At 40.3% G+C, this 63,291-nt stretch overlaps 1 protein-coding gene across 1 annotated transcript; it reads right to left on the bottom strand.

Moving 5' to 3' along the window:
- Positions 1 to 3,377: 3,377 nt before the first annotated feature.
- On the bottom strand, positions 3,378 to 38,025 carry WWTR1 (WW domain containing transcription regulator 1). The gene is made up of 5 exons (XM_026065177.1): positions 37,892 to 38,025; positions 19,080 to 19,297; positions 8,745 to 8,878; positions 8,160 to 8,272; positions 3,378 to 7,101 (listed from the first exon to the last, which is right to left on the bottom strand). The coding sequence occupies exons 1-5, from the start codon at positions 37,983 to 37,985 to the stop codon at positions 6,917 to 6,919; spliced, it is 744 nt and encodes a 247-aa protein (XP_025920962.1). The 5' UTR covers positions 37,986 to 38,025; the 3' UTR covers positions 3,378 to 6,916.
- Positions 38,026 to 63,291: the final 25,266 nt, after the last annotated feature.

The following is a 63,291-nucleotide window of genomic DNA, read 5'->3' as shown; positions in this document are numbered from 1 at the left end:
CGCTGCCTCCCTCGCGCCTCGCCGCGGGCCCGGCCGCCGCCGCCGCCTCCTACCTGCTTGCTGCCCCGCTCCCCTCCCGGCTGCGGTCGCGGGGCGTCCCGCGGCGCTGGGCAGACGCGTCCCCTGGGCCTCCGGCCTCGCCGCTGCTCTCCACGGAGGAAGCGACCGGCCCCTCCGGAGCAGCACAGAGGGGCCCGGGGCTTCGCTTCCCATCAGGGCGCGGCGGCGCCACGTGCATAGGCTGCCCGCCGCCATGTCGTGAGGCGCCGCGGGCAGCGGCCGCCCAAGATGGCGGCGCGCAGCCCTGGCGGGCGGGGCTCGGGCGGGAAGAACCGGCCTCGGCCGGGCGCCGCCTCTATTTCTCATCCTCATGCCGGTTCTGCCTTAACGAGGCCCTTCTTTGTAGGCCGCTTCCTTCCACCTTTCTACTTGTTCTGTCCTTTCTCATGCATGTTACATTTTCATTCTCTTCCTTCCTTCGTTTTCTAGTGAAGACAGTAAAAGCATTTGGCAACACAAGTTCAGAAGTTGGAGCTGAAACGAAGGAGCTGCTGGGGACAACAGTGCTAGTTTAAAGCTGTGGTTGATACTGTTCCGTCGGGACCTGGGCCACGGACGGCGTGGGGCCTCCCTGGCGCCAGAGCAGTGAGTCCCTGTGGAAGCGTCTGCGTGGCGCAGGGCCGCACGTGCGTGTGCAGCTTTTTTAAAGGGAGTGCTGTCACTTTGTGGTCTCCTAGTAGAAGTTTTACATTTTGGCAAAAGATAATTACAGAAGAATTCTATAAACTACATTTTACAAGAAAACTTAAAAAAAACCCCAACCCTAACCCAAGGTTTTATCTGCAATATTGCATCTGATTCTAATCATCACATTTTAAAGAATTAGAAGATATCTGGTGGGGGGAATTGGATTGCAGATGACAAGAGAAAACATGAGTTTTGGGGACCAGGTAGAAAAAAACAAGAAATGTTTTAACTGAAATACAGCACTAAGAATAACATTGTCAAAATGTCCTCCTGAGAGAACTCCATGGAAAACAGTATTAGAGGTAAGACTCTCCAAGGAGTGATGTGCATACTGTTCATCTGGAAGAAAATACTGTCAGTAGAGACTTTTGCAGAGGTGCAGTTGGTGGTGCAGCCTAAATTGGCTTTCTGAACACATGTAAAAAACAGTGAAGACAAAAGGCCGATCAGTGGGACTGTAACATTAAATTGCTGTCTGGGAAGGCCATAATATTGACATTCTTTCTCTAAAATTGCAGGGGTTTTCAGTAGATCACAATCTCAGGAAATTCTTCCCTGACAAAGTTTTATTACAGGTCTTAAATGAGAAGACACATTAGCGGTAGTCTGCACAGAGAACTGCTGACAATATTGGAAGTAAAGCAGAAATACTTTCCAAGATGTGAGTTGGCACCATTAGGAATTAACTTAATGACCTTTATAAACCAACACACACTCAGTGTTTCTGCTGAAGAAACCTGAATAATAGTCCTGAATAAATACGCCATGAATTAACAAACACGTTTCTCAAAACAGGGTCAGAAGTTAATACACCATTATTGCCTAGGGACAGGGAATACACGCATACCTGTGATCTGTAAAATTATTCACACAGACTCTAGTTCTGTTCTTGATTACCTGACAAACTTCTCTTATTGATCTTCAGCAGCAGACCAGAAGATACATCTAAATCCTCTGTAGATTTACATAAGCTTCTTATTTTTGCAGTGTTGGGAAAAGATGGCTCTCACCTGCAATGTGTGCTGTAATTGACTAATATGGAAAAAATGCAGAAAGAGAGCAAAAGTAGAGTCTAATGTTGGATAGATATTAAAAACTTAAGTACACAGATCAGATTCACATATTGTTGCTTACATGAAGGCCAGGCAGATCAAAGGAGGCTGATAAAAATGTATGTATTTATACATTTACCAGATGCAGGAGACCCTCAGCATGCTAAACAGACAGGACACATCTTCTGTAGGCTGGCTGATTTTATACACTATTTCAGAGAGCACTGGTGCCTATATATAACACACCAGCTTGCGTGGTCTGTCTTGGGAGTGTGCTTTCTAGCCACTGACTAACACAATTGCAAAAGCACAACAGTGAAGTAGGTGTAGAAATAAAGTATTTTACCTGTGGAAAGACTCATTCAGAAGGGTGACATGAAGTGCTGAGGGTTGCAGAGTGAATCTGTGGCAAAGGGGATAGAACAGTTTCTTCTCTTTCCCTGACCCTTGCTCTTTGCCCTAGCCTGTGGCACATGCCATAATCTTGTCCAAAAGCACATACTGCAACTTTTTCTTCCACCAGAAAAGTGTCTGTTTTCTCACTCTAACCCTGGTAAATTAGTTTGGCTATGTCTCACCTTCCCATCTTTACTGTTACTTATAAAGAACAAACACAAAGTTCAGCGTGGCACAGAACCAACACAAAGAAAATTACTATGTCAAAATGGAACGACCTATAAATATTGCCTATACTATTTACTATGAAGAACCCAAACTATGAAGCTACAAGAGGCTGCCTTTTAATTCACCTGCCTTTAATCCTTTTATTCTTGTGGCTTATATTGTTTCAGATCAGTCATCAATTCACAGGTGAATCTTTCCACTTAGCCTGTCAGAGTTGTTTCTGTAATAGCCTTTGAAAACATTATTGAAAATTCAAGTACACTTGATTCACTGGATCATTTTCACCGTATGTTTCAACTCTCTTGAAAGGACTGTGAGTGTGGTGAGTGCAAGAACAGTGGACACCCAGAGGCACAAGTTTAGAACACCCTCAGAATTAGTTCTAATGGACCGTGACAGTAAAGACTAGATATTCAAATACAAGCCCAGGATACTTAAGTTTAATGGCTTGCTCCTAGGAAAGAAGACAGTATTTTCTCAATGGAGAATTTGAGACAAACTTCTTGTACAAGGGATCAGACTGAGAGCAATGCACTATGTAAGTCCCCAAAACAGAAGGTAAGTGGCAAATAGACTTTGTGCTAAATCTTCTGTTTGGAGATAATTGTATTAAATTGTAACAAAACAGTTGTGTTAGTGAATTACAACCTAACGCTAGAAGACATAAGTAATGATGTCCCTGGGGAGCACTTGGAAGTGTTATGAGTAAAACTGTAATAATCATTAATGTCCTTGGCAGCTGCTAATAAACTGAAACATTACTGTAAAATAAAGCATTTTTTTTGCTATGTGCCAGTCATTTAATTTAAAATGTCTTCTCCACAGAAAAGTAAGTCCTTACCTTTATTCCAAGCACTGTTATACAATTCCCAGAAAAGCAAATACTAAAAACCTCCAAAGATAAAACAGAAATAATTTAATAAACCAATATGCATCCAATAGGTTTAAATTCACTTATATTTATTTTTCACGTACAAGATCAAAGAAATAAAAAACAGAATCAAACCCTGGATACAACAGTTTGATCTGATTGCTTTTGATGCATACAAGCTGTATGCAAAGTATTCTAAATTAAAAACAAATGCTCACACAAGTCATATAACAAAATGAAAAAGTAAATAAAAAAGTTAAAGTACTAGCACATACATGGATGTAGTATATTAGGAAAAAAGTTTGTTTGAACACCCATATTTTCTTGTATTTAAAATAGACATTTTAATTTTGCCCTTCCCCCAAATAGCATTTGTTTTCAAGAAGTCAGACCCAGTCCTTCCCTAAGTTACATTCTAATAGTGTTACCAGAATACAAGTTGTAATTAACAACATCCCATTACTTTCGTATCACTAGCATTTATGTATGCCATCCTCAATGATAGTCAACAGTACAACTGTCCAGCTGGCATATTTATTGTATTTATACTACAAGTATACAGTGTAAATTTAGTAAAATAAATGTAATTTCACAACCTGAAATAATACAATGAAATATTGTCAGCAATAAATTTAGTTTCAAAAGAATTATGTATGTTTTGAATACTTGAAGTTCTGCCATAAGCCTGTTTAAAATCAGAAACTTAAAAAAAAAAAAAACCTTACAAAATAGATTTTGTTGTTGCTTCACTTCATCTGATGCATGCTCTCCATTCCAAAATGAAAAGCTTATTGTATAAAGAATCACTTTTAACTTAACCATGATTTTGTTCAGGATTGAATAAAGGTCTGACCAAGATCTTGGCAGTTGCTTTATACTGGAAGTAGTGTTTCATATAGCACCTTCCTGTTCAACTCTGCTGCTGTTTCATTATCAAATATGAAAACAGTTTCAAATTTACCTCTTTAAGGTCTTTGAACCTAGACACCTAACCTCCTGAAACACCAGTGAAAGGAGAATCAGGCCTCTAGCTTCATAATAATTCTGATAAACCTCTTATCATGTGTGATTTTATTAGAAAGCTGCATCAGTTTTCATTGTAAGTGCTAAAAACATGGAGTCAGGCCTTCAGTTGATGAAAATCAGTGTAGCCAAACAGAAGTCAATAGATGTTAGCTAATTCACACCAGCTGAGAACCTGATCTTCTTGGAATATGTTTTATTATGACAAAACTTAAATTTACCAAAGTACTGATTTACTAGCAAATGCACAAACTGCATTTTCTAAACTTTATCTAATGATGTGCAATATCAACTGAACATATCAGGGCTCAGATCTGTAGCTATTGTAAATCGTTCTAGCACCAATAGCTTTCACTTTGCTAGGCCAGTAATGCAGCGCTGAAGAACTGGCCTTACAAGTTTTAGCATCACAATCAGATGCCCCAAATCTCCAATTCTTTAACCCAAACAAAGTCAGTCAGTCATGTAACTAAAGGACAAAGCCTTAGAACCATCTGTTTTTCATGTAAGATGACAACCTGAAGCAATCTTTAAAAGAGAGAGATTAATCATAATTACAGTAACATTGGTCAGGCCTGCTCGGTCCCTTGTTTTTTTAAAAGAATGTTCTGCTATCTCAATGATTAGCTCTAGCAAAAATAAAATAATAAAAATACCCCCCTCCCCCCAAAAAAAAGAATAAAAGAAAAACAATGCCCATTCAGTAATTAAATTCTGTGCAGACACAACTCTGCTGTCACATCCCATTTTATATAAAAAAAGAAACATAAAAAGAGCTACTCTTCTCTGCGTAATACAACTGCATTGCTCTAGGTCTTTGCCTTCTCTCTCTTTTTTAAGTGTTTGGTGTGTATATTTTAACTTTCATTCTCTGGTGGACCCAGCAGTTCATCTTTTACAAGGTAGTCTTTTTGTATTAAGTTCTTTTATCATATTTTTTACTGATTACTGGTGATTCACTTTCTATGTATCCCTATCTCCAGCCACCCTTCCCGCTAAGGATCTACAGTTGTAACATAATCATTCATCTTCCAAATCTACTCCATATTCCCATCACTTCATCTCTGACCTTTTCACCTACCTTCCTCCAACCAGATGGAAAAAAATCTTTATTGATCAATATTCTGGTGCATCGGTAAGATCTCATTACTTTTATTAGACCTGACAAACACACATTTACACTGAGTGCTACATCTCTTGGTCTCTCCACATAGCCTGGATCAAGCTCAGAGAAGTGTTTTAATGCCTTTCATAAAAGGCACATTCTTCAATATAAAAAGCTTAAATTCATAGATTATAAATAATGTAAGTTCAAAATATTTACGAATTTCAGGACTTCATTTGCATTTCAGGGGAACTGCATGTGTAATGTCCTTGATGCCTTCTCAGTCCCAAACATCTGATAAAGAAGCCTTTATAGGATATACAATAGGTAGGAATACAAAGAACAGCCTTGAGTCCTGTACACCAACTGTAGTAAGCAAAAGAGTTGAGAACTAAGCAACTTTACCAGACAAGTAACAATACTGCTTAGCATTGCTCTGATAAAGTGACCATCTTTCTTCTTGTATACAATTACATGTACAGTTTAACACTGTCAATTAAAAACATTACTACTGAAAACATTGAGCAACATTTTTTCCCCACTACATATGATATTACCAAGTTGTGCCACATTTTTCTGTCCTGATTTTAAAAGCATATTTTTGCATTTAAGATACTTGCCACAGATTTATATAAAAAATTATTTGTTCATGTGTTAAATTACAAAATTGTAGTGCTTAATATAATAAACATCAAAATCTAAGATCCATTTAAAAATTGCTTGTTATAATCACTTTTTTTTAAGGCAGTAGTTAGTACCAATCTGGTTTATTTTACAACAATACAGTAGCGTAAAACTGTTACTAAACAATTCTGCTACTTTCAAATTGGAAGTATTTATTATCTGGAAACTATACAGTAATATACTGAAAAAGAAATTGCAATAGTACTGCTTGTGCCTTTACAAATGTATAATGAAAATTATTAGAGCTGATATGGATCAGATGTAATCTACATTCCATACAGCACAGCTTTACTAATAATGAAAAGATTTTTAAAGCTTAAGGAAAGCTATATAAAAGCTTTTGTATTATTGTCATAAATATAGTAATAAAACTGCTCTCATGGTCTGATGCTGTGCAGGTTTTTGAACCAAGTGACCTAGCAGTCACCTTTTGTGATTCATTAAGAGTTTGTGATGTTAACCAATACCCATTAGAACAGATACGGACATGCACACACAACACACTTTCTGTCCTGAAAGTGAAACATTTCTGCCTGATCTGTAAAGGAAAAAAAACCCATCTACAGATGTATAAAATAGAGTTTTGGGTTTTTTTTAAGTGAGAAATTGATATTTATATGTGTTTTATATTTAGGTTACTGTCAATCAAATCCAGGCAGAGATTAAATTGACCATAAAGATGATATAACAAAAGTCATTAAGGCAGCAAGTTGTATCTCTGAGGATTTTCAGATGCTCTACCTCTATTTCAAGAGGAAAAGGAAATGCTGAATTGCATTATGGGCTGAATCAGCATTAAATAATGGATGATTACAGCCAAGTAAGGAAGGGCTCGTTTTTGTTGAGTACTGACTCCACATCATTGAGGATAGGGATCAAGTCTTCTGACTCTAAAGTCCCAAGATCAACATTTGTTCCTGGAAGACAGTCGAGGAAATCAGGGAAACGTGTCTGTTGTGGATTTATGTTCATTGTTGTCTGTGCTACAGTTTCTCCTAGGAAAAGTAAAGAAGAATATTTGAAATACTGATCTCTTCTCATGGGTAATTTAGAACAATACAGCTGATTAAAAAAAATTAGATTCCCTCTTTCCCATAAGCGCTTGTAAGCTTTGTATCCTCTACAAACGTTACCTCAGAACCATATTTGCTTGCAGAAAACATATTCTTGTAAGAGTTAATTATATACCCTTGCTTTGCTCTTAAAAGTATAAAAGACCCTTTCCAGCAGTGTTCAATGTAATCAGCCTCTGACCTTCCTCTTAGCGTGACTGTTCAAAGTTCACTAGTTTGCAGAGGGAGCAATGCAACCGAGTCTTGTATAAACCCTCTATCCTGCTCTCTGCACAAGGGTGAATTCAATCCATGGCATGTAATTGAGAGAAGAATTTTACAGGAACTTAGCTCTACAATATTATGGGGTTTTTTGCTAAATTAATAATAATGGGCATGAAAACCTTTTAAGAGCTAAACCTCTCACTCTTTGTACCATCCAGAACTCCTGATGACTTCAAAAGGAAGTTTAGGTGAGGAAGCACTGAGAATTTCACTCTTTGGGAAAAAATTGTTCGATTTCCTAGTCATTTATTTTAATATTTTAAACACTATGAGGATACTGATGTAAAAATAAATACATACCAAAAGCTAAATAACTGAACACATTCTGTTTGAAGGAAAATCCAACTTTGCCCATGTAAGAGACTCTTATTCATAAGACTGTTTCCCAGAGTTAGAAAATGCAGTGATTTGTACTGAGAATTTAACCCAGGACTAGACTTTTCTTGTCCTGTCTTGGACTACAGTATTAAAACATGATTTAAGGCTCAGATTTTCCAACATTTACTCATTTGCTTTAATATCATAGTCTAAGGTAAGAGGGTAGAATCTGGTACCTTCTAGGCACTAAGAATCTTTGAGGCCTTTTCCTCCATAGTGGCAGTCTGTTCTCTTGCATCAGAAACTGAGAGCTTATTGTTCAGTTATGCAATTATAAAACATTATTGGTTATAACAAAAAGTTGTTATTATTATTGTACTTTAAGCTACATCAGATACCTGTATCCATCTCATCTACGTTGCTGAGGAAATCTTCAGGTGTTGTTGGTATACTGTAGCATCCCAGTCCTAAGCCGCTGTCTGTACTCTGTTCCCTGGAATGGTATGGGCCACTATAAATTGAAATACAAAAAAGCCTCAGTAAAGATGTTCTGTTAGACATAGTCCTTGATCATGGTGTTTGAAAAGACAGAGCAATAGGTTAGATATTAAAGTTAAATACTGACTCACAAAGCCTCTTTCTCAATTGTTGGACACTAATGTGGTGCAATATGCACGCATACATACGTCTCCAGACAAAACCTGTTTTAATAGCCTAAAAATAATTGAGTCTACTTATACCAAAGCAATGTACCCAGAATCCTCTGCATACAGGTACAGTACATTTAAAAATACCTGTTACCATTTGTTTGATTTTTCTAAGATTCTTTCTTGAAGTATAAACTGAACATTTTCAGGTCAGCCACTAGGCTGTATCCCCTGTTCACAGTAACTGCAAAGCAAGAATCTGCTTATGAGAGACAGCTTCAGAAGTATAGATAAGGCAACAGAACCAAGTGTCTAATGAGGAAGACATGAACTTGCCTGTTCAGGAAAGGATCTGATCCATTATTTGTAACAGGCCTCATGTCTTGTGTCATTGCAGGTGTGTTCACAGCAGTCTGAACTGGGGCCATGTTTTCTGAGTCCATGGGAAGTTGTCTGCATAGCGCAGCTTCCTAAAAAGTGAATAAATAATAAGGGAAAGGTTATTCCAACCATTCAGAAATACTTCAGTCTTATAAAAAGTGAACATGTACAATATGTACATCTTACTTAAGAAAGTAATTCTAAACCCTGTAGCTGATGACTCTCTGTTTACAATGATGTGAAGAAAATCATAATGTAGGTGGATGTCCTCTTTCATACTCACCTGTGCCGGCTTAAAACATTGTGACATTTACCTTCTGGTTACTACTGCTGCTGGAAGTCACTGCCACACTTCAGCCATCAGACACATGTTTGAGGGCTCTCTGACCAGCTTCATGCAGAATCCGAGAACCTGTTTGCCCATTTAAGCTGCGCTCGCTGGTTTTGCGTGATGCAGACCATGAAACGCTCGCAGAAACGGCTCTCCCAGCAGAGCAGTCAGACCGACAACCCCTGGTGAGGGGTGGCAGCAGACAGCCAGGGCAGAGTCACATCTTGAACAAGCACATCTGCCCGCAGAATGACTGCACATCTATGGCTTTGCTGGCCACAGAGATAATCCCTAAAAAATCAAACTACCTAAATTATAAATTACGACAACCTGTGTGTTGCCCCACCATAAAACACTGTCAGGCCTGCACATGCAAACTGATTACTGACAGTCTGTCTGCACCTTATGGGCCAGCTCACTCCAGTTGAGGGTTTTCACACGTGAACTAGAGCTGTGTAAGATTCAAATTACAATTTCAGTTTACTGTTCAGTGAGCCCAGGTCCTCAGAGACCTGATTTGGAGTAGCAATAATAAAATATTTTAAAAACTAAAGATTTAAATTTAATCCCTCATGCATCAGTTTCTAACAGCTTCCCTTAAGTGAAACTGCCCTCAGTTTAAACTGGTACAAAAGAGAGCAAATTCAGGCCTTGAAACTATGTGAGTTGCTACTAGAACAAGTAATTTACTAGATACTAAAGCAGAAAAATCTAACTTGCAACAATAAAGTATTTAACATGTTACAAGAGAACCACTGGAACCAAGAATTTGGTCCAGTAATCTTTAGAATGAACCTCACACCCGGTGATACCCATCTGCCTAAAGACCCATCTCGTGCATGCTGTCTGGAAGATGACAAACGAGCAACTAGGGCCAAAGCAAACTTGTTTCTGAACTGCTCCTAAAAGCTACAGCCCTATAGCTGTATCTCTGTGAAACAACCACGACATCTAGTGGCACAAAGCTCTAATACAAATGTTGTTTGGATCCATGGGGATGTTCCAAACAAATATCCAAAGACCTTAGAATCAGTAAAGCTGTATCAGTTTTTTACCTAGTTTACTTTGCCCCATTATTATTATTCATTTTTATGAAATGAGTAAAGGAAACATTCTATTTAAATCCTTGCAGAAAATCTTTCTCTACTAAATCAGTTGCTCACAGTCCCCCATACAGAAAAGACAAACATGTTTTTGAGGCTAGAATTTGATGTTTTACTATGTTTGCAATTTATTTCTTCACTGAGGAGAACCAGTCTGGTCTCTTCATGAAAAAGGTAACAAGTACTCATTGGTACTTAACATATATTGGTGCGCATTAATGCAATGTTTCATTTATAATCAAGTTATCAATATATTCATTGATAAATAATAATTTACATTAAATGATGTGTTTTTGATAAATATTAAGAATAAACAGACTGAAGATTTTTAGCTGATAGCTTATGTATGTCATTACATTTGTCAAATGACAATTCTAATCGCTTTGTTTCTATTTAAAATTAAATAATCTAGAATCTGAAAATGTACAAATCTCAGAAAAGGGGCAGATCTTTTTTTTTTTTTAACTGTCCAGATGGAGTTATTTTTTTTTATTATTTTAGAAGTAGATAGCTACAGCAACAACTCAAGCAAGGCTAATACTAGAAAGACAGAAAGACAGACAAAGGAAGACAGAATAAAAGGAATATAGACAAAATGAGGCAGGATATACTTTGCTAAGTCTTTTTTTTGCTAGAGTTCAGTTCAGCAATAAAGTTCATGTTTTTGATATTTTGGCACTGCATTTTCAAATCTCACTGGAGAACGTTCCACAATAATAAAGATAAGACTGGGACAGAAAAAAAACAAAAGCCTTTCTCCTAGTTTGCCAACATGTAAAATACACGTTGTCTATCACTATGCTGTCACTATTACTAAAAATGAAATAACTGAGAACATCCTGGTCAAGGTTCAAGTATTTGTCTCTTTCAGAATATTGCGACTAACTCCTAAGCTGCTGCAGATAATCTGTCTTTACTGGCTTGGACTTCTGCTAGTGCACTGAAACGACAGCCTCAATACCACCCCATTTACTGTGCAGGTGACTGGTCACTGGCACAGGTTGCCCAGAGAGGCCGTGGAGTCTCCATCCTTGGAGATATTCCCAGCCTGCCTGGACGCGGCCCTGAGCAGCCCGCTGCAGGCAACCGGCTGGAGCAGGGGCTGCACTAGACAAGCTCTGGAGGTGCCGTCCAACCCCAACCATGCTGTGAATAAAACAATGACTGCGTGTGCAGACATCTTTCTTTACAAGATTTTACTTCTCTGTTTGGGTCATTCTTCTTATTAGTCTCTTCCTGCCAGCTCTTATGCCATTCTTCTAATTATCAGATTTAAAATCAATTGTATTTTCAATATATTTGCACTGTATTGAACATAAGCCTGAATAATGTTGCCTGTAGGAAGCTGACTAAAAATCCTTCTGTAACCAGCAACCTCAAATGGGTCATATAGTACAAATCAGCATCTCAACCTGTTGGGAACTGTGTATGTGTGTGTTGGAGGGGGTCTTGCTTAGGTCCTGGCTTATGAAAGAGATAAAATGGAACTAAAAATAGACTGTGCAGAAAAATACTATTTTCTGAAAAGCAGATAATAACAATTAACCAGAGATGGCAAAGGATAACGACCAATTATTCTATCAGAGAGCAGCACCAAAAAATCCACACACCTGTAGAGAAGAAAGGGCATTATTTGAGTTTTTATTGACAATTAGTAGGTGGATTCACAGCAGGAGAGTTTTGAAACCTTTTTAATTAAAAATGCCAGATGCCTAGCAGGGATGATATTCTAGTGCCCTGTGTTTCCACAACAGGTGATGACACATTGGCAGCCGAAAGCTCTATCCAAGCAATTAATTTTACGTAATTGTTCTCACTGAACTGCCAAAGACATAGCTGATTTCTGAGACTAGTAAATTCCATTACTTTGAAAGACATGTCTTCACTCCACTGCTTCCCACAGCCATTGTAGAAGTACTGTGTTAGGACAAAAGATGTGTAGGAAGAAAGTGAGGAAAGGTGTTCAGATAACACTGAAAAACCTGTACATGGAATAGTTTCTAAACAGAGAGCGAAATCTCTTCTTTATGGAACACATTTAATTGAATGATCACAGGAAATGAGGCTTTTCTCATTCTTCACATCATGCCTTCTTCCTTCAAGCCCATTACAGAAACAGCTCCTTCCCTTGTCTCAAAGATGGCTCTTCTCCCTTAAGTCTATGATTCCTCTGGTAGCTTTCCAAAGCTGCAGGCTCTGAGGTTATGGATGTCGTGTAACCATACATGAGATGAACTGAAAGCAAATCAAATAGAGAAAAAAACAACAAAGCCTGCAAAACAACAAAACACAAGGCACTAGTGCACATTTCTGAAGCTCCAGCCACTTAAAAAATGTAGCTGCATATATAATCCAAGAAAACTGTGTGAAAGATGAGATGCTGTGTTGTTCACAGAGTTTCACATCTTTAACTCTTCATGAAAGAAATACTCTTCCCCTCACACTGAACTGCACAGAAATAGGAAAGACCTTCCTTAAACCTTTTAATTTTTCTTACAAACTGACTCAAAAATGCCCAGCCAACTAAGCAGTGCTGAACAGAGCAGAGCATTTCTTACATCTGCTGCTGCTGACTTGTCCTTTCTGGCAAAACGACAAATCAAAACTGCACCTGCATCACCTGAAGTTTAGCTTAGCAGATAGAAACGCAGCGTATTCGAGATGCTCCTCTCGAAGCAGCAGGGTGGCGAGAGGCGGCGCGTGGCACCCGGAGCAAGCCATGCACGGCCAAGGCGGGCATGTGCATCCGCGTGCTGACGGCCCGGGCATGCCGCGGCCTCCGCACCGCCGGCATAGCACAGCCGCCCCGCGTCTCACCGCTGGTTGCTCCAGGCCACGCTAACGGGAGCCCATGACAGCGGTTTCAGCGTGGGGCAGGTGCCCGGGCGCATGCCGAGGGCAGTCCAAGCGGAAACCTTCGCCCCTTCGGGGTCGTCCTTACTGGCCGTCTGCCTGGCTGCCCGCGACTCGGGCCAGCCGACCCATGCTGCGATCGCAACTTTGGATTACAGGATGACACAGACACTGCCTCCCTCCTGGAAGACACACAGCTTTTCTATGTCGTATTGTAAGGGGGGGGAAAACTAAAACACCAGCAACTTCCGTACCTCACTCCCTGTTTCTATGGTAATTTGATTTCCAATGGTAGCTCAGAACAGCTACTAACAAAATAGTTTTGAGGGCTTAGAGACAACATCACCCCTATGCATCAGGCTACTTATCTTGTGGTCAGCAGGACAAACAGTCAGCCATTTGAGAAGGTTTTCCATCAAACCTTGAGCTTTTCCATTGAACTGCCCTCCGCAGATAGGAAAGCACTGACAGAATGACCGTTCTGGCCAGTGCACTGGACTTACTGCTCCCACACAAACAGCTGTGAATTTCACATATATTTGGAGACCTTAATGCTGTCTGGCTGTTTTTTGTCCTGCAGCTGACCTGATACAATCAGGAAATTCAGATATTGATCTCTTTGGAAAACATGGTGCCAACCACTGATCGGTTCAACATGGAGTGATTCATTCACGCCCCTGTTTATTACTCCTGTACCCAGACACAGCGTTTGGCCTCCTGGCTGCCAGCTGCGGCAGGGCCAGCAGCGCACTCCAGGACAGTCTACTCCAGGATTTAGTTAGGCCTTGCAAGGCAAGACAATTTGTGAGCTAAAAAGCCTCCAGCATCCTAAATAAAAACTCCCACTGGTATTTACAAAACCTAAGTCCTGTCTCTTTGTGCAAGAAACACTAATTTATTATAAAGTCATTTGATCTACCCTCAGTTGGAAAATGGCACAGCGCCCTGTGTGTCTTTATTTCAACATACTGCATGTTGACTTGTCACATCAACTCAGTGTGCACTTTACACGGAGCAACAGAATCCTGCAGGCTGGCGTCAGAGTTAGGCTGGGAGGCAAAGGGAGCATTGGCTACACCACACATCCAGGTGTGCTCCTCCCCTCTTGCTGGCTGATGCATGCTATGTGGTGGGAAGTCACATTACAATTTTAGCATTGCTACAAATGTTAGACATCTTTGCTTCTTTGATATTATTACAGCAATGGTCAACAGTACTGGATCAACCACACAGTCACAAAGCTGCGTGATAGCTTGTTGTGTCCTCCTCTCCCTTTTAAACATAACTACAAGGCTAATAATGATCAACCTTAAGAATGATATTTATGGATGGCCTCTCTAGCTTAAAATACCTCTCTAGCAAAAATATCAGAGACCTCTTGCAGCATGGTGGATGACAATACTGCAGTCACAAGCTACAATAGCTTTCTTAGCTCTCAAAAGCAGAAGCACCGCCTGTTGGCCAACAGAGATAGTCCTCGGCATTTACCTCAAAAAGTACCAAATGACCATAATAATCCACTTAGCAGTACAGCACATGCTGTTAAAAACCTAGAGGAGATTTTCAAAATAAGTAAGAAATCAAAATAAAAAAAAAATGCAGTATTTTGACATTACAAAGGCATGTCAAAAAGCTTCATTAGTGATTATTTGCCAAAGCTACCAAAATCTTTAAAGGCTTCAAGGCACTGGCGTGTGTTGAACTCTTCACTGCCTCTGAACACAGCTCTGATGTAACCCGTTTGCTGGGCGCCAGATGAGTCCAGAAATTCACCGCCAGGTTTCCTGGAACCTCCTTGGCAGAACCGAGCTGAGCTCAGCGCTCGGTTCTCAAACCGTCATTTCAGGCTGGGGGGGGGAACATTTTTATAGTGAATTTACATTGCTAGTCACTGTAATTCGTCTTCTGCCAGTGCTCAGACTTAGGGCAGAAAGTGAAATATCTAGATACTGCATGAGCCAACCCACGCAGTGAAAGCAGCACGGAAAGGGATTTTTCTGTTCAGACTGTAGCAGGCCAGTGAGCTCCTGCTCTGCCAGGACAAAACACGCACGACTCCTCCTCTGGATCCTCACACACCGTTCCTTCTACAGCCTCTTTTGAGCCCCTTATCTTTCCATGCTCCAAGATGTATTTACTGAAAAGGGCTGAGGAAGCAGAAAGCAACCTCTGAAAAGCGTTGCCTTTTCGTGGCTATCCGTGCCCTTCCACGCATGGTGAAAGACGGCCCCTGCGCGCACAGAGGAGGCACTGGGACACCTTCTCTCTACGACCCTTTCAGAGGTTTCTCACTGACATTGCCTCCTACTACTTCCATTTCCACGGGGCTCTTGAGCAGCAGGTCTCCCTTTTCCTTTGGAAAGCTGGCAAGAACAAATCCGTAAGAAATAAATTTAACTCTTTCCAGAATGACAAAACAGCCCTTTCTGCACATACGCAGTTTTCTGTTCTAGGGACTTCAGGAGCTAAATGGGGAAGAGGACAAAGAAGGAAACGGGTGCCCCAGGCAGCGAGCGTGCGCACAGCATCCTGCTCCCACGCCTGGCTCGGGCTGGCAGCTGCAGCCAGGAGCGGCTGCGGGGAGCCGGCAGCTGCTGCCGGGCTGGCAGGAGCTTCGTGAGCGGCCCAAGGAATTCCAGCCGGGAGCACAAGCCCTCCCGGCCTCCTTCGGGTGCCAGGAAGGCGCTGCGCGCGCTCACCCAGCGGCTTCCCCTTAGACAGGTTGCACCAGAAAAGCAAAAGCGGCCGTGAAGAGTCCAAGCAGGAGGAACCAGCGCGGACCCCGAGGGATCGGCCGCGTGCTCCTGAGCTGCCGGGGCTCAGTGCTGCTCTGCTGCCGGCAGAGGTTCACGGCGCGCTCTTACAAAGCATGGAGTTTACAGATTCCTCTCCTCTCCTCGGGTGGCAAATACGTTGTTCCCTAAGAGCTAAACCAGCGCTGAGAACTGCACTGATGTCGAGCGATGCTGTCCTGCTGCGCCTGGCGCCCAGCTCTGACCGCGCAGGTGCCGCGTGGCATGGCGCGAGCTGGGGGCTCGATTAAGCACAGCACAGCTGCAGGGTGTTGCGCATGTTTTAGCTCCAAAGTGAAATGCGGTCAGCAGGGCAGCGAAACCAGACCTCGTGTTCACGGTGCAACTGTTTTGAAGCCAAATTTGTTCCTGTCCTGAAGCAAGAAGAGGGCCAAAGGGAGTTAAAATAGCTAAACACGCTACCAGCATGATCACAGTTATGTCTAACCCATACCAATAGCCCACTTGCCTCCCACACCCTCCTCCGTTATGCTCCGAGCTCCCGATGGGAAGGAGGAGGTATGCGAAAGATGCGGGATTGCTGCTCAGGGCAGGGAGCGCCATCCGGAGCTCAGTGGCTCTTGCATACGCAGGAAACGTGGGGCAATGCAAACTCCCATAAGTTAAGGGTAATGGAAACTGAACATGGGCACAAGAAGTTTGCACCCGTGCAGTTCTCAGAGTCAGGTCTGAACCACAAAGGTCAAATTCGGCCATGACATGAGCAGGTAAAAAATTTCAGAGACTGCAGTGGAATCATCTCTGCCTTTCACCCCTGTTCAGCAAGACCACTGACACGCGCTGAACGCAGAGCTCGCGCATACGTTCACCAGAGGTGATGGGAACAATCCCATGAATAAAGATAGGCAAGTGTTTTTGCAGGAGCTGTAAAAGAATGGAATTTTAATGCTTGCTTCAAATGCAGCTAGGTGGTGCTGTACAGTTTCAAAATGTTTTAATGAATTTTTGTTAATTAATTTTGTTAATTAACCTTCTTTAAAGTTCTTGTACATATATTTAGTGGAAAGAGGCTAAAGAGCAAAAAAATACAAATGAAGCAAATTATTTTTGGAAAGTATTTTTTTAGAAATACTCTCATGTAACATTTTTTGCAACTCTACTCTTTTCAGACATCCATTTTCATTTTCTTATCAAATCTCTCTTTTACAAAACCCCACTATATGATAGCATCTACATTCATCTTGAATTTGGTCTTTCTGCCAGAACAAGATCGACTTACTAAGGTGCTACTGGTGTAACTGGAGAGTTATTTGACTTACATATAGTTTATACACGGGGAGAAAAGTCCAATTATATTCTTGTTGAAGTCTATATTAGCCTATAGCCTATATTAGCCTAAAGTCTATATTAGACCTACAACAAACTGCATTTTCTTTATAGGATAAAAAGAAAGCACTTTCAAGACAATCCTAATAACCTTTAATTTGGCAAGCAATTGTAATAATGTCTATTATTACTGTTTTGAAAATTGCTGTTTTTGTAAAATGTAATTACAAATGTTCTAAAATAAAAGCATGGAAAAAGAGGACCTCAAATTCTCAGTCATTACAAACATTAAAGACCTTTTCTTCCATTAATTTCACTAAGTATGTTTAAATCAAAAAAACCCCCAACTAAATAACAACATATTTAGCAAATCCAATATAGAAAGGCTGCAGAGAGAAAACCAAAAAGCTTGCCATTAATGTGAGGCTTTCAGGACTGCTTATAAAAGAAGTTAAGACCTTTGTGAGCACATCTCCCTTTTGGGAAACCTGCTCTGATCATCCAGATCTCTATTTGACCTAAAGGCTTTAAAGGTGTAGTGAGTTTCTCTTACTTTGCCACCCACAATGTCTTCTACACGTTCCAGTCTGCTTTCTGCGCTGTTTCCTCTCACTCATTTACCTCCAGACTTGGAAGAAACAGAGAGAGCTTTGCTCCTCACTTCCTTGTGTCTAGCCAACTGATGGCACAGACACTGCTGATGCTCCTCCGAGGGCACCTAAGTGTGAGGATTTTGGGCATGTTTCTTTTTGCATTGTACACAAATCACTGAAATTTCAAAACACTACAGCAACTTACTGTACTCTATTAAAGCATCAGAAAAGTTCAGCCAATTGGTGTCATTAGCCCAGTGACAAATGTACTTCTACCTGCTGCCAAGAAATGTCATGCTGCATTTCTAAATACAGTATAAACAAATGTTACCCTGAAATAACCACAAATTGTGGCACAATCCCAAAGGCAAAAGGACTGCAGACATGAAATAATAATTCCACAAAATGATTATTTTGTGGAAGTCACCATTTTCAAAGGTGGGTAGGACTGTAAGTGCAGCATTTACAAGGCTACTGGCCATGATGGTGAGCAATATCCTTGACAAAATTTACTTAGTTCACACATTGTTCCTGAGGGAAACAGACTATTTATGTTCTCTAAGGAAGCTGATGAATAATACTGTGCAAAACATAGCATCATCAGTGGAGTTCTCCCTAACAGAAGAAACATCCTTTGCGATTGTTAAAACTGCTCGTTTCCTTAAAGCAGTGTAAAGGAAGCTACATACCTATTTTGTACAATATGAGTCATTTTCTGGAGCTGAACCTTAAGAAATAGAACAATACACAAACAGCCACAAAGAAACCATCTCTGAAAAAGCCACAAATCAGAGCTGTTCACATAAGACGTGAATCTGATTTTATTTTCATTCAAAGGCAAAGGCTGCAGGTTATAGAGTTGGGATCAGAGTCAAGAACAACCCCGTGTACTCCGCTTTTTCCCTCAGTGAAGCGTGGACACGATCTATTATGCAAACCAGGGTAGACTGAGAATTAATCAGTGATAATTGCTCTAGATTTATACGCAGCTGCAATACACAGATTGGTCCTTAAACTGCTACTATAGCCGGTAAGACACAGAGCAGTTCTGTACCTGTTGAGTCTGTTTCTTTACAATTCCTCTTCCGAGGACGGCAATATGCAGAGACAGATGGCATTTGTGCTCTGCTCAGTGCTAGATCAGAGAAAACACAAAATGCTCTTTCTTTGTTTCATGAAGACTCTGCTCTCTATTAGCTTTTTGGTTATCCTCACCTAAAACAATGGTTGATCTTGACATAAAGTAACAGCTACTAATTGTGCCTGGTAAAAACGTGGATGCATCAAACCAAAAGCGCTCGAACAAGGTAAGGGCGCATCCTCGGCGTTACCTGCCGCAGCAGCTCCTCCTGCCGCATCCTGATGCGCTCCCTCTCCATCTGGATCCTCTGGAGCCTCAGCTTCTGCTGCTGCTGCTGCTGTGCGGTCAGCGCGCTGGGCATGTTCAGCAGCCCCGGCTGTGGCTGTGGCTGCGGCTGCGGCGCCTGTGCCGGGCGGCTCTGCTGAGGCACCGCGGTGCCGGCTGCGATCTGGTGCTGGTGATTCATAACTGCGCGAAAGAACAGAAATCACTGCTGGAGAAGCAGAACTGCGCTTTGAGATAACAGAGGGCTAAGGACACATGGAGTGCATTTACAGTGAGCATACAGTTATTGTTAATACCAAGATGACTGAAATAACCACTCCACCTGGCAAGATTTGATACTAGCAATCGCTTAATAAATAAGCTGCAATATTTAATTTGTATATAAAATATGCAAAATAATAATACAGCAAATATTTATATATATCCCAATATGTTCAAATATTTACCTAATGATATGCAGTAAATGATATGCATGTTTTTAACTGAAATTTTCTTAAAGACTGCATGCCTATAATATGCAGTAAACTAACTAAAATGTTTTTGACATTTACATTTTCTTTATTGACAGATCTGAATTAATTATTGTAGAAAAAAGCAGCAGCACAAACAACAAGGACGGTTTTATAAACAGCGGTGTTTTCCGCCGCTGTGAAGGGGATGCGTGCTTCTTCCAGCAACGCAGAGGTGGAAGATGCTCCATCCCAGCTAAGCTGTGAACCGCGGAGGACGGCTATCGCCTTCCCGCGCTGCCCTGCACGAGTCGCAGTCTCTGTGCACTCATCTATAAACGAGGGGTTAATATTAATTTTCTATCTCGCGGAAGTGTCATAAACACAGTAAGGAACTTGAGGAGCTCACACGCTGCGGCAATGAAAAGCAGCGTTAGAACTATCACTGAAGAAAAAAGCATCGTCTAACGAGATCCAGCGGCAAGCTGGACGGCCAGAGGTTAAAAAAGCAGCGTGAGCAGAAGGTACCGGCCACAAACAGCAGCTACAGTGAACCGACTTTCCATACTGTCCTTCACACAGGTTCGCTTCGTTTATCAAGGTAGGTGAAACAATAAATACAAGGAAAGGACAGTTAAATTGAATTTCTAATACATTCATTACAAAAAAAAAAGTAGCAATCTATTGGCACTTGCTAACTTTTCCCAACAGATGTTTTTGTCTCTTTTGAACAGAGTGCGCCTTTTTTCCAAATGGCCGCAGACATTTTGTGTTTCGGGCTGCAGTCAGTGGAAAGTTAGCCATCTGCATTGATAGTATAAGAATTATTACAGCAAAACAGTGTAATCTGCAAGTTACTGGTACATTATACCAATTTCTTTAGCAAACTCAGCAGAAATCTTTATCAATCTTGTATTGAAAGAATAGTCTAAATTCGTTGCTATTTTAAGCAGTTACATCAGGCCAAAACTAAGTTTAATGAGTTCTTAAATGTGAGCCTGTACAAAATTAATCAAACAAAAGAGGCCAAGTTCAGCCCTGGTGCAACTCCCCTCAACACAGGTCAGGTAAGCCTGAAATTACAATTCATGGTTTCATTTTCAAAATGAAAAAGGTCTAATAAATTGGAGATTAAAATAACTGATGATTTTAGGCCTGATTTAACACAACATGTTATCTGGATATGCAAACAGACCAAGACAGCCTTCTGCACATTTCATTAACATGTGAAACCTCATCTGCGGGAGTCTTCAGAGGTGGAGATGACCCCCCTTGTGGGGATATTCCCAGCACAGGTCTGGAGCACCTCCGCGGAAGGCAGAAGGGCACCGGGAGCTTTTTCTAAGCAAACCTGACCTACGTCCATGCAAACCAGCTTGATTCTTTCACTTGCAAACAGAGGAAGGCTGCTCAGACAGTAGTGTTACTTAAATCAACACAGTCTTTTCTGGTCAAATTCAGAAACTATAAATCAGAGCAGAATTCCCCATTGGAGGGGCATCTTTATTGAGAAACCCGTTGCAAAAGAAGTTACAAGTCTTTGTGCAGCGGCACAGTCAATCTGATAACCACGCCACAAAGCCAAAATTTCAGCTGTCGCCCTCAGCAGCAAGGCCAACTCGGTCGTGGAGGCAGAACCACCCCTCCTCTCGAGAGAGGCCTCCCTCGCAGGATCAGGCTAGGACAAACCAGGAAGAAAAAGAGACAAAGACGGAAAACGGCACAGCCTCTGCTTGTTCCTCCACTTTATTTGCGAGTAAAACATACTAGTTCCCAGCAATGCAGTCTAAGGCCTTTCATGAACCTTGTAACCTTCTTTCCTCCTGCACCTTTACGTTTCTAATTAAAAAAAAAAAAGACATACAGTGAGCCTGCCTAAAGCCAGTCTGGATTAAGAATGGCAGCCATGTAGTTCTTTAAAAATTCATTGGCATTTTTTCAATGATTTTTTGCTAATGAGGCAATAACATAAATAAAAAAGCTCTTCTCTTCCAGCAAGAACACCCCAGATAACAAAATTCTAGAAGGGGCACGAGATGTTTCTTTCCAAAGGACTAAGACTTGTACCTTCCTTTCTATCTTTCACTCGCTGTTGTTCTTATCACACGAAAGCTGAACGCTCAGCTCAGCTCCCCATTTCTCAGATACTGACACGCGTCCGTTGAGCGCCTGTCTGGCCCTGAAGGGTAACCTGGCCTTTCAGCACTGCATAAAACGAGGGAGAGGGATGAGCAACACGGATAACTGCAGAACAGCAAACACTGTTGGAAGCGTGCACTGAAGGAGATGGATTGGTGATTACACAGCCTGGATCAAATATATGATACCCTACGATGCAAAATGCTGATCTGGAGTTAACTCACTCTGCCAGTTCCAAGTTAAAATTTTCCGAGCGGCCTAATCGCGTGTTGTCGTCCTGTCACAACAGGAATACGGCAGGGACACGGGCACTGGGCAAGCATCAACTTTGCCCCGTCCTACTCGGCAGAAGTGTTTACACGCGCTCACATCCGATCTGAATCGAATTTGTTCTCCGGGTGACCCAGCACCGCGCAGCTCCAGTAATTAAAGACTGTGAAACCACGATCTGAGAGTGCAGCTGCGTATTTTAGCTTCAGTGGCAAATCCAGCTCAAGAAGTAATCCGAGCGCAGCCCTGCAGTAACATAACCCTTCCGCCGATTCCTTTTCCGCGTGGTCCAGAAGCAGCTGTATCCGCACAACTGATGACATGAAACCGGAGCACGGCCTGTTACTGTTCTTCCACACCCAGCTGCTTGCTCCTGCCCACATGCTGCCTCTTTACGGGGCTGACAAGCATTTTTGTGGCCACATGCAAGCTAAAAAATGCCTGGGGAAAAGGAGGAGATCAGTTCCCAGCCAAAGGCACTGGGTAGCCATGAAAAAGCTTGTGCTGAACCAACCCAGACCCGCAGGTGGGAAGGAGAAGCTGGCTGCAGTCAGCAGGCAACTGACGATGTCGGCACCGACTAGCGGCAAAACCCCGAGAGGCTGAAGCCCGCAGTGCCGAGGGGAACGGCGGCGATGGGGGCCGGGGCAGGAACCACACCACCCTCCTCGCAGGAAAACAGTATCCGCAACCACACCTTAAGACACAGTGGGTCTAGTCTCTTCTCATTCACGCTAAAATAAATAATATTGTAAGTAAAATTACATAAATTATATCAATGTAAAACTGGTGTTAACGTTTTCAGGCCATAAACACTTCAGCAGGTATTTAACTCCTGTCGTGCGCAAGCACACGCTTAGATCTCCGGGTGCCGGGGCTGAGAGACAGGGCAGCCGCGCTCCGGGTCCGTGCTGGCGGGAGGATCGCCGCAACACAGCAAGCTCTCCTTAAGAGAGCGGTTTTCATCCAAGCAGCACGTGCAAATGACAGAACCGGGCACAGCTAGGTGCAGACTTGCAGCCCAAGCAGCGTGTCCGGGGCATGCTCAGGGCTGGGGCCTGAGCCAGGCGGTTTGTCGTGGAGCGATCCGTTGCCTTTGCCGCGTTGAGCTCCGTAGAGAGCGCGTGCTGCTGCTCCTCAGCCGCTGACCGGTCCCCACGCTGCGCCACAGGCAGAACTACAGCCGCCGGTGCGGGGACAGCACCGAAACGCCGAGGGATGCTGATCCCAAGACCTCTCCAAGCCGTTTCTTCTCGTGGGGACGGCAGCATGTTTTGGTCCGGTCAACTCTAAATCTAGGAGGCAAAACTCGCTCTTCTTTCAAGCAGCACTACCCCTGGGTAGATGCTGTCGAGGAGCTGCAGGAGGCTCAGCACAGCCGGTGAAGTAAACTCTCCCCTGCCTGATGTCGGGGCACAGAAACTACAGCACACCCACAAGCAAAGTGTGTCAGCGTGCGATCATACTGCTAAGAAATGACAAAAATCCATTCTATGTCTAGAAAAAGCGATTTACATCCTCTCGCTTTGGTGAAGACATAGCTAGGGGACAGTTTTGCAGGTGGCCTCAGTGCCGGCGATGCACAGAAGGGCATGGGGCGGCAGGAGCCAGCTCCACCACCCGCACCGACCGGCTCCGCTCTCCTTCTCCGCAGCGCTCCGTACATCCAAGGCCTTTGGACACAGGTCCAGAGAAACGGCTCTGTTCAAAACCGCCACCAGCTGGAACGGCCTTTGACAGGAGCACTGAGGTATGAGGCGGAGATAGAAACCAACTGAGGGGCGTCTGAGCCTGCTGACACCACATTTTTCTCCAGCATACACTGCTTTAGAAAAAAATGGGATGCAGGTAACTCTCCATTCAGTGTGAATGCCAGGCACTTTCCTTCGCAGCAGCCTAAACGCTTTAGGCTCAGAAAAATCAAGTATAGAGGAGCCACGTGTCTGCTTTTACTGTGCTTTCAAACAAGTACAGATAGTTTTGTCATGGTATCTGCTAAAACATGCTTACTGATAAAGTCTAATTTAAAATGGAGCATTAACCTGATATGGCAATAAAACCATTTTTTTAATCATTCAAAACCAGTTCATAAATACACAAACGTGAAGGCCAAAATTTTGATTTCACCAACTGTAAAATAGCATCATTCCACTTGAATTATTCTTGAGTGCAATCACAGTGATGTCCCACAAGCAGATTCAGTACATATGTGGTCTACTTTTGTGAAGTCAAAACTAGTTTTTATGTATGTACATGCATACATAATGCACGTTCAGGTAATCTCAATCTAGCACAAATATTTTCAGGAAATAAAAATAGTATAAAATATGAGACTGTGTTAGGCAGTTCTTTTTTATATATATCCATTAACTAGAAGACAAAATGAACCCAAAATCTAGCATACAACATAGGATACTATGGGACATTCTGCAGCACTTCCCACAGCAACTGCTGCATTCAGCTGCTCTAAAAATATATCCTAAGGGTCAAAATGTTATATGTACTGTAATAAAACAGCTGAGTCCAGGAACTAGCTGAATGGTAATTAAATCATGGTAGATTTGTATGTACTCTTTTGCATTGATTCCACTGAAAGGCGCTATACATTGTTATGAGCAAGCCTTTAGTTAAGGTCTTAAATTTTAGGGCTTTTCTGTACCAGCCCTTCATATGCTATGGCAAGTGGAACAAGTCCTGTGCAGAACAGCCCGTCCCAATCTGCAGTCCTACAGACGCTGGAATATAGGAGGGAGTGGTAAAGATGCCCAGACTGTACACAACAGTCAAAGACTGTGAGAAACAGAACCACTTTAAGATTTCGGTGCCACAGACACTCTTGGGCAACTCTGAGTGTTGTCATTTTCAATGAAGAGGTTTGCATCTGCACAAGCAATTACAGTACTTTTGATATTAAGCAAGCCAAAGACGCTCTGGTCCATGTGCTCCTGATTTACCTAAGAGAAGCGTTCTTCCTTGTGGCACTAAGAACGGCATCCAGCATTGATGTTCTCCAGACAGGCCAGGAGTGAAACAGTCAAATTTGAAAGTAACAACGTATTATTCAGAGCGTAGATGAGTTTTATTATTTATGCAGATCAATACTAGTTGTATCTAACAGATCTGGATTAGTCCTGTGCTGGACCCAGGGCCAATCAGGGTCCATAAGCAACTGTATTACCTGTAGGTAATGTAGGTCATGCAAAGCCTATGCTCATAAATCCTTCTGGACTTTGTGGAAAGCATGCAACACACCAAAGCATCTCTGCAATGTGCTCCCAGAACTGGCAGTTCTGGGCAGTACAGCACAGACATGCCAGCGTGCCACTCTACGTGACTTCTCCAGAGGCACTTTGGTCCTTCAGAGGCACAGGTTGTCTGATCCCCAAGCTAAGCCTCCTTCAACTCATGGACTGCAGCACAGAGACATCCACTTCATTTTGTGTAATCATAATAGCACCAGCTTTGAGAGGATCATACCACACCTGGGCTGGATCTTCACACAATTTCAGATTTGCGGTTCACTGCATGATGCTCCTAAGATAACAAGAGAGATGACTATACTAGCTGAATGTAGACAGGCTTATACTGAAAATGGAAGTTTCCTACATCAACAGCTATTGATTTCTGAGAAATTCTGACCTAACCTGAGAAAATCAGAAGACCTAAAGAAATGTCCAGGTCAAAAAACATGAAGAACGTCTACCAGTGATGAATGATCTTTCCAGGTTGCCTGCAAACCTAGTGGCAACTTGAGACAGATGATGCATTGTAGGGAAATGCGGCGATGTAGCAGACCGAGCCACGGGAAACAAAGCCAGAGACAGGCATTGGTAGCGCTAATGCAAAACCTACAGCCCACTTATTTCTCATATATGAGCTAACAGCCCAGAAATCTTACAGTTTTGCAGAGCATTAAAGCTACTGAATGGTGCTTCAGAAAACCTAAGACAGTACTGCTGCACCAGCCGCAACCAAAAGGATTTGCCACTGGAGTTCTGACAAAGAAAGGGGAAAAGGGACTTTTGGACGAACTGAACAATTCCATTAGGAAGGTAGCTGGATACAAAGCTTTGAGATGCTTGGCAAAAATCTGTGCAAGTGCTGCACAGAGCATCTGAGTATATAGAGCAAATCCAGCAATCTGGAGTTTACCATGCATGGTAGTTCAATTAATAGCAAATGTGCAGTAAGTCCATCCACGGCTTTTGGAAATTACAGTCCTACTGCACAAGAGCACAGTGACTGCATAGCACTTGTAAAGTAAACGAAATGCTTCTGTAAAGTGCTGGGCTGCCTATTCATATGTAGTACAACTGATCTGATGCACTTTTCAGTACCTTTCAAACAGGATGCCAGAAACTAGTAATTCCAAACAAATGTAAAAAAAAAAAAAAATCCTTATATTATAACCGATTAAAGTTTGGGTGAAAAAGGAAGCCACACCTGAGGACATCTGGACATACTATAGCTCCACTGAGCTAGCTTCTCTGCTGGAGAGGAGATTGTAGATGTTGTCTAATACCTAAAACTTTCTGACTGCATGGGGAGACTATGCCAAGGTACATGTGGAAATAAACCAAAATACTAGTGAATGATTTGTGCTTTGCTACATATGAAAAATTACTTCTTGCCAAACAAATCTTTATTATAGAAGACATCTTTATACCCTGTAAAGTCAAAGGGTCTGCTCACATTGGTCCTATGTATGCTTCTTGATATCTTATGACAAAAAATATGATCATCTTCTTTCACTGTGGCAAAAAAAAAATCATGTAAATTCCCAACATATTAGTCCTGGAATGATATATTTAGTATGGCTGGACTGTCCACAAAATAAATTAAATACAAAGTTCAGATTTGTTGGCAGCCTTTTTTCTGACCTGTTTTTTGTTGAACATCATTATATACTTTTACCAAATCTATGCTAGCAAAATTGACATTGAGGTTTACAAATCCACACAGATTAAACATTACCCTGGACAGGACAATTCCAAAAGTACATCTCAATAGAATATTTGATTCTTGCTATTATTAAACTCTAGTTTATACAGTAATTGGTAATGAATCCTTTCATAGATAACTACCTGCATCTTTCCAGATTTTTTGTTTTTAACAGAATCAATACCATTAAAAGCTATGGTCACACTTGTATGATATAAATACAGTTGTGCCAATACTTTTGATCACTAAAATGATCTCCCTTTTTTCTCTCCCCCCACTCCCCTCCACTTGTTCTTTGTGTGCACAACACCATATTAGTGCTTCCAGTTAGTTCTTATCCTGTCAAGGTATCTATTTGGGCAAAAACCAGCATCCAGGCAGAAATCTAGCCTCCTCAGAAGAGGTGTGGAAGGGTATGATCATATAGTTTTTACAGGACCAAGAGTTATCACTGCTTTCCCCTTTTTACTGTGTGAGTTCTTCAAACAACAAGAAAGAAAAATATTTTGGGGGTAGAAGGTAGGTAGCTTTTCCTAAAGATAGAGCTACGAAAACATGCAGAGGGAAACAAATATACTGCCTGGAACACCTTTAAGGATGTTTGATATGGCTGGTATAGCCTAGTTTTCAAATTAATAGTGGATCTTTAAATAGACTATTTGGAATGAAAAGAATCGCAATAATGCAAAACTATCCCTGTGCTACATATCTAAGTTTATTTTGAGTAGTCTTTTACCTAACTGGGTTTGTTACTGTACTTCTCCTGGAACTACCCCAAACTGTTACTGATTCTCTATTACCATTCTCGACTGAGCCATAGAGTCAAACACGTCACAGTAAGACTTTTTTGGTACACAGCTGATATCACTGTGTCACTGAAGGTCTGAAGGAGCCCAGCGAAGTCAAAGGGAAGTGAGCAACTTTACAGAACAGTGACATTCTGCAAAGTCTGTTCCTTATGATATAATCATATGGTACATTTGTTGTCATATTTACTTGATTTTATTAATGCTTGCTATTATTTATATTTGAATTCCGAATTTATATTTGAATGCTATGAGGAGCATAACAGAATTTGGGTTAGAAAGAAAAACCTGCTGTTCGTGTTCCAACTAGACTACCCAGTACGAATGCCAACTTCAGTTCAGTGACACTCAACCAACAAATTGGTGATGCTTTAACAATTCTTTTCAGCCTGTTTTTCGGGGGAACCTTAAGACATGAGGGCTGCTTCTGAGAGGTCCAAATGTAACTAAGAAAAGGCAACCGATCTTCAGTAAGCTCAAATTCACCAGACAGGGTTTGGCACTCCCCTTGGAACATTTCTAAGGTTCTGCAAACAAACGGAAAACCCCAAAAGCTCAAACTCACCTCTGTATAGTAAAGGAGATAAGATGGGACTTAGCAACTGAAAAGCATTCATCCTTCTAGCAGACAGATTCAAGGTGGCATTTATAATTCAGTTCTCTTGTAGGAAACAAATTTGTTTTGCAAAATGAAGCAAGCCTCTTCAATGAACAGCTGTTGCACAATTTTTCAGCTCAAATGAAAGCGAATAAAAATGTGGAGCTAAGATCAAAACCTAGAGTGTGCAGCCAGTCTCATTACAGTTTTACAGTCCATGGAATTACCACCATTTAGTTCACCTCTCAAGTTGGACCCATGTAAATTTCTTTTAGCAGTTAGACAAGCAATGAATTTTTTATTGCTTTTCTTTGCTTTTAAAGTAATAATATTCTAGTGAATTAGGTTTTATAATATTGTAGGAGACCTTTCTGTTGATTACTTTGACGAATATATACTAAGCAAGGATTATTCTGTGGGCAAGAGGATCTGCAGGTTGCAGAAGCCAAAACACGCAGGTGTAAATTGTTTCTGACATACGTGCTGAACTGATTGTACCAGCTTTTATTATTTTAGTGTCAGAAGTGTCTGGGTGCAGCTGTGGGTCTTTTTCTCTACTCTGTCTATAGGCAGTCCAGTGCCTAATTCATAGGAACTGGCCAGCATCAGGTGTCACGCAGCACAGTCTGATGAAAAACACATGTCTATAGAGGTTTAAAAAACAAAACAAAACAAAACAGCCATATTACAGTTTTGACTTAGTCACGACATTGTGAAGAAAAAAAGACCAGGCTCCCCTCCTTCTCTCTCTCTCTGCTTCTGCCAACAAAGAACTGCTTGTTTCACTTATTTCCCAGAAACAGCATTAGCCTTCCAACAAGGTCAGCAAAAAATGCTGCTTTTCAGTTCGGGTGCATTTTGTTCCAAAAATCTGTAAAGTATTAAACCAAAAAGTTGTACTATCCCAGTGCACAGAGAGTCCTTTATTCAGATTTCTGGGCTGAAAATAGCTATACAGAAATTTCTCAACAGTTTCAACTGGTAAGTTCTATGATATGCACATTTAACTAAAGTTTCCTGTCTTCAATGCTTCAAGCTAAAAAAACCCTGCAGGTGCAGCATCAAAGCTATGAATTAGCAGAAAATGGTTTAAAAGATTAGAGATTTACTCTGTACGCACTTAGATCTCTTCCTTTTAAGAATATCTGAATAAATAACAATGAACAAGTAACAGTGGGAGCTGCCTGACTGGAGCGACAGCTTAAATGCTAATGACCAATTACCGATGACCATTATTATTTAAAATAATTATTACATGTTGTTTACTTTAAATTGTTTTGTGGAATCTTTAGCTTTTGCATTTCATTCACTTGGAAACTATGCAAACGACATTCCACTCTCGGGCTAACACATGCTTGGATTGTTAACCTTGAAGGGAAACACACCAACAGGAACTTCTTTGCAATTAAAAATTACCAGATTTTGAAAAAATACCAACATCTCTTCTGAACACATCAACCTTTAATATTTCAGATTTACTAGACAGTAAGTTGCTGGTTTAAAGGTGTTCTTGGAGACATCTGGATTTAATCTGCCTGCTACTGAAGTTAATTCCTGTTAGTCTCTACAGCTGATACTGACTGCCCTTAAAACATGAATAAATTACTCAATTTGAAATCTACCTCATAAATTACTTCTCGGAGATTTCAATTGCAGATAATCAAAATACATTCTTTCCCAAAGCTGTGTGGTAAAACCCTCATTCTCACAGAACGTGCAGATTTTCTCCACTGGTTCCAGCTCTCCTATAAGTCTGATTTCATTTACCAGAAACAGGTCCCAAAATTATTCACATTGACCACATCTGAATTGTGTCAGCTCCTTTCAGGATATCCAGTAATTAAAAATGACCTGTAACAGGAAGCCTATCCACTGTGCAAGTGGTGTATGGATATGGGTTACAGGTGGGGAAAAATGTGTCCCTCTCAGTATTATGTATTTCTACCCAAAATTCCAGCCAGAGCAAATCAAGTCTCACAAAGTTTAGACCATTCCATGAATGTTAGTTATCACTAAAACACATATGGCCTATTTTTAAACACCTTGGGAGTTTGTGTGGTCTTATCTCCAGGGACTCACTTTGACACTGCAACCAAAACTGCATTTTATCATCTTCAAACAATAGCGGCTACACCTCTTTTATCATGGCAGGATATGGAAACTTTGGTTCATGTGTTTATTGCTCTTAGACAGGATTACTGCAACTTTTTATTGGTTGGATTTCCTGGCTGATTAAAAAAATGAAAGCAGGTGCAAAGTGCCATAACCCTAAGTCATGTCCAGAACCAATTAAATTACCCTGAGCAATATAGCTGAAGGCTAAGCTTTTCAGATTCACAGATGAATTTCTGTAACACAAACAGCTGTCAGTGTAAGGTGCTCTTCATGTTAAATTCTATTGTTTAATATATAATGTCTTTCACCATCTAGAACCAGTGTATTTAATTGCTAAAGCTAGCTTCCTCTAATCACTTGGCTCATGCTTGCTGGTAAATCTTGATAAAGGAGTAAGCTTCTAATGGAAGGAGCTTTAGCTTCTTTGGTAGAAAAAAATCAAATGATTCTTCGCCTGCAGTTTAACACCATGAGTTAATATGACTGAACTGTTAGCATCAATGCACACACTGACCCCAAAGAGATTAAAATCAGGATCTCCATTGATTTATGACTGAATTACTTGTAAAAGGGAGATAATATTACTAGCTTCTACCACAGATGTGCCATGAAGTTCTATTTTTCTTATACTCTGTATTTAAACATGATCTAATCAGGTGAAAGACATTATCAAGTGGAAACAAAAGTGTATGCACCACCCTTCTCCCTCTGCCAGAAATTATTCTCTCTTCTTAAATTTGTATTACACATTCTGAAATTCCACCATCTAGCGTTCATGATATAGCACCTACTTTTTTACAATGCCAGCCTCCTATCTGGTAAAAGTGTGAAAAGAATTGCACCAGGATCCTCTGATCTGTCGCGGAGGTTTTCAAGATGTGGCAGGTTAAGCCCTGAGCAACCTCATCTGATCTCACAGCTGACCCTGTGTGAGCAAGGGTGGGCAAGGCCTGAGGCCCCCTCCCACATGAAGTATTCGGTGATGCTACGACCTTAAATTTTGCAAGGCCCCAGTCCTCAGCACTGTGTGGGAACTCGTCCAGTTCTCCTCCCTACCCCAGAGCAGGCACCTGGCCTTTGTAAGCTCGTAACATTGCTGCTCACCTTTCAGCAGCTGCCCCTCGATTCAGTACATTTGCGTGAGTTCTCAGTTTCTTATAATACTCCTATGAGGATGCCACTAGCACATAACTGTTAAAAAAGCAGCAGCACAGGCAGATTAAACGGTCTGCTCCAGATACAAATGGACTATGAGAAAACTGGAAAACTCAGGAATTACAATTTTAAGTATCTTTACACTATTTTCATTTTTTTGCTGCAAATGTACGTATTGATGAATTCATCTTTACAGAACCTAAGAGAACGTACGGTTAAGAGGTATTATGTCCGTGTTGAGAATTAAGAGTGATCCAAGTACGTTTCCTTAAGACAGGATTAGCTGGGCCCAGAGACCATGTACACTAAGATAGTAATTAACAAATTACTAACTTAACAAGTTATCAACCACAGTATATCATGAAGAAGAAACAGGACAGGGAAGACAAGGGCAAGAGAAGATGGCTCAGCACTAACGCATGAGGCGTGGGATCTGCTCAAACACAGCTCTGCTTTGGGGCGCTCTGCTTCATCTCCGTGGCACTTCTTCCCTGACAGCCAGCTCACACGTGACAGCAGCTTTCAAGAGCACTTGCACCCATCAGTCACATCTCCAGGCAAAGACTGCTGAGGCATCCAAGCTCTCTCCATGCCAGAAGTGGAAAACGCCAAGTCGAGAAGTCAGGTAGAAACCCCATTTCTGCTACTGCCGATGCTGGACTACGAACAGTGAAGAGAGAGGCAAAGCTGACGGCACCGGAGGAAGCACCGGGGACGTCCAGCCGGGTTGAATTCCCTGAATCCAGTTACACCGAACACGCATTTAACCACAGTACCTAGTTAGACTGAAAGTCCCTATCCACTCCCAAATAAACTCAAAGGCATTTTACAAAGTGGCAGAGGGCCAAAAACTCTCCAACCACCGAACTGAGGGCACGACTTAACACACGGCTGGTCACTTGGAGAGGACCTGGAATAACTGGGCCTGGCAAAGTCTGTCTGCTTCTCGTGAGCTTATCAGCTGACTCAGGGAGAGATACTGCTTCTCCCTTTACATCTTGCTGCCTTATACCCTTAAGTCTTTATCAGAGACGCAACAGTGCTACGCTTCAAAGTGGAAATGCGTGAATGAGAGCACCACGGTTCCTCACCCCTCTGTGAAACTACTCCACACACTTTCATTGCCTTGTCAGGGCTCCTTGTCCAAAATCTCCTACCCTCCGTGTGAGCGTAAGGTGCTCCCTGGCGCCCAGCACCACCGACTCGCGTGGCTGGCAGTTCTTACGCTGACTTCCTTGCTGCGAGTTACATAGAAAAAGGAGGACGCAGCAGTTGTCACTGAACATCACAAGTTAACTTTCACTGGGAATTACTCCAGACATACAAAAGAGGAAGAACTGATTTTCTCTTAAAAGACAGCGTGAAGGAGGAAGACGACGCACAGCGCTGGATCTGCAAGTGCTGGACTACGAATGCACATGACGTTTGCAGGGGAAACGGAGGGCCTGAGGAACGGTCAGCTGAGGCTGCGGAGGTTTCACTGCGGAGCCGTCACTCCGCAGGCCCCACACGCGGCTGAACAACAGCACGTAACCACGGGGCCAAGCCCAACAGGCGCAGAGGAACAGAGGGGTCCTGCAGGCCACAGCGGAGCCAAAGCATTTCTGAATTCCTCTGCCAGCCTGCCAAAGTCCCTCAAATGCACCGGCAGTCCATGCAGTTTCAGAGTGCACCGGCAACGTTACATGAGAAAGATGTAAATTCGTGCCTTAAGCAGGAAAGGAGAGCTTAAAGAGAAACAAACCTTGAACACCTGAAGCTCTTGTTCAGCAGAAGAAATAAAGCGTAGCTTTAAAAGCTTTTAAATAATTTGTTAAGAGAATCCTTGTCAGTTTTGAGAAAGTGATTAAACAACAGCAATTGCTGTGATTCATCAGTGAAATTCTATAATCATCCATTCTAATCATCTTTGGAAGGAGGATTGAAAAAATCTAACAAGGTACTTAAGACATGGATAGGCACTGAATAGCCATTCATTGCAAATCCAACCAGTATTTGTTTTATGGCCTTAATTCTACAGCTGACTGTATAATGAGGCACGCCACTTTACCGAGAAGGCCAAGTTTTTTGCACCCAGAGTCTATTTTTTTCTTAGAAGCCTCCTAAATAATTTAGGCATATAAATTCAAGCTGATTTATACAGAAAATATAAATACTATGAGAAGTTTTTATTACTTTACATTAAAATATTTTGCAGACTGCTAAACTTAAAAAACATTTAAACGAAGGCCAGATTGTGCTCACCAACTGAAGGAAGAGTGCAATCACAAAAGAAATCTCATTAAAACAGTTTGAAGGCAGCAGGATGAAAATAAAAAGGGGGTTTTTTTGAGTGTTGCATAATGTAGAAGAGGGAAAGACTTCAAAACAAGGAGCTGATCATCTGAAGTACTTAATTAAAAATTGCTGCAAAAGGCAAGATTTTGTAAAGATCTAATTCTTTTCCCTAAACTTTTGTACACGGAGCCAAAAACCATACTCTCCTTGCAGTCTTCTCACACCAGTGACCGCCGCTGAGGCGGACCCGCTTCCCTACACCAGGAGCCAGGCTTTTCTGGGGAGCGGGTCGGCCCCTCCAGGCAGGCAGCAGCCTGAGGACCGGCCTGGCTGCGCCGCAGCTGCTCTCTCCCGCCAGCAGCACTACAGGAGGTCTGCGGAGCGCGGCCCCCCGACCCAGGGACCCAGGCTGTGCAGTACCCCTCCCACCACACAGGTCTGTTTTTTTAATAAGAGCAAACTGATAGGGAGCCCACTTACAGGTTACTTTTTTAGGCAGTATTTTATCAATCAGCTGAGAAAGCCTAATTTATGTTTTTAGATGAGGCAGAAAGCAGATCCATGTGCAGATTCAACACCAAACTAAGTGGAATATATGCAGCATTTACGAAGAGCCAAGAAACGCAGTGCTTCCAGCCTTCTTCAGAGACTGATCATTTTCCCTGCTGCAGTCCAACGAAAAAAATGTATAGTTGGAAGATTCCTGTTAACATTGTTCTTTCCTTCTACTAACTGTCTTAGGAAAAAAAAAAAGGTGAAGTGTTTAGAAAGGGTGACTGAGCAAGTCTGGATATTTGCTAATCTACAACAATATTTTCAATATTTGAGACAAATTTCCCTCACCATTCACGAAACTTTACTGACGTTAGTGATCTTGTGTAAGCGAGTGCAGAAACCTGCCTCGCATATATTAGTTTTATGTAAATGTAACTAGCAGCTTAACAAGATGCATCAAAGAAAGACATGCCTTCAGATGCCTTTATCACATAACATTTAAAAAGCAATGCTTTAAATGTTAGTGAGAAAACCAAACTGGTAAAGTTATAGAAGAACAGAGATGTCTAGCTCATAAATGAATGACATAAAACCACAGTTAAAAAACATTTAGAAAAAGGACAGCAGATTTCTTAAGGTATGTCTATGAATTTCAGTGAACTTTCGCTGTAAGTTCCTGTCTCGAGCACCAGCACACTAGGATGTGGTATCACTTAGTCACACTATTTGCCTTTGATAGAATGTCAGTAAGTGCTTTGTACACTTCCCAGCAAATATAGCTGGAAGGAGGTTATAAACTAAAGCAACAAGCTGTACAGAACAGACCGTATTTTCCATCTCTCCACAAGAAGCATAGCAAGGAAAACACATGTGTTAGCAATTGAAAGTGCAGACCAGAATTCAGACCTGGAATACTTAAATCCCTCTTTTGTAGGTGGCACATCTTCAAAAGAAAAACTTACATTTTTTTTAATTCCTACAGTACTGAAAAATGCTAAGGCAACAGACAGAGCCATAGTCTTCATTTGCTAAAAAGTTATGAACCAGCTCTGGACAGAAAGGAGGTTTAACTTGCTATCCAATTTCCATTTTTCCTGTGATGTCTGCAGGATGTTGGCACAACCACTTCTGGCTTGGAGGCCTGACCACCAGCCCAGCGAACTGCTCAGTTCGGTGTCTGAGCACACCAAGAAAGCAGGTTCAGCAGTAACACTGCGAACATCACAACTGACCAGAAAGGTATATCCCTTCCTTTCGGCCAAGATAATTTCAAAACAGAGACATTCTAATTTGGCACTGGAAAGTGTACTCACGTGTAGTTTAAACTGGCACATGAAGTATTCAGAGGCTACTGTAACCTGCTCAGATTACCACAATCTTGTCATTTCTGTACATATAAACACTTTCTAGATTAAATTATTTTTTCATTATTTTTAAATAAAATGGTATTCCCATTTGGTGTGGTCATTCAGATAGACTGGAAAATGAGGGACTGTGATGCTGAATCTAATAAAAGGATGCTGAAAGCAATACCCTACTGTGTAACCAGATTTGCTTGCTCCCAAAGAAGCGTCACAGCATCCCTTTAGAAAGACAGCAGAACCACACAGAGTTCACCAAAATGTGTTGATAAAATAGTTCTTGATTGAATAAACATGGACACAGTGGAAATTTGTACATATCATTTGTAGTATGCTAGTGCGTAGGAGATTCAGTCACAGACTAGATCTCACTGTGCTAAGTGCTGTACAAATACGTAAGAAAAACATGGTACATCATCCATAAATGTGAGAGGTACTTAATGAAATATATTCTGTATTTGATGTGATAGATTTTGAAGTCTGTGGAAATGTCCCTTCTGGGCACCCAAAGTCCCTTCCAGAAGAGACTCAAACTGAAACCCTAAGAGTATTATTGGCTTTCATTTCCAATCTTTTGTATCCTGAAAAAACCCTCCTTTAAGTTTCAATGTACAAATATTTCAGTATGGGAGTTGGCTTTCATTCACTTCCACTCACAAATCTGGGGAAAAACCTTACCATCCTGATTTACAGGATCCTCTCTGTTTTTTAATTGTACAGAACATAACAGGTGTCAACATAAGCTGAGGAGCTGGTAAGAACAAAAAAACACCCTACTCCTATTCCTTACCTCTGGGTTACTTCAAAATTGCTATGAAGAGATTGACCTAAGTGCAGCTGCGGTGTGAAATAACACGCGCAGAACAATTGTTAGTCTTGCCACGTAGGATGACACACGGCAGTGCATCCCAGCCTTTTGGAGTTTACTCAGGTTTCTTCTTCAGACATCCACTCTCATGACACATCTGCTACTGCCTGCTGACTCACGTGACACGGCCAGCGACAGCTTTGTACTGCACAGATTCGAGCAGGACGGTTGTTGGGAAAAAGCAAGAGGAAAGAACGTGGTATGATTTACCTCAGGGGACAGCCTAGGTGTTTTTTATAAATTCAAGACAAAAGTAAATAGCTATTTTGTATTACTGCTATTGGTGACCACTGGTAGCCAAAAGTTTACTCAAGTTTTCTTGGTATGTGATGAGAGAGTCCTGACGAACTGCATTGCAAATGAATAATCATGAAATCATGAGACCAACCTATCAAAAATTAACCTGAACTGGAATCTGGTTTGTGTTTTTAATACTACCTATTTGCGCTAACTGTATGATTTTGAGCCTACAAGCTGACCTATCTGTTCCTCATTTTCTTCAGATGTAGAAAAGTTAAAACTACTAGGATTTGAACTGCAGAAGTGAAAGATAAGAGATTTGTAAGTCTCAATTATATATGAAAATGTTTTCTTCCACTTACAGCTTTTCTTTAAAATCTTCAGAATATTCATGGCTTTTTTTTTCACTAAGGCTCATATCCAGCAAAATCAGAGGAACATTAGTAGATGCTTAAAGTTAAGCGTGAAGTGCAGAAGAGGAACACCGAATAAACCATGCCATTTAGAGGAAATCTTCAGGTAATTCATACTATAAAATAGACTTTTCTATAGTAAGTCTATCCTAAAATAGACTAGCTTACAGTGCAGAACCTAATTATGAAAAAAAGAAGGAATAGCTACCACCTCTGACCTAAACAAATACAGGAAAGACTGCAGACATCATCTGAGCAGCGCTTTGCACAGTAAGTTTTGAGAATAATATGGTGGGCTTGCGGAGGCCTTATAGCACCTCTGAATGAAAAAGCACAGGAAGAGTTTATTTTTCTATGTTCAATGCTATGGCAAAAATTTGTCATCAAGGCTCCAAAATAAAACGCCTAAGATTTTAGAACTTTACCTCAAACAGTGCCAATTCCCTTGCTGCCAACTCTACCGAGGGAAAAAATAAAAAAAGGAAGTGGAGAACATACTGTTTGGCTTGATAACAGAATCAGAGCTACTGTTTCTGAAGCAAAAATTACTTTGGCAAACAAATATAATAATATATAATTATATAATAAAAGGTATCTCTCTACTCCTATTTTTTCGTATTTTCACCAGACAGATGACATCCAGTACTCACCAAGATTTGGCTGAGACATTGCCATAGACCTCTGTGGCATTGGTGTGGAAGTAGCTGCAGGATGGTGGCTCATGTGATTCAGCGGCTGGTTCATAGTTTTTCGAGGATCTTGCCATGTTGTAATTTTTTCTATGTGACTGAGAAAGGAAAGATAAAACACAAGATTAGCAGAAAACACCCAAGTATATTATATACATGGCTAGGCATAATGCCATGAAAGACCCAATTGTTTCTCTTATCTCATATTTATCTACCCTTCTCATCTCACCCTAATCCATTTGAAATTATCTATCTTCTTGTCATTTATTTAACCCTTGAACAAATTCTTTTCTTCTGATCTTGTCTCCTGCCATTTTAACTCCTTATGCATTACTGCTGAATCAATTACTTTTACTTGAACGAATGGTGAATTCCATTATGATACTGAAGATCTACAATACACACTCATCCTCCACATATTTCATTGTCCAAAAGTCATTTACTCTTATTCTACCAGTCTTTTTCTATATACTCAAACACATGCCCATTCCTCATGCAGCAACATACAGTCATTTTGCTGGGTCAGCCTGTTTTGATAAGACAGGTGTTTTTCTTGCTAAATCCAATTGGTTTTGTTCCTTGCCCCTCCATGAGAACCAGGCTGGCTTTACATTTTCCAGGAATATCAGAATATATTCTCAGTGCTAAAAGGTGCAGATTATATCCTGATAACCAATGTGTATGGCTAATCTCTCTGTAAAGGCACAGTTTTTATTGCAATGCAGTTAATGTAGGTCAACAATCTACTGCTCTGCCATGTTAAACTTCCTCTAGCTATATTACAATAAAAACTAAAGAGTATTGCTCTGCACGAGATTTAACAGTCAGATAAGTAAACTATTACTGCCGTAATTTTTTTTTTTTTTTTTTTGCCACAGAAAGCAGTGGTGAAGGAACTGCTTTTTTGTTGCAAGTGAAGGTTTTCATGGAAATATATCAGTTTTGACAAAATTTTTTATCAGGACAAGGATTTTAAGCATCAGCATGTAATCCTGTTTGAAACTTGAAAAAGAAAGAATAGAATGATTTTAGAGCAATCAATAGCCTGGTATTTAGTGACCCCTGGTTGTTGCAATTCCACCCTGGCGTGTCCAGCTTTCTGCCACTGACTAACCAGGCTACTGATCACTGGCTGCTCTGGTCAGGTTTTCCTCTGTTACTTTTTCCTAGAAAACTCTAAAAGAGATAAATCTTCAAGAGGAACGTGTAAAGAAGAATAAAAGTTTTAAAAGCTCTGCAGGATAGGAAAACCATTCGAATCCAGCCTGAAAGTCTCTTTACTGAACTCAGTTTCAAACTTCTCACTTCTACTTCCACCTGTGCAGGCACTGCCACTAACGCAGTCACCACTTCATGTCTCCAGGCTCCGTTGATAACTAGCAGTATTTTGCAAGCAGGCTTCAATCTATTGCAGTGTTGCCATGTCCGAACTCTTCAAAGTCAACCTCTAACATCAGTAAAAATAATGTGAATTGCAAGCAGGATAAAAACAAGAGTAACCTGAACTATTTTTTAAAGAAAGGAAAAAGGTGGCACTGTCTTTATTTATTCCATATCCATTTTCTTTTCCTAGTATTTTACATTTAATGTACATTCCTAAAACTGCAACTGAAAATCACACTTTCACTTCTATGCCTGTCTAAAACACAGTCTCTAAGCAGCTGAATCACTTCCCTTCTTCATAACTTCTAGAACTCTTCGCTTTTGTTATCATTATTATTAACAATGAAACCACCCACCTTTTCTTCTCCCCAGGATCAAATCATTTTATTCTCCCTTCACTGTAAATCTTTAATGTATCTTTTTCCATTTTACTCTTAAAATTAGGTGCAGAGCAGCATTCTGAATTAAAGATGCTGTTACAGCATTTGGGCAATGCTCTCTGTAAATTCGGTTTGTGCTTAAATGGGATGGAAGGCATTTTTATTTAAAGCTCCATTGTTTTTTTTTTCTCTGGCATTCTAACTCAAATAAAGAAGCTACATTTAATCAAAGGCATGAATTTTGGAATACCAACCTATAATAGAAAAGATTATTCCCCAAATAGGAAGAAAAATGTTTTTAAACATAAGCTTTAGCGATTAACAAAATACTGCCTTGATGAAGCTTTATCAGAACAGATTTTTCACTTCAAAGCAATTTTTACAAACCTTTAAAATTTAAGCAAAATGTAAAAATTAAAATAAGATTTTTTTCTTTAAGGTTCACCTCTAGAAACTGAAAGCATAAATTCCTGTCAGGAAAACTTGAAGCACAAGTTCAAGTATTTATGAAGTCAGTTGTATTAAGCAATCCATAACTTGTTTGAACGTGTTCTCCACTCTAACTACAAATCTGAAACCTTAAACTGCAACTGCCAATTAGGTACAATGAGCAATAACAGGAAGTGCTCTTAACAAAAACACGTTAGAAAACCAAAATGGTCAACTTTAAAATTTGCTTTTGTTATCAAAGTTCCTTTCAGCATTAACATTCTCACATTTCATGGGCATTAAAAGACAACGAAATATGATCATTCTTTTCTTCATTCAGATGAGTGCTCCAAACACACGGAGTCAGGTATGTGAGTTTGTAGTTAAAATTTTGAGGATTCTTCCTATGTGTACGTTTGAGATTTTTAAATTGTTACTCATACATATAAAAAGGCTCTCAATCCACATTTTAGTTACTCTGACAAGCTTTAAAAGTGAAATTACCTAAGCGATTAACCAGCAGTTTCTGTGCATCTTTACAAAGAAAAATTATCAAAAAAGTAAACTCAGACCAAACGGTTGAGTCCCATTACCCCGCACACACCAGCGCTGGCTGTTCCCCTTCGTTCACCCACGGCCTCAGTAAATGCATACACCGTGTTCCCTTGGACCAGGGCTACTTCAGTCTGACGGCGGGAGCGCCTCCAGCGCCAAAGGCACCTTTGCGGCACGACCAGCTCCCACCCGCTGCTCTCACAAATCTCAAACCCAGCGGGTACCGCCGCTGACGGCAGGCGCGGCCGCAGGGCCCCGGCATCGAGGCAGCTCCGCGGGAGACCGGGTTTGAACGTCTTCACTTTTCAGGAACGGAGAGCGAGTCCAGCCAGCAGCCCAGACACCCAAGCAGATTTCAGGGCGCTGAAATCACGCTGTGTTCCCAGCGCGACCTTTTCGATAAACAGACTGTTAATGCTAATGCAGCCTCCGGCGTGGAGCCCTTCCGTCCCCTGCCCTTGGAGAGGAATTCCCATGTTCAGGTCGGTATTCAAGAGAAAAGGCCATAATCTCCTGGGCAAACGGGAGTTAAAACACCTGCCCCAGAAACTCAGATGACCAGGCAGCTCATAAAACTATGAAGTTTGTGAACCACTGGAGCACTCACTGGTTATTCCAGTGTTTCTTTCTTGTTAATTTCTTTTTTGCATTTGCTATTTGGTTACACCTAAGAATTGAAATACAAAAGGTTTAAGCAAAATATTTTCTACCTAAATAACTCAATACTGTTACTACTGTATGCAAAATTCAGTGTAAAGACAAGCAAAAAGTGATCTGCTATTCTTAGCAAATAGGCCAGCAAGTAGTGAAATCAGACACTGAACAGAATATGGAATTCCTCATTTAGGCCTTGATCCTGAACCACTGAAGTTACTGAAGTTTTGCCACAGATGCCAATGAGAGGTGGATCATACCCTTCCACATCTCCACAGCTTCACAGCATGGCAGATGTTTAGAAAAGGAACATGATATCAGAAGTGCTTGGGTGCAGTTGGTAATCTGTTGTAATAACTTTATGAAATTTTTGGTCTTGTACTTTTAATTCAGGGTCATTAGGTTTACTTTATTAAAACTGTACAAAATCAGATCATGTGTATACAGAATATTTTTAGAAAAGAAGATACAGGGTTTTGTTAACAGAGGTCGTTACAAGTGTTCTTCAACAACATAATTTATGTAGTGCTGGGAGCAAACATTATCATTAGTTCAGTGAAATATTGTCTAAATAATGACTTTGAAAAAACCTTTCTATGAACAGTGCTATTTTAATATTATCCTCAGTGTACTTTAAATGCCACAGAGTCAAGCAATAGTTATTTTTTGGGAAACACATTTGTCATAACACTCCCTGCTGAAACACTTGGTTTCTGATCACCAAATTAGGATGAAATGAACTGTGGTTCTGTAAAGGAGGTTTCTTCCACGTTGTACCATGAGCCAATTCTCCACCCCTTTCATGTTATTTAAAATATGCCCACTGAAAATGTCGTGCCTACAAAGGATTATGAGGAAGAGCTCTGTCATTTGGTTCCTCTGAACTATGTGCCTTTTCTTAGCTATCGATGTAGCGAGGCAGTCAGTATTAAGCCAGCACAAAGCACGGAGAAACACATCATCTAGTGTCAATAAACAAGGAATTACTTCCTAAGCTAATATGTTTCTAGAATGCATCATTATTGCCCTGAACAAAAATCATCACAACCTACAGATTATCCCCTTATTCATTTGAAATAAAGGATGCAAATCAAATTTACTGAATCAAGTTTTAATAAATTCACAAAGCCTCTTCTCACATAGAAGTCCTCATAAGAAAAATGTTCTGCAAATTGCCATGCAAAGCAACCAGTCCTGAAATTGCAGCTGAAAACTAATGCTGCTTTTGTTCAAACTCTCTTTTACCCTTTTTATATAGAAAATGATCTGTACCATAATTACACATGTGAGAAGAAGGGCAATGACAGCCATTTGGCAATGCTTCTGAACTTACAGAAGAACTGAAAATTTGATCAAAAAACGTAGAGATCACAGATCTCAAACTATCCAACTGCATGAAAAAAACCACAGGAATTCTCTGTGTAAACATGATAAGTTCTCAGCAGCCATAGCCAGGAGCCACGAGTGCCCTCGCTTGCCCTTGTTGGTACCATCCTGGCAATGCACAAACATATCTTCTTCATTAAAAACAGGCAGACAGTGTCTGAAACACAGCCCTCAAAAATGTCATTGATATTGTGATTCAAGATCAAGTAATGGCTGGTTGTTACTAGAATTTATTATTATGACCACAAAGCAGATCTGTTTTTATCTAGTTATTAAAGAAAAAGCTGCTACATATCAGCAATGTCTGTTTAACAACTTAAGATATTAGATGTGAAAAAGCAACAATGCTTTAAAATTAGCACTAAGATTTTAAACTAAAGGGCTTGATTACAGGTCAGAAAGGCTTTTTTTCCTCAAGATTTCCACTGTTTATGTAAACCCTCCCCCTTTATTTCTACATAGGTATCGGAAGCTTTTTAAAGGTTAGATTAAACACTTGCAGAAACAGGTACTAGCCTATTCCACTTGAAATGACTGGTTAAACCAGAGTAGCAGAATTTGGCCCAGCATCTTTTTATTCGTACAGCAGAACCAAAGAAAACATAGAAGTTAAAGAAATTAGGATTTCTATGATCCTTACAGCCTCCTGGATATCAGAGCTGACAAAATTCAATTCAGAACAATCTCTTTTCCCTAAGACCAGCAGGTAAAACACTGAACTTCACGGGTGTATTCCAAACACCAAAATGCAGAGTACCATCCTAAAATTCAGACCCTTCGTTACCAAAATGGGTGCAAAGACAGTCACCAGCGCGGGATCACCAACATGAAGGCGGCTGCCGCTCCCAGGCCCGTTCGAGCAGTGCAGCAGTGCACGCTGTGTCGGTGGCCAGGTCAACCGCAGCCGCGTCGCGCAGGAGCAGGGGCAGCGCTTCGCCCTGCACGCTCTGTAGGACTGCTTTTCGGAAGCACGACGCAGCCCAGCGTTGGAGGAAGTCAGTCTGAGGCGCGAGTTCGTCACTGCGGCTGAGGACAGGCGAAACTCGTGCTCCCGCTGCAAGGGAAGCCCACGTTCCAGCCACGGGCCCTCGCCCTGCTCTGGGGCTGACCGTGGCGCAGCCGGCCAGGTCGGGCGAAGCTGACTGATCTGGCTGATACTCATTTCTTCTTTTTTCCTGTGTTGCTGATGGGCTTTTGCTGGGCTCCCCTCCAGGCGGCTGCCAGCCGTGCTCGGAAGGGAGAGGGAACGCAGAACCCTGGTGGCGGAGGGCAGGAGCTCCCACCGCCCGTCGGTGGCACCATCTCTGACCGTGACACCATAGCCTTTACCACCATTCATTTCAATCCTGGAAAAAATCATTTCACTCATTCAAGTGAAATTTCACGTAATTATGACTATTTAAGTGTTTCAGCTCTGAAATAATTATCTGTATACAAAAGAGAAAACACTATGCCAAGAACCCCCAAATACCCTTATCGAGGATTATATCAATCCATCTGTTCCTTGTTTTATTTCTAATCCCAAAAGGACTTTTTTCTTGGCATGTATCACACAGCCTGTAACAATGAGACAGAAAACAAAGCTTCAGACAAAGGCCAATAACATAAACTAGAAACCGTGCCTTCATTGCTAAACTGTATCACGGGAAGATTCAAGCTCAGAGGACAATAGAATTTTTGCTTCTCCCAACATCTGAGCTTTACACTGGCGCTGGACAAAGGTTAAGCATTTAACTTCCAGCATTACTGAGAGAACTGGGTATCAGTGAGTTAAACCCCAGGCTAAGTGTCCCTTAAGGCCCTGACTATAGGAGAGTTTTACCAGATTTATCTATGGAATTATATTGTTAGAAATCACCATACACATTTAATTGTGGTACAGGAGCATCTATACAGGAAGATACACTGTTAAACTAAATCTATCTAAATTAATACTTAATATTATACCATTCAGTCCTAACAGCTGTATTGTTGCTGTAAACCGCAGAAATTTTCACTTCGTTTAAACTAGCTGTAATAGAAAATACTAAGTTCTTCCAATGCTTTTAACATATATTTTCCATAAATTATATTTTTTTCATTTTTAGAAAGTTTTTCATAAAATAGTTCCAATGTTATGCAAATAACATTTTTAAATTTTCCTTGTCATTTTTACTTTCCTTTTTCCCATAAAAGAAAATGGGAAAGGAGAATATGAAATGGAACAATAACAGTTTTTGTTTAAAAGTGTGTATGAATGAAAAATAGCGACCGCATTTAAATACACTTTCTGCAACAAGTATTATATACTGATTGTTCAACCAAAGATGAATCTGAAACCTAATACCAGCACAATTCTCAAAAAGACTAATTTTATCAGAATGCTGCAAAATTATTGTTTATTGCGTAATGTTTTCTGTTCATCATCAACACACATTATCCATAAAGTCAGACTAACAGTTTGGGAGAGAATTAGTGAAATATCTTTGCTATAAATTTTGAAGGCAAGTGTCTCCATTGGATGTATATGAATCCAAGGAGTAGGCGCCCAAAACTCTAAGGACGTCTTGGCTAATCCGTAATATTGAAGCTCCACTATGTAGCAGAAGGAACTGCTATCTAGAAATGTAATTAACTCTCTAAGACTTTTTTTTTTGGTAAGACTCTCATATTGGGAGATTTAAGCATTCAAACATATGGCAAAGCAGCCCCAAAATATATCTTCAAACTCTGACTTTCAAGTTGCTCAGAAGTAAGCTTTGCATTTGCTATTCTTATAAACCCTAGTATCAGAGCCGACCATTCCTCAACAAGGTCTTCATTCATAAACAAGCAGGAGAGGAAAGGAGAGACATTCATTGTAACTTCTGTTCCCATATCACACGACACTGACAGGGGTCAATATAAGTATATTATAAGTAAACAAAAAGTTTTGAAAATACAAGTATATAAGTAAACATTAAGTATTATAAGTAAACATTAAAAGTAAAAAAAAAGTAAGTAAACATTATAAGTAAACAAAAGTTTTGAAAACAGGATTTTCAACAATGCTTAGCTGAGGGCTAACACTGTTCCCATTGCAGTCAGGGAGAGTTAAATATTCACAGCTTCAGTGACAGCAGAGATGCACAAAATCTCTGTCAAGTATCACACAGAACATACTGCTACAAATGCTGCCCTCAAGCTGCCCAAACCACAGCACTCATGCCCGCAGTCATACGATATGCGAGCTCAATAAGCGGTAAAAGGTATCCTAATAGCGGTCCGTCATCATAACAATTTAAAGCAAGGCTCCAGATATAAATAACTTAGCATTTCAATAGGACTTTATGCTTCTGTTCCACCTGTCTTACCTAAAGCTTTTGTTAAATTTTTCCTGTTTGGGTGTCTGCTTCTCACTTCAAAATGTCAATGTTCTTCAGAATTTGAGTTACTGCCGCGCACTGCATTTTTAGCTGCTGGGCTCTAATCCCCAACTTCCACCGCAGCCTTGCCAAGACCGCTCTGCCAGTGCAAACTAGCAAGCAGCGGCATGAAGTCTATAAACTCTCTTTCTGCTTGTACTAAGTCCAACGATAAATGTACCTCAGTGGTTTCTGTTTTGGGACCATATTTTTTGTAGCAGTAGGAAATCCAGACTTTCTCACCTAAAAAGTTGAAGGGGAATTGAGGAGAAAGGAACTGATTTGAAATACATTATTTCATAAGTGTACTCTCACCTGAAATAACACTAACTTACAGTTTGGCTAACGCTGTAGTACTCGTATGGGACCCTTTATCAGGGCTTTGTCATAGGGACGAAAAGAATGGCTTTTGTGACCGAGCCACATCAAAGCAAAGCTGCTTTCGGGCAGTGGGAAGCTGATGACTCATCGCCACGAACAGCCCACATGTTCTGACTCATTAACTGCTCCCAACAGGGTGACAGCTCACATTGTGCTGGAGGACATCCAGTCACCCGCTTCCGGCTGCCCCACCGTTATTAAACATTGGGAAATCTGTTTATGTCTCTGCGAGCAGAGCCAAATCATTGCCCAACTTTTTTTCTCTGCCCCTCTGTTCTCTGTAAACAAAAAGGGGGGAAAAAAGGAAGCTTTGTCTCAAATAAGATTCCATGTGAAGTGCTTTGACACTGCATGATGTGGCAGACGCACTTTTATACAAACGGGCAGTTTGTTTTTTAAATTTAAGAAAATGACCTTGGGTCACAAAATCCCAGTCTCTTTGGTGAGCTTGCTCACTGTACTACAGTGCAATTTCTGGTAAAACTACAGTCAGATCCAAGCCACACAGTATTTCAGTAACCCTTAGCATGAAGGATCTAGCAGCAAAAGAGAAATTGTGTATCACCTTTCAGTGCCTTAGAAACCGACTTTAAAACATGATGATATAAAACAGTCTGTAAAACAAATCAGACATGCTCCAAGTGAGGACAGGAGAAGTTTCCCAGTTCTGCCCTGCCGGCGACCTCAGACATGCTCTAAAATAGAGTCCTCCTTTGCAAAGTAAGGCAACAGCTCTTTTCTCCCAAGAAGTAGCTAACAATTTTGGCCGACTGCAATGGATTACACATTTTAATTACTATTTCCCTTTCGCTAAGTGACCCTGATGTCAGCAGCCATTAGTCCCAGGGGTTGGCGGGCCAAGAGCTTTGTGAGACCGAGACATGCAGCAGCAGCAGCCGGCACTCATCGTGACCAAAGGGCTCTGCACGGCCCGAGCCCACCGCGAACACAACCAGCAGAAATAATGACGAAAAAATGATGTTTGCTTTAGCTAATGTCCACATCCACAGTAGGGGTCCAAGCGGAAAAGGTACTAAATATGCAGCCCTTTAAATGACGCAGGAGATTCAAGCTCAGGCTTCGAAAGTTGGAAGTTACCACCCGCGTTACAGTACCCGGCGCGAGGCCAAACGCGACGTCACAGCCGACTCTTGCTTCGTCCCTCATTCCCGTCTTCTGCTGTCCCCTCAGCTGAGATAGTACAACGCTCTCAGGCTACGGACAGCAAGCCAGAGCAGAAAAGGGATCCAGATTAGAAATAAACCTAATCAAGAGCATGATTTACATATTGGAAGAATGCAGCACAAGTTATGGGTTGGCAGAGAAGCAGGAATGAACGGTAAAGGCAAGAACTCTTCACACATTTCCTCACAGCCTGCTGCACTGGGGCTGGACGTGAAGAAACACTTTTTCGTCAGCAGAGAGTTTCTTGCATCTTCTTCCCACTAGCTATGCTGACATGGAGCTCGCTGCCCCTGGATGTTCATTCCCACCCTCCCACTGCTGCTTTCTGCCTCCCTTCTTCAGTTATGCTACCGTTTGTGGGGCTGCACTATGAACCAGAGTCACAAAATTATCTAGGTTAAAATAACCCTGAAAAAGGAGACCATTGCCACCAGAAAACCATACAAAAATATTAAATAACTGTAGGCATAAGCAGTTGGATTTGTTTACCTTTACAGCAACTTCCCTTTATAATCTAGTAATGTGACTTAGAGCAGAGATAACAGGAACCTGTATTATTACCATTGCTCTTGCCGTTTCCTTTACAAGACAAGCTGTGGCCTGCTCAGGACACTTTGCACCCTTTAGATCTTTAGACGCTCCCTGCCCAAAAGGACTCAAAGACCTCACAAAACGATGGGCAATTGCTGAACAGAAGTGTGTTTGAATGTGCTCATGAATGCATGTATATGCATTTCTATGAAGGAAAGAATCAAGATTGAACTCCTTCCAATTATCTACTGAATTAAATTTATTCTAAAACTTCACAGTCTAATTGAAATACTCAACAACTATTGGACCGGGAAAAGATTCATACAATACATTCACATGAAAAAAAAGCAAAAAGAATAGTGAGAATCAAGAGCAGATCAAGACTTCATTTTGTATACACCAGATAAAGTGGAACTAAGAAATAATGCCTGTTAATATATCTGTTAATTATGGTGGGACCTATTAGCTGCATCTTAGCTTGTGCCAAACACTAAATGCCAGTTGTTTACTGTTTTACATCAGACCTGGTAGCCTTGTGGCTCTCTAAAAAAATGTGTCAGCTGCCTTACAACAGACAGTAATCCACCACTGAGCAAGCCAGTCCCTTGTTTCCTCTCTCACAGCAGAGTATTCAAATTGAGTATTTTCTTTCATCTTTCCAAATACCTCTTATACAATAATACTTTTTACCAGATCAGTCCTATTTGCAAACAGCTTTCCTGGTTTGCTATTGTTTCAGGTTCAGTTTAAAATTACTTTTCATGATTTTAGAACTGTCAGTGTACTTCATACAGTCAATTTCACAGTACTTTCTCATTTTATTCTCCTCCCCACATCCTTTGCTCATCTGGCTTTGGCTTGATCTATGTCTCACCAAACAACTTGTCTCAAACATGCAAGACACAAGAGTTTCTTTTTTTGCAACTCCTTCCATTAAAATAAATGTCCTACATGGCTCTGCCTTAACAGCTCCCTCAAAATTCTCAGATCACAATTTCAAATACATTTTCTCCTTTGCTCTAGTTTTCAATTTGTTTATTCTCTCTCTAGTCTCTTGCACTAGGGTTTTGACTGCACGGCTGCACTAAATCAGCTTTAGATGGCATTTAGTGCAGTTTGTTTTAAAGACTGTAGGCAGATTACACCTGCTATATGAAAGGGAAGCCGCCAACCAGGCTGGCAGGTGTGGGTGGGAGCTAGCGAGCTGTGCTGTACTACTTGGAGAAGGGAAGTATCCTTGGTAATAAAAAGGAAAAAAAAAATATCTCAGTTTCTTGTTGAATTACTTCAGAAAGGTGCATCTTGTATTCCCAATGGCCAAAGAGAAGACATTTTTTCTCAGACTATAAACTCCAGTCAGCTTTTCTCAATCTATGTCATAGTTCAGGGTACTGGGGAACAGTTGATTATGGTTATTCACAGATGATGAATTTGGAAGAGTCTGGTTTGGCTTTCACTTACTGTTAAAGCAACATTAGATTCTCTGTGTTATAAGATCCTATTTTAATTGCTGAGTAGTGGTGTATATTAAATATAACACATACATAAATATGTTTCTAGATCCAAAACAGTTTTGACATAAAAAACTATTTATAAGAAATTTTCTTTCTACTCCCTGGGCCATACTAAATGTTGAATATTTCAAAAAATGCTTCTTCAGGCTTCCTGTGGTATAAATTTTATAGCCTTTTATTCAATTATGGCATGGTTAAAGGTAACTGTAAAAACTATTTCTCCATTTACAGTTCACTTCTAATGCAGTGTATTTTAGGCCTTGCCATTTTTTCATGTTGCAGCATTTCCTTGCCAGATGGAGTAATATGGCATTAAAAAAGAAAGTACAAAACTACTGAAATTAATTCACTGATTCTTCCTGGTGATTTAGTTGGAATCAACATTTTGAAAAGCCAGTCTATCAATCCAATTCTTCAATCTTTCCATCTGTTAAACTATGTTAGTACTTCGAGATTTTCAAATACAAAATAACATCAACTGGATTGTGAAATCATGATTTTTTTAACATATTTCTTGAGGACTGCTTCACCAGCCTCACAGAACTTTGTTTATCCACAGAAAGTCTAATCAATGCCATCAACTTCTTAAAAATCTTAGCTCTATTATTCTTTTTAAAGCAACCTTTAAGCCCTGCAGCTGCAGGTGAACAAGACTTAAAATACAAATTGAATGCAAATGATCTTGCAGCTGGAGGGGCAGTCTGAGAGTGGTTTCACTCACTCTGCCTCACTCAAGAATTAGAAGAGCTGAAACACTTTTGCCTGCACAAGTTTAGGTCTTAGGATACACAAAATAGATATGCAGAACTCCCAAATGGTTCCCCTAATCCCACTCGTCTCTTCAGCTCCTACGTGGCCAGGCCAGAAGCACATTCAGTCAACATCTCTGTTCTCCTGCCATTTTCTTTTCCTCCTCTCACAGAGACATAGTTAGGTGTCTCACCTAAGACTTGTCTTATATCAACATGCTTTATATTTTCTGCATCAAATGCATGTACTGCCCATATCTTCAGTAGGCTGCAAAATCTAAATAAGACTCCAAGATGAGGAAACTTTTCCTTTTATTCTTGCACTCTGTGGACATAAAAAAATGACCTAGAGATAAGTCCTGCTCTAATGCTGCTGTTAGATGAAATGAAGAGCTTTTATTAGACAGAATTAGGTGGAATGAGAGACGACAGAAGAAAGAATACTACAAAGCCTTCAGTATTTCAGTTTTTGAGCTTCAGTTATCCCTGAATTACTTTAAAAAATTTAATGAAGCACAAACTTACCTCTTACTTTATATACACAAATGACTATCTATTTGGTCCTGCTTTTCTGAGTGTTGTTTTGAGAGGATCTCCTGAAATCACATCGATATTTGAGGAAATACAGAAAATTAAAGACCAGCATGGTAATGGCAAAACTTGTCTTGTTCATGACAGAATGCTGAGTGTCCTCAGTGTGTCACTTTCTAAAAGAACCACACTCATGAAACATGAAATTTTATGTTAAAGTAATTTATATAAAGTTGTTGGATTTTATTCAAGGAGATTAATGAACAGCAGTAGCAAAATCAACTGTATCATACGATATGGTTCATGTCAAAGTACAAAGAGATCCAGGACTTAACATTGGTGTTGGATGACTGAAAATGGTCCAAAATCTTTTTACTGAAGAAGTGATAAAAATGCAGTCCTTATTTTTTAGTTTTAGAAAAAAATCACACTATGTGCATATGTCCAATTCCCACAAAAGCACAGTTTGTGCATATATATAGACAAAATATTATTACTCTGTGCTAAAAGAACATGATAAAGTCCATGAAGGCCCTTCACTATACTGGATCTTTGACACTGTGAAGTGAATAAGCACAGAAGAAAGATCATAGAATAGGTAATGATAATGATGATGTACTGCTTATACCATATCTTGACATTGTTCCACACACATGTGAGAACAGCCTCTCAGTCTCTACTGGGAAGTGCCCTAGTTGTAAGAATTTGAGTTTCTTTCTTTCCCAATATTCTTTATCATTAAGCAGAGAACGTGAAAAACATCACTAGAATCTACAGAAACAAAATCTACTTACTACAGTCTTAGTTAATTTATTAAAAAAGATCAAGTCACTAGTTTCAAATTCACCCCAGAACAATCAGATGAAGTGAATTTCAGAAGTATGATTTTGCTCCTTTATGGCAAATGGGGAAAATGCGCAAAAGTGTCTGCTCATGTGTAACGCATAGGATGAAAAAACTTACTGTGCATATAAAAGTAGCCCTTCTTTTTTTAAGAAGACCTTTGATTTCATTTTCCTCCCACTTCAAAATGATTTCCAGGCCTAGTGTCTGTTCCTACGAAACTTAAATGGGAAAGGGGTGAGAACCACTGTATACAAAAAAATAAAAATACTGTTATGGGGAAAAAAATAACTCTCAAATGAGTATTTTCAAATGCCTAGCCAACAGCAGTTATATTTATTGGCATGTTTAGAAATCTCCAAACCCGTTGTTCAGCATGGCAACACCAATGGCTCCCGAAGGATCGCAGTAGCAGTGGTGCCACTATAATACTACCACGAATACCTTGCCTTAAGGTGGTCAGTTTGAACAAGGGTGGGGCCAAAAATCTCTGAAGGGGATGAAGAGGATCAAGGAATTTCTAAAATTAAGCAATATTTCACAGCAGCTTACGGCAGCTGTTGAGACCAGTGGGAACGCTGGCTGGGGAGACGGCTCCACGTTAGCTAGCAAAATGCTCCTGCAGCAGACCATGCGCAGCCGTCGCCCTCCAGCAGTGCCACTGCCTCAGAGCAGTGCCAGGGTCATCTTGTATCTGGCACCTGTCGGGTTGGCGGACTTGAGGATGCACTTCAATTATTGCTGTCATCTTGCTAATCCTGACAGGGTGAGGGATTTACTGTTCAGTGAGAGAAAAAAAAAAGAACTTGAAATGTTTTTGATTCACAATAATAAAACCGTACACATGCTACGTGCTCCTTTGGATATTAAAGGAGAATTCATAAGTGCTTGTTTGTGACAGTCCTCCATCAATCACTCTTGTTAATTATTAACAAAATACTGGTAGGTTAATTAACTCTTCCCTTCAAGTAGTCTAAATTTCAAAAGATGAACCACTGGTCTCTGGGATATATATATATATGCAGCACAACACTACATACAGTTTACATTCCTTTGCAGATTTTCTATCTTCTCCATGGCAGGACGTGGTACAGTAACTGTATGAGAAAACCATGTTCTCCCTGCAGAGTCCAGCTGGACTCCTTTTCCTTTGCCCTGCTCCTCCCCCCCTTCCCTCACCAAGGACTGGAAAAACTCTGGGACCAAGTTCTGCCTCTCATCACAACACAAAAAGGCATCACAGCAGCTAGAGCACCATGTCCTAACATCACCCTCCTACTGGCACAAGGGATAACTGTAGCTCAGGTAGATCGCAACTGTCCCCACAATGTCAGAAGCACCTTTCAAACTAGTAGGAGACAGTCATTTCTCTTAAAAATGTAAAGCTTGAAGATCATGCAATAATTTCAGTCAGACTGCCCAATAATTAAGGCTTTGTAATTTGTCCATAAACCTTTTTAATTCAGCCTGTAAGTGGAAACATGACTGAATTAAATTATGATCTGAATCACATCTTGTTAAAGACAGCTAGCTTTACTCTAGCATGAGACCACACAGAATATCTTAGGAGGAAAACTATCAGCACAGCCAGTTTATGTGCCAGACCCAGAGCAGACAAAGAATCAATTTTACTGGTTTTGCAGTTCTTTCAGTGTTTTCTCTTAGCTTACGTTTACATTACACACACAAAAAAAGTAGTTGAATACAACGCACCAAAGTCAAGTGCTCAGTGGTAGGCTTCCTTCGGTCCTCTCAGGAGTGTGTATTCTGATACTATTTTTAATTAAATAATCACATACTATTTTCTCAGACAGTGCCTGCATCACTCACCGAGCAGGGTGCATTCAAATACTCAAAGGTTCAGTTACTGAAGTGTTATTAAGTATTCTGCCTTCTTTACTTAGCTTGTGGCTTCCTCCCTTATTTACTGCAAAACATGCAAACTCAGCTCTGATGACAGATAAAATAAACTGTTTAAAGGCTAATGAGTGAATTATCACAGTGCCACTTCAGAAATTTCCATTTAGTTTACAAGGCTGTCTCCATTTTACAGACCAGGAACTAAGGCTATCACAGTAACATTCGGAAGTATTCAGTAATTTCATGGAGCAATTTGAAACATCTAGGCTCTGACGCTTCAAAGTAGGTGTCACTTTTGTGTTCAAAACACAGCACCCAGTGACTTCAGCTACCACTGTAAGCACTTGTTACTTTTAGAAATTGGGGGGTTGGGGAGAGTTAGGGAGTGTTTAGATCCCCCACTCCCAAATAAGAATGCAAATAATAACAACTATCTAGGAAATCTCATATAAATGACTTGAGTAACATCCCATAGTAGCTCTTGGAAATTGCTGAATAGTTTTGGCTTAAATTTTCTACAATACAAAACTCGATTTACAGGTTAAGAAAGGAAAATTTCCATTTTGTCTAAAATAGAAACAACTGAAATTTTAGTTGTGTAATAGGAAGCATCAGTCAACTTTGGTAACAGGAAGCACTGACAACCCTGCCTATAAACAGCAAAGGTAAAGTCTCTCTCAAATATTTCTGTGGAAGTGTTAAATCTCCTGCATAACAGAAGGAGCCAGCTTTCAGAATTAGTATTTTGAGTTTCAACATTAATATGCCATTTCAAAAATGCCATATGGAAAACCAATATTTACACTAAACTTGGGACTCTTCATCTCACCACCACTTGTTATGTTTCTTTATTTTCTTCTGAAAGTAAAATCTTCCATTGCAAATGCCAATCTTGCAGCATGTTAATTATATACTAATCTACTAGATATGACGTTCAATTACAATATAGGAAATAGGAGTATGATGAAACGATCAGTTCTCCTCACTTAGATTTCCTGATGATTCTCACTGCTACAGAACTGGCAATGCTATAGAGATGTGAAAATGGATGTTCTTTCTGTCAGGTTTTTAGGTCCTTACAAGAGGTGGGGGAAAATCTGTAGTAAGAGCAAAAAATACATATAAACCAGAATTTGCTTTTCAAGTAAAACTGACACATAGTTAAATGGCACCAAATTGTAAAATTGTTGCCTGGACTACAGGATTTTCCTTACTTGCATTTTCCTTACTTACTTTTTGTTCCTAATCATAATTTCTTACCTGGACATTTTATCTCTGTCCTTAACAAAATTTTGATCTCTTTTTTTCTGATGAGTTCACATAGACCTCACCTAATTACAAGCTGGAAGAAACAACACAAATGCAGACACCATGGAAACCTGTGATACCCATCCAACCATGGCTGGGCAGGGTCTGAATTCGGCGTGCCCATGGGGCACGGTGCCTTATGTCTCTATCACCTCCTATAGGCACAGGTTGTCCCAAGTCCCACCTGTCCTTGTTGCAAACGACATGGTACTTGTGGAATGGCTCCACGGGTCCTGCAAAGAGGTGGTTTGTGTCTCTTTTCAGCTGTGCCATGACAGCAAGGACAGACGGAGCCACGGTCAAGGACAGTTACCTGCCAACACTACAGCAGACTCGGGGGAGAGAAGAGATGCTCTAAGCACTGCGCGTACCTGTGCTTCCCCACAGATATACCAGAAAGTTACCTCAGAGCCAAACCCAAAGGTAATTCAGCTGACCAGCAATGGAGATAGGCAGCTATTTTGAGCGTGAGCTCATCCTGGGGGATGAGCAGTGCAGAGGCAGACGCACAGACTCACTTTCCTCCACGGATGGCAAATGTGTCTTCAGCTGCTATGGGATGAGTGTGCTGCATTCTTGCCAAAAGTGCTGGCTGAAAGAAAAACTAGACCTGTATCATGAGAGTCTGACAGGGTTTTCATCAAGTAAAATAAATATTTTTGATTTAAGGGAGCTTCTCTCTCTCAAACACACACCCCCTTTTATGCTATTAAATGGAGATCAAAATGGATTACTGGGACAGAACTGAAAGAGGTGAACAGAAGCTGAAGGAGCACAGCCTTTTATTTAGGCTATTCTGTGAACACATAATAATTCACAAAAAAAATTTTAGCAAACAGCAGTGGGTAAAAATAGCAATTTCCACATATAACATTTATCACATCTTTCTCCTGTAGCCTTATCCCTTGTAACAACAGCATACAAAATGAATACAGGCTGCAAAATAAGTATTTCTCAACTAATCTGCCATTTTTCAACATCATATAAAGAAAAGCTGATAGGTCTGGTTCTGCTCCAGGTAGAAGAATGCTATTACCTGTTTCTGTACATATCTGTATATGCTGTATCTGCGAAGCGCAATAAAGCGAAGCGCAGTAAAGCGAGGTATGCCTGTAAGCCCGTGGTGCCACTGGAAGGGGATGGCTCACCCGGAGCAGGTTCTCGCCAGGGTGCAGTGGACGAACTCACTTGTTACACCTAAGGAAGGAAACCCTGCTGGCCATTTTTCAGCTAGAGTAACAAATTGATCTGACTGATTGCTGTTCAAAACCAAAGGGAGAAAAAGGCTTGGAGATATGCAGCAGGGAATAGGAGGGCAGGGCCAGACTACCCCTCTCAGCAGTACCCCGCAGTCAGGAGGACTCAAGCTATGCAACAGCAGGGTTAGTTTCAGTCTATTTCATATTCAGTCGTGGTCTAGTGATTTCTGAAAGAGGAGGAAAGAACGAGAAAGGTGGATGAAAAGCTACAATGATATTTTAATCTTACACCAAAACCAGACGCCAATGAACACATGCTATAGTAACTTTTTACTATAACAAACTTTTACAACTCCCATCTCTTAAAGTAACAGGTTTTGTCTATTCTTAGGGCATTCCCAAAACACTCATTGGCACTTAAAACTAGTGTCCCATAAGTCCACATTTACAGCTGCTGCAAAGCACTCCGGGTGGCCCCTATTTATATCCTTGAAAAAAATGGGGGTAGGCAGCCAGAACAGCTGTTAAAAGTTAAATATTATTTTCTAAGTTCAGTATTTTATTATCTACTGACATTATTCACTGTTAATCAGAAAGCAAAAAAATTTGCTTCATTCAAAACCAAAATCTGTTAATAATATTTTAGAAAGGGTTTGCATACACTGTATTCATATGAAGAGAGAATACCTATTAGGCTGAAGAGCTCAAAGCTGCATGCTAGTGATTTGACTTATATTATTCATTTCATTTCAAAGTTGGAAAGAATTAGATTTTATCTTCCATGATATCACTAGCAGCACACAAACACATATAAAAATCAGTATTTCTCAATCGCTTCTCCTTTGAAACTGCAGAAATTAATAACTAACATTCAATAGCTCAACTATTCATTTCTGTAGAAGGTTCAAGTGACTGTGTACAGTATTTCAACTTGCAGATTTAGCTAATAAAATTCATGGCACTTGTTTTGTCAGACACTGATAATGTTTCATGAAAATTTCATGAAGCTTTAACAAGGAGACACAGTGTAATTATTTAACTGACTGAGCCATGAACTTAGTTTTCCTATTGCATGTTCATTGTAATTTCTAATCTTGAAGCTGGAACATTACATAAGAATTTGAATATTTATTAACCTATGCTAAGTACTAATTAAAATAACTTCTTTGGTGAAAAGAGTTGCTCTTTTTCCTGAATTCGTTTCAACAGTGTTTGCTACTGTGAAGAGAACTTTAAGAATGTCCTGCTAAGCTTCCCTGTAAGTGACTGATTCCATTGTTAGTATATGCTGTGGACTTAAAAAACATTAAACTAGTTATACAAATGGAAACAAAACACCCTTTGAGTTCTATTGACAACTTAAACTTTAGAATTTGGATGAAATCCCAATTCTTGAGAGAAAGAAAAAAGAGTACTGAATGAAACTATTATATACAACATTGTTATGGGATTTTTTAATGTACACAATATACAACTGTTTTAATGCATTTGTTTGGCTGATGAGGGTTTGTACCACTGAAATTTTAAGATACATATCAATGATTCTATTAAATATTCATCTTTATTTTGGGGCAGGTGTAATAATCTGAAAGCAAAATATTCTTTTGTCAGGGATACATGACATTTTCTGATTCATGAAGTTACAGAAACTGTTAAATAGGTTACAGAACGAAAAATAAATAACTGTCTTCCACTTGGGCTAGAGGGCTGTACCCATGTTTTGATGTGAATGCTTCTTTTTATTTACAAATAGAAAAACCCTGTCAAAAGTTAACACATTTATGAGTAATCAGGGTTTATATAAAAGGAATGTAAAATAGGACTGCCTTGTAACAAGAAAGGTAGAAGCAGCCCAATCTAATAAATGTTCTTTTACTACCAAGCTGGCATTTCTAGACAAATTGATATTATTTTAACACATCCTGTACTCTAGTAAAACAAACAAACCAACAAAAAAACCACAAACCCCTATAAAAATATGCAGCATCCCCTTACAGTGAAATAATCAGAATCTTCCCCTTGCAAGAATAGATATTAGCACAGACAAACATCCTAGCAAAAAACATGACATAAAATCCCTACGACACTATAGAAAAATTCTCTTAAAGCTGTACTCCACTCCATTGGCCAGAGGCAGAGAAATGTATGACAGGCAGAAACTGGTCCCAGAACTCTCTTCTTCAGTCTAGATTCTTATTTCATGTTTTGCTTTCTCTGCGTGTCAGAAAATGATCACTAATGTTTCCAGAGAACTGTACATTTTGCATGTGCACAAAAACCAGATTTTTTTCTAGTACCAGTGTCTTTTGGACAAGAGGGTTAATGAGGTTGAACTCATTATCATATACATAATCCCAATAAAACTCTGATATTTGTGTTATTTAACTAACTGTGATGGATTGTCTGCTCTTTGTAATTTAAAAAATAACTATTAAGAACTTCAGATCATTGCGATATTTTCAAGCACACTTTTATAAAAGATTTTTAATTGCAGAAACAAATTACTTTCTACTCTGAAAATCACAGCAGGCACATCTTCAATCTAGTCTACCTTTTGTTTTTGACATCGTACACGGATCAGCATTTCCTAAAAAGACAATGAAATGGCATCACCACAGTCTCTGGAATTTCTTTCCACAAATGCACAGCAGTTGTTCTAACTTTTTCCTATGACAAGCTCTCTTTTTTCCTGTTCTGCCTGGTCAGAGTTTCCAAATGATAACACAAACAGCCTTGAGGAATACATTTCCCAGATAACTCTCCTTCACTGGAAAATTAGCACTCTGGCTCAAAATACCCACACTGGTGCAAAGCCGGTCCTCACTCAGAGGCCATTCTCACAGCCTCAGCTTTCACATCAGTACATTGATCAACCCTCAAAAAAGTAGTGACAGCTTCTGCTCTCTGACCTTTAGAGGCAGTAGTCTTAAGATTTTAATAGAAATGCCAATGCCTATAGTGCAACAGACATGCAGAGCCAAACCAGGCCCTAAAATGTATTTTCTCTGTTGTCATGGCAGCAGTTTGTTTTCCCTCAATGCCCAACATTCCCAATTCTTCAGAACAAGATGTACAGCTTGTCAATAAGACTTTAATTAGTTTGCCAAAATTGCTTTGGCAAAACCATTTTCTCCTCAGATTTAGTTACAATACAATAAATTAAAAATAAAGTTTAGGCAAGAAGCTTCATTCACATATGGTCCTTCTGATCACAGATATAAATATTCAGGTGAATAAAATTACTTGGATATATATCTATTTACAGCAATGGTGGCTATGAGGTAGGTAGGATTATTTTAAATTGCAACCCCCCCCAAAAATTTCTCAGTATTTTAGAAAATATTTTTTAGTTATTGAAAAATTAAGCCTCAAGAATGACTAAAAAACTAAAAAATATTTTTTAGTTATCGAAAAATTAAGCATCAAGAATGACTTTGTGACTGCAAACAATAAACTCTTCAGTTTTATCAACACACCACTAATGCGATGTATCACACTTAATTTGCAGATTCATTCAATGAAAGCAGCAGACATTTCAAAAGGGACAGCTCACAGCTGCAGTACAAGGTTGCCTGCTGTTTGGGGAAGCAAATCGCCTATGGATTTCAGCGGGAGTGATGTTGCACGCAGAGTGCAGAGCCTCTCGGAGGTTAAGGAAGAACCTGTGCTTCATGCTGCGTATCTAACCAAAAAACTCTGGTTTTGGTATCTGTTCTCCTTTCAGCGTGGCATATGGTCTAGAATAAGATGCATTTTTTCAAACCTGTGTGTTTGAAGAAACACCTCCAGATTTCTTCAAAATATGGACATAAGGATGCGAACTTCTAGTTACTTGAAAGAGTTGTGCGATCCGATCATTTTGACAGGGTTTGAGACTCCTGCCCTGGGGTCTGTGCGCCAACTGGCCTGCTAGTCAGTGCCCAACTATATGGATTAGCTTTCTTGAGGACAGTCACAGCTGGGGAGGGGAGGAGGATTTACACAAATTAAAAAGCATACAAAACCAAAACTTTAAGATCTCAGTTCATATTGTTAAAAAGTTTAGACTCTGGACAATATACACAGAGAAAGAGGACATCAGGATGCCTCTAACATCCCCCCTCAAAACAAAACAAAACACAACACATTCTATGGGTAAAAATTTGACCCATTTAAATCAATATGGTAAAAACAAGAAACTGGAATGGATCAGGACTGCACCTTGCTTTCTCTATTTGGAGTGTTTACATCACTACTGAGAATACAAAACCAGTAAGCAGAGAAGACTACTCAGAATAAAGAAAAACAGAAGAATTCTAAACAGCCAGAAGCAAGAACAAAACGCTGCCCTCTTCAAAAGTCTTCAGATGGTGAGAAAAGAGGCAGCAGTCAACCCAACCCCCCCCGATACTTGCTATAGAAAATAGAGCAATAGCTCTTTTCTCCTCCCTCTAAGATTATGAAGAAATCCATTAGGATTCCTGATATCCAACAGATATCCTGACCTTCAGGACTTGAAAAAATTGCCTATGAAAAATAATGGCAAAAACCCGGTTCTCGTCAGCAAAATGCAAAGTTGTCTTCTCTACTATCCCATAATTACCCATTTAGGGGCTTCCTTCAGAACATGTAAAAATTTCAAAAGCTTCATCCCTTACCTGGCATATGCACATCAGAAAAATCCCACTGCCTCTTCCAGTGAATGACTTACTGGAAACAAATTAAAATCGGTTAAATTTCTTGTAGTTTCTGTGGATTTATGTGTTTTTATTACTGCCTTGCTTTTAATTTTGAAGGTCAACTTGAAATAGAAAAAAGAAAAGTTTAACAAAAAACGGTTCTCTTCTCAGTCAGCCCTAGTTATCCATCTTGTTCTGCTCACATAACTTTTGCCTTATGGGTTACTGGCTGTGAGATCCTCAGTACCTCACTCTACTAAAAAAATGGGATTCAGGTTATAAATATCATTTTCAGGAGCTTCTCACAAAACTTTGACTTCCAAAATATTGGCTCCAGCACTTCAGAAAGTTTTAGTACACAAAGGTCAGGAGGCATCCTATTTCAATTATTTTTTTTCTTTACTGTTTGTGATGGAGGTGATTAGCTAGGATGCGGATTTTTTGGGGACCCTTTTTCTACCTTCCATATGATGAGCTGATTAGTTCCCAGGAAAGAAAGGCAGTACAAATAACCATACTAATCACTAGAGTTCAGAAAGTTGGCCTTTTACAACCTCAAACTACTGTGTATCCAGGAAATCCTGCCAGACAGTCACTGTTTGCAAATGGTTGGGAAATACAGTTGTTTGCCATCAAAAACATGAAAAGTAGGATCTGGTTAAAAGACCAAGTCTTTGGCTAAACGAAACCTTTCCAAAATAAAGAAATAATGTCTGCTAGCTGCTAATTGACCTCAGCTGAGGAAGGGTGACAGTTCTGCATTGCTGCTCACCGTACCTAGTTCAAGCATTTTAAAAGGAGGCCAGAATTTGAAATGAGACTTAGCTGAACACAAGGAAGTGTTGCAAATTCTAACATTGTAGTAATATTCCAATCTAAAGTATTCAGTTTTAAAGTAAATCTGTTTTTTTTTTTAATATAAGTACAAATGTTGACCAGGAAGATTTCCCTTAAGCTGAGAATAATGTAAAAAAATAACAGACAGCTAAAGTGTAGGTGCATCCCACTTAGTTGCAATGAGGTGAACTGTTCAATCGCAATGACAGTAAGTCCACACTTTTTTGAGGATTACTGGTACCAGTCAGAGAAGATGCATACATTTCAAATGAATATACTGTCCTGCATTGAAAAGGAATAATATGGTGATATTGAAGAAGCACATAATTACTAAATTATTAGCAGTTCAGACTCAGCCCCTAAACTTAACAATTTAGTAATGCTAAAAAGAGTGACTGATCAGACAATGTTTAGTCTACATATTAAACCTGAATTTTCTTTTCTTAATCCACACCTAGCTAACAGATACCATTCCTGGAAAAAAAAAAACACAAAGGGGCTTTCTATCCTCAGCAACGATGTGACCATTTTTTGAACACCAGAATGCTGTATTGTGGCTACAAAAAGTGCTTATTACACTTACTGGGGAAAAACAAAAAATTAAAAGGCAGTGTCATACTGCGATGTTATAAGTTTCCTAATAAATCATTTAAAATCTGGTATCTAGAATTTGATCTTTAAATTTAGTAGGAACAAAATATTTTGGACAAGTTTCTTATCTGGAAAAGAGTATCCCTGAATTTCAGTGGGACTTCTTATTAAATAAATGTGCATTTACTACATATTGTGAGCATTTTTGATAGATTTCACTTCACTGAGTTCAAGGCATTAAAATTCTTGATGGCCTTCAAAAAAGGGCCAACAAACTGCAATATTCAAATTCAATGAAAAATTAAATGAAACCCCTGACCAAAATTAAACTAACAGGAGACAAAAGTAGCATAAAGTGAGAATGCAAATAAAAATATGCTCTGCAAGGAATTTTGTCATCTTTATGAAGATTTGTGACTTTTTTTTGGTGCACTTGAGTACAGAGGTGAAAAATAAAGCAGTCCCACTTTAAAAAATATGAATCAACAATTTATCTGGTAAAATTTAACCATATGCTCGCACTTTCATAATTAACAATAATCAAAATAATCAGATGTTTATCTTACTGGGAGGTAAAAACAATCAGCCTGTGTGGGTTTTTTTTGCCCCCCCCCCCCCTTTTCCAATTCAGCTTCTATCAGCTGAAACACAATTATACACAGTTTCTTTCTGGGGTGCTGCTGAATTGTGACCTGGGATATAGCTCATATATGTGCCCCTAAAGCCATGACCAACAGCACCAATGAAGTCAGATGGTACTTGCATGACTGTCCTTGACATAGATAGCTTCATGCAGGTTTCTTTGTTCATGCAGATAACAGTTCCCATGCACTAAAATGTGAGGCTCAAACGCTGACTTCACTCCGTACACCATTCTGCAACTGTAATAATGCTAGTGTTAATTATTCTTCTTCCTGCATTTAAACACACTGGATAGTATCTGTAGTTTGTTCTTTGCAGTGGGATGCAACAGACAAGATTCGCTAGTGAAGCAAATGGACGTA

Source organism: Apteryx rowi, unplaced genomic scaffold (assembly GCF_003343035.1).
Source record: "Apteryx rowi isolate R43461 unplaced genomic scaffold, aptRow1 scaffold_224, whole genome shotgun sequence".
NCBI lineage: Eukaryota > Metazoa > Chordata > Aves > Apterygiformes > Apterygidae > Apteryx > Apteryx rowi.
Note: the sequence above shows the minus strand (reverse complement) of the source record. Positions and strands in the feature narration are given on the sequence as shown.

Bases quoted from the DNA above. Each gene is read 5' to 3' on its own strand.
- WWTR1 (XM_026065177.1), bottom strand. From the start codon at position 37,985: ATGAACCAGCCGCTGAATCACATGAGCCACCATCCTGCAGCTACTTCC. The intron at 19,298-37,891 runs GTGAGTACTGGA...TCTTTCGCGCAG, and splicing joins AATGTCTCAGCCAAATCTTG to TTATGAATCACCAGCACCAG. The intron at 7,102-8,159 runs GTATCTGATGTA...TACTTTTCCTAG, and splicing joins CGTAGATGAGATGGATACAG to GAGAAACTGTAGCACAGACA.